Here is a 51465-nt window from a genome sequence, read left to right as displayed (position 1 = left end):
GGAAATTTTAGGCACTTTCCCCGAACCTTGTACTTATTCTTCTAATGTTATCTGAAGTATTCTGCCTCTGCCCTCCTCAGCCTAAGAGCTTTCTTTAACTTCAGAGGCCTTAGGCAGTGATTATTAAAATGTGGTTGAGTCTGCCATATGCTTGCTAAGCTAGTCATTTTAGGCATTAACACTTATTATCACCTCCATATTTATATTTTTGAGATACAGTAACTTCTCACTGGTATTATTTATATGCCCCCCTCACCCCTATTCTCATAGTTTTGTGTTCTGCTTTTTGTCAGGGGTGAAAGACAAGTGGGTGGTGTGATTTAGGGCAAAGAACAGCAGGCTTCCAAACAGCAGATTTGGATTTTAGCCCTGGCTTTGTCATTAAGTAGCTCTGGTACCCCAGGCAAGTCACCTGCCCTCTCTGGTTCATTTCTCATCTATAAAACAAGATGGCTGGACAAGATGATCTGAGGCCAGTTCCAAAGGGAGAAAAACTGGCCTAAGGAACTAAAGGCAGAGAAGGTAGAGAAGTGATATAGTAGTTTCAGGAAGAGGATTGTGGCCTTTGGTTTAGAAGATCAGGCTGCCCAGAAGAACCAGTGGTCATTTCCTACTTTATCCATAGTCCCTGACATTAAGGTTGGTGGGAATGGACTTTCCAAAAGCAATCATCATACCTCCATTTCAGAAAATGAGATTTTTTTTTTACGCTACTGACAATTCTTATTTATTGAAATCAGTGCTTAAGAAACTCTACCTGTGAACACTTTGAAATCCCAGTTCAAATCACATTAAAATATTCCATGATTCATACTTTCAACCAATTCAGATTGGTCTCTCTTTCCCAGTTTATCCCAACTGGTGAAGTTTTACACAATAAACATCTTTAGCTTCCTAGAGTTACATTTTTACTTGTTTGACTTATTTGCTGATTTTTGTAATGTGCTTATATGATAAAAAATTCTATGAAAGTGATAGGACAATTGGTTAGAGATTACTTTTTTTGACTTTTATTTATTTTTTTATACAGCAGGTTCTTATTAGTTATCCATTTTATACATATTAGTGTATACATGTCAATCCCAGTCTCCCAATTCATCCCCCCCGCAAATTTCCCCCTTTGGTGTCCATACGTTTGTTCTCTGCATCTGTGTCTCAGTTTCTGCCCTGCAAACCAGTTCATCTGTACCATTTTTCTAGTTTCCACATATATGCATTAATATACCATATTTGTTATTCTCTTTCTGACTTACTTAACTCTGTATGACAGTCTCTAGATCCATCCACGTCTCTACAAATGACCCAATTTTGTTCCTTTTTATGGCTGAGTAGTATTCCATTGTGTATATGTACCATATCTTCTTTATCAATTCATCTGTCAATGGGCATTTAGGTTGCTTTCATATCCTGGCTATTGTAAATAGTGCTGCAGTGAACATTGGGGTGTATGTGTCTTTTTGAATTATGGATTTCTCTGGGTATATGCCCGGTAGTGGGATTGCTGGGTCATATGGTAATTCTATTTTTAGTTTTTTAAGGAACTTCCATACTGTTCTCCATAGTGGCTGTATCAATTTACATTCCCACCAACAGTTCAAGAGGGTTCCCTTTTCTCCACACCCTTTCCAGCATTTGTTGTTTGTAGATTTTCTAATGAAGCCCATTCTAACTGGTGTGAGGTAATTCCTCATTGTAGTTTTTTTTTCTTTCTTTTTTTTTTTTTTTTTTTTGCGGTACGCGGGCCTCTCACTGTCGTGGCCTCTCCCGTTGCAGAGCACAGGCTCTAGACGCGCAGGCTCAGCGGCCATGCCTCAAAGGCCCAGCCGCTCCGTGGCATGTGGGATCTTCCCAGACCGGGGCACGAATCCATGTCCCCTGCATCGGCAGGTGGACTCTCAACCACTGCGCCACCAGGGAAGCCCCAGTGGTGTTGAATTTTGTCAAAAGCTTTTTCTGAATCTATTGAGATGATCATATGGTTTTTATTCTTCAATTTGTTAATATGGTGTATCACATTGATTGATTTGCATATGTTGAAGAATCCTTGCATCTCTGGGATAAATCCCACTTGGTCATGGTGTGTGATCCTTTTAATGTGTTGTTGGATTCTGTTTGCTAGTATTTTGTTGAGGATTTTTGCATCTATATTCATCAGTGATACTGGTCTGTAATTTTCTTTTTTTGGAGTATCTTTGTCTGGTTTTGGTATCAGGGTGATGGTGGCCTCATAGAATGAGTTTGGGAGTGTTCCTTCCTCCGAAATTTTTTGGAAGAGTTTGAGAAGTATGGGTGTTAGCTCTTCACTAAATGTTTGATAGATTTCACCTGTGAAGCCATCTGGTCCTGGACTTTTGTTTGTTGGAATATTTTTAATCACAGTTTCAATTTCATTGCTTGTGATTGGTCTATTCATATTTTCTATTTCTTCCTGGTTCAGTCTTGGAAGGTTATACCTTTCTAAGAATTTGTCCATTTCTTCCAGATTGTCCATTTTATTGGCATACAGTTGCTTGTACTCGTCTCTTAGGATGCTTTGTATTTCTGCGGTGTCTGTTGTAACTTCTATTTCATTTCTAATTTTATTGATTTGAGTCCTCTCCCTCTTTTTCTTGATGAGTCTGGCTAATGGTTTATCAATTTTGTTTATCTTCTCAAAGAACCAGCTTTTAGTTTTATTGATCTTTGCTATTGTTTTCTTAGTTTCTATTTCATTTATTTCTGCTCTGATCTTTATGATTTCTTTCCTTCTACTAACTTGGGGTTTTGTTCTTCTTTCTCTAGTTCTTTTAGGTATAAGGTTAGATTGTTTATTTGAGGTGTTTGTTGTTTCTTGAGGTAGGATTGTATTGCTATAAACTTCCCTCTTAGAACTGCTTTTGCTGTATCCCATAGGTTTTGGATCATCATGTTTTCATTGTCATTTGTTTCTAGGTATTTTTTGATTTCCTCTTTGATTTCTTCAGTGATCTCTTGGTTATTTAGTAACGTATTGTTTAGCCTCCATGTGTTTGTGTTTTTTACATTTTTTTCCCTGGAATTGATTTCTAATCTCATAGTATTTGTTCAGAAAAGATGCTTGATATGATTTCGATTTTCTTAAATTTACTGAGGCTTGATTTGTGACCCAAGATGTGATCAATCCTGGAGAATGTTCTGTGAGAAGAAAGTGTAATCTGCTGTTTTTGGATGGAATGTCCTATAAATATCAATTCAGTCTATCTGGTCTACTGTATCATTTAAAGCTTGTGTTTCCTTATTAATTTTCTGTCTGGATGATCTGTCCATTGCTGTAAGTGAGGTGTTAAAGTCCCCCACTATTACTGTGTTACTGTCAATTTCCTGTTTTATAGATAGCTGTTAGCAGTTGCCTTATGTGTTGAGGTGCTCCTATGTTAGGTGCATATATATCTATAATTGTTATATCTTCTTGGATTGATCCCTTGATCATTATGTAGTGTCCTTCCTTGTCTCTTGTAACATTCTTTATTTTAAAGTCTATTTTATCTGATATGAGTATTGCTACTCCAGCTTTCTTTTGATTTCCATTTGCATGGAATATCTTTTTCCATCCCCTCACTTTCAGTCTGTATGTGTCCCTAGGTCTGAAGTGGGTCTCTTGTAGACAGCATATATATGGGTCTTATTTTTGTATCACTTCAGCGAGCCTGTGTCTTTTGGTTGGAGCATTTAATCCATTCACGTTTAAGGTAATTATCAATATGTATGTTCCTATTACCATTTTCTTAATTGTTTTGGGTTTGTTATTGTAGGTCCTTTTCTTCTCTTGTGTTTCCCACTTAGAGAAGTTCCTTTAGCATTTGTTGTAGAGCTGGTTTGGTGGTGCTGAATTCTCTTAGCTTTTGCTTGTCTGTAAAGGTTTTGATTTCTCCATCAAACCTGAATGAGATCCTTGCCGGGTAGAGTAATCTTGGTTGTACGTTCTTCCCTTTCATCACTTTAAATATGTCATGCCACTCCCTTCTGGCTTGTAGAGTTTCTGCTGAGAAATCAGCTGTTAACCTTATGGGAGTTCCCTTGTATGTTATTTGTCGTTTTTCCCTTGCTGCTTACAATAATTTTTCTTTGTCTTTAATTTTTACCAATTTGATTACTATGTGTCTCGGCGTGTTTCTCCTTGGGTTTATCCTGTATGGGACTCTGCGCTTCCTGGACTTGGGTGGCTATTTCCTTTCCCATGTTAGGGAAGTTTTCGACTATAATCTCTTCAAATATTTTCTTGGGTCCTTTGTCTCTCTCCTCTCCTTCTGGGACCCCTATAATGAGAATGTTGTTGCATTTAATGTTGTCCCAGAGGTCTCTTAGGCTGTCTTCATTTCTTTTCATTCTTTTTTCTTTATTCTGTTCCCCAGCAGCAAATTCCCCCATTCTGTCTTCCAGGTCACTTATCCGTTTTTCTGCCTCAGTGATTCTGCTATTGATTCCTTCTAGTGTATTTTTCATTTCGGTTATTGTATTGTTCATTTCTGTTTGTGTGTTCTTTAATTCTTCTAGGTCTTTGTTAAACATTTCTTGCATCTTCTCAATCTTTGCCTCCATTCTTTTTCTGAGGTCCTGGAATATCTTCACTATCATTATTCTTAATTCTTTTTCTGGTAGGTTGTCCATCTCCACTTCATTTAGTTGTTTTTCTGGGGTTTTATCTTGTTCCTTCATCTGGTACATAGCCCTCTGCCTTTTCATCTTGTCTCTCTTTCTGTGAATGTGGTTTTTGTTCCACAGGCTGCAGGACTGTAGTTCTTCTTGCTTCTGCTGTCTGCCCTCTAGTGGATTAGGCTATCTAAGAAGCTTGTACAAGTTTCCTGATGGGAGGGACTGGTGGTGGGTAGAACTGGCTGTTGCTCTGGTGGGCAGATCTCAGTAAAACTTTAATCCAGTTGTCTGCTGATGGGTGGGGCTGGGTTCCCTCCTTGTTGGTTGTTTGGCCTAATGTGACCCAACACTGGTGCCTACCCTGGCTCTTTGGTGGGGCTAATGGTGGACTCATGGAGGGCTCACGCTGAGGAGTACTTCTCAGAACTTCTGCTGCCAGTGTCCTTGTCCTCATGGTGAGACACAGCCACCCCCCACCTTTGCAGGAGACCCTCCAACACTAGCAGGTAGGTCTGGTTTAGTCTTCTATGGGGTCACTGCTCCTTCCCCTGGGTCCCGATGCACACACTACTTTGTGTGTGCCCTCCAAGCATGGAGTCTCTGTTTCCCCCAGTCCTGTCGAGGTCCTGTAATCAAATCCCTCTAGCCTTCAAAGTTTGATTCTCTAGGAATTCCTCCTCCTGTTGCCGGACCCCCAGGTTGGGAAGCCTGACATGGGGCTCAGAACCTTCACTCCAGTGGGTGGACTTCTGTGGTATAAGTGTTCTCCAGTTTTTGAATCATCCATCCAGCAGTTATGGAATTTGATTTTATTGTGATTGTGCCCCTCCTACCATCTCATTGTGGCTTCTCCTTTGTCTTTGGGTATGGGGTATCTTTTTTGGTGAGTTCCAGTGTTTTCCTGTCGATGATTGTTCAGCAGTTAGTTTTTTTGTGGTACGCGGGCCCCTCACTGCTCCGGCCTCTCCCATCGCGGAGCACAGGCTCCGGACGTGCAGGCCCAGCGGCCACAGCCCACGGGCCCAGCCACCCAGCAGCACGCGGGATCCTCCCAGACCGGGGCACGAACCCGCGCCCCCCGCATCGGCAGGCGGACCCCCAACCACTGCGCCACCAGGGAAGCCCCAGCAGTTAGTTTTGTTTCCGGTGGTCTTGCAAGAGAGAGTGAGAGCAGGTCTTTCTACTCCGCCATCTTGAACCAATCTCCAGAAAATGAGATTTTTAAAGCTGAGACTTTAGAGATTTCTGGTTAACCCCCATGATTTTACATATGATGAAATTGACACCCAGAACAGTAGTAATACAATGAAATGATCATTGACAGAATCTTCTGCAAGACTGTTTCAACACAGTCTATATAATACAGCTGACTGCAACTAACCATGCGCAGTCTTTATAACTGCTTCTGATATTCATTTGTGATTGCTCACATTTAGGAATAAAATATGAAAGAAATGCTTTGTTAAAAATAGTATCAGGGCCTCCCTGGTGGCGCAGTGGTTGAGAGTCTGCCTGCCGATGCAGGGGATACGGGTTCGTGCCCCGGTCTGGGAGGATCCCATATGCCGCGGAGCGGCTGGGCCCGTGAGCCATGGCCGCTGGGCCTGCGCATCCGGAGCCTGTGCTCCGCGACGGGAGAGGCCACAACAGTGAGAGGCCCGCATACCGCAAAAAAAAATAAATAAATAAAAATTAAAAAAATAAAAATAGTATCAGGTTTTCACTACATCCATTCTAGCTTCTTTATTTCTTTCAATAATTTAAAATTTTAGACATCTCTTTTTTAAACAATTTGCTTAATTTTGTACAATTTTCTTAACCACAGCATCCAAGCAATTCATGTTATAGTTACAATCTAAATTATTTAAGATACAAATGTTTATTAGAGCTACCTCATTCAGAAACTTGGTTGTAATTATTGGGCAGTTCCTAGACTCCCTTACAGAAACAGAGTGCTGTTTCTTCTTGCTGTTTCTAGACTTCTTTTCAAACGAGTTCAGAACTAGCATCTAATTTCCCTTTTTGCTGTCGTGTGATGAAACTTCCGTTGGGACTAAGAATTAAGGTAGAAGTAGCAGCAAGTGTTTTACATTCTCCTCAACTAGTCTCAGGTTATGCTCATTTCATAGTCCTGCCACTAGGGCCATGTGCTCTGACAAACGTGTGAGTATTTGTTGGTGTTATAAAATATATTTGTTAAAAAATAAGGACTCGGGCCTCCCTGGTGGCGCAAGTGGTTGAGAGTCCGCCTGCCGATGCAGGGGATACGGGTTCGTGCCCCGGTCTGGGAGGATCCCATATGCCGCGGAGCGGCTGGGCCCGTGAGCCATGGCCGCTGAGCCTGCGCGTCCGGAGCCTGCGCGTCCGGAGCCTGTGCTCCGCAACGGGGGAGGCCACAACAGTGGGAGGCCCGCATACCGCAAAAAAAAAAAAAAAAAAAAAAAAAGGACTCTTTTTTTTTAATATCCGAATACACTTCCCTTGTATTATTACACGTTTCCCCCTAATATTTCATTATTTCTCAGTACCATTATTAGAGGGACAGAGGAGGAATACATCCATTGACCATTTTGTTTCTCTGGAAGTCTGAGCAATAATACCGTTTTATTTGTAAAATTGAATCATTACCCATACTTTTAAAGGGTTTTCTACTTTTAAAATGTATTCAATCGTTGCTCGCCATTTTTATAAAGACCAAAATGGAAAAAAATTTCAGACTCACAGGATGATTATAGCCACGTATGCATCGCTTCAGGCAAGCTGAGCCTCTCCTTTTTAAGTAGTGCAGCCACTCATAAGCCCGCTGGCAGCCTGCCGCTCCTCTCCACTCTCCACTTCTCCAGTGTAAAGTAGCCCTGATACCTTCCTAAGCAGCCTCTCCTACAGAGCACCTGCCGGAGTTTAGCCTGTAAAGACTGCTGATGGTGAAGGCTCTGGCCCTAATTAGCTTCATAAAAATCTTTCTCTGCGAGCAAGGATCCCAACCACTTTGATTTCTGGAATTTGTCATTATGTTGTGTTTGAAATTCTTATCCTATAATTCCCCTTTAGTTGCAGTCCGGAAGTATATGCCTTGTCTCCTCCATGATTTCTGCCTTGAGCATTGGATCCTGCAGTGTTGAAAGACATCTTTTTATTATGATCCACAACTAAAAACTCCCTTTTTGCTTTAAGAAACCAAAGGGTGCCTGCATGGCATCACTTTTGGAGGTTGCTAAGCTTGTATGTTTTTCTAACACTTCACATTAAATAATAGTTTTGCTGAACAGTTCTTGAAATTCTGATAAATACTGTTAAATCAGTGTTGAACAAAATGTGCAATGCATATTAGAGAGGGGACACATTCTTATGCAGGGATATGGGTATATATGTTATATATGCCAGTATACAACCCACCATTCATGCCAGGACTGGAAGGATTGCTGAAGATAAACTGGTTATCCTACTATTATGATCCTCAGTGTTGGTCTTTGCAGCCAGCATCACTTTAGGCAGTGGCTAATTATTACCCCTAACAAAATCGACAGCATTTGTCAGTCTAAGTTAAAGACAAAGATATTCTGGGTTGATTAAGAAAGCCAGGTGTATTAATCTCCTTTGATGTTTTAAAAACAACTGACAGAATTGTTGAGAGACTTTTGAAAATATTAAGGGAAATCCATTTCATCTTCTAGGTATGATGACTTATTTTGAAAGCAGTGTCTGGGACATCAGTTTGTAATCATCCATTTTCCATTCATTCGTGCAATATTTGGTATGTGTCTGGTGCTGGGAATAATGCAAACAGAAATAATTCAGATAATATCCATTCACCAGGAGCTCATAGATGGGCATAATACAGTTATATCACTCAATGCAACCAGATCTGTTTTTCCAAACTTACTCATCTTTAATAAAAGAAACAATGAAGTACAACATCTGCAACTTAAACTTATTTAATTCATTCAGTGCTACTTTTTTGGAGTGAACAGTAGCAGCATTAGCATGTGGTTCTTTGAGTTGGATCAGGCTGCCCTCTGCAGACTCCGTTATTAACTAAGAACAACCTTAATTTGGGGATCAGGAGATGATGGTATGGCAACCTGCCCCAGTGACTGCAGCTCCCCTTCTTTAGAGAATTCTCTCTAGAAGAGGTGATACCCCATTAGCACACTAACAGGATCAACAAAGAAGATTAAATGAGATGATAGGGTGGGGTGGAAATTTGGAGGGAATGGGAATAAACTGGTCAAAACTTTCTAAGGTAACTAGGCTACTAAGGCCTAGGGCAGTGGTTCACAAACTCTGCACATCAGAATCACCTGGGGAATTCGCTTATTACTGCTTTCAGACACTGTGATTTAATTGGTCTTGGCTGAGGCTGGGGATAGGATTCTGAAAGATTCTAACATGAGAGAAGTTGGGAACCAGCTCCAGGGGGGCAGGACTTTTTAAGAATCAAACCGTCTAATTGTATTTTGCTAAGAACCATTTGAGAATGATACACTATTGGTCACACTGAAACCCAGAGAATACTGGCGTTGAAAGGGAACTGAGATCATTAGTCCAGCGATTATACAGGGGCAAATCTTAGGTCATTTATGGCTCCCAGATCTGCTTAGCCTGCATAATGTTCTAAAAGACTTGAGCGCATTCACATAAAAATCTGGATGTTTAGTTTCTGTGAAAAATCAGATCTGACAACTCCGGACCTGCGGAGCAGCAAGACGCCAGCACTCAGCAGTAGTGTAGTCCCTTATTCAGGCACCTGCTCTCCAGTTTGCCAGTCAGCACCAGCCTGACCCTAGTGGGCATTTGATTTGGTCCAATTGACTCTTGCCTTCTACAAAACTAAAAACTAACTTTCTGCAACTTTCATCCACGGCTCCCAGCTCTGCAGCACAAAGGAAGCTCATTCCTTCTTCTGCATGAAGGGGCTTCAGCTTCTCAAGGGAAGGATTCTTGTTTTCTCTCTGAACGTTCTCCTCCAGCTGAATACCCCTAGTTCCTTCAAGTATTCCCTGTGTGAAGCACGTTCTGGACTCCTCACCATCCTGGTCCCTTTGTCTGGATATATATCCTCCTTAAAAAATGTGGTACCCAGAGTGAGATGCAGCGTTTGCACTGAGGTCTTCTGACCATGGCTGTGACACTTTTATTGATAAAATCTGAAACACCACTAATTTTTATCAGTGTCATCACATGGCTGGTTCATGTCGAGCCTGTGTCCAACTGAAGTCCCTCCCCTAAGTCTTTTTTATATAAAATGATAAGCCAGTTTTCTCTACCCCAAATTTATACAAGCTATTTATAATTTAAACGAAGATGCTACATTTATGACCTGTTTAATTTCATGATGGTGCCACTCTGGAACTATTTTGAGTTGTAACTGTCTTCTATTACATTAACAATGTTGGGTTGCTCCACTCTCAAATCTTTCTGATGCCTTCATTCAAATTGCTGATTTAAAAGATAAAGTTGAATAAGAGCCCTGTGAAATATCAGTAGAGGCCAAAATCACACATTCATTAATCAACAATTTGTTTAAATACCTGAATAGATGTCCATGTACTACACCATCAAGGCCATATTTTTCTTATCCATGAGGCTGTTGAGAAACCCTTTCAGGAACTGATTTATACTGTATTCCATTCATCTCACCTAGTAATGTAACAGCCCTATCTCAGGAGGAACTAGGTTAGTGCTTTCCCCAGTTTTGAAAATCAGAACACTAGAAGACAGCAGCTATTTCTTGCTGAAGGCTATCTGGCTACTTCAGGGTATGCCAATCTATCCCTTTGAATCTTTACGTGATGGAAGTGAAGTTGAGTCCATAAAGAATTTCTACATAGGCAGAATCCAGGACTCAGGAGGTCAAGGAGACAGAGATTATGCATGTAGAACCAACAGCTTGTCAACTTTTAAGAATCCTGAGACAGAGCCTGTTAAGAAGCAAATGACAGACAATTCTTTCTCTACATTAAATCCGATTTTCAACACAAAAAGTAATGGATTTAAAAGGGAACCTTTAGCATAACCATACTTAATGACTTTCTTGATTCAGTGACCGTCCCCAAAACAGGCAAACAATTTACATAACTTGACCAATTTGGAAACTGCTTGGAATGCCAAGGTCATCCTCTCAGAAAAGCTCAAGTTCTTGTGTTCTCTGATAATCTCTCAAAAGCACAGTTTCAGTCCTAGGAAGCTGATCCTTGAGAATTATTTTGGGACTCTTCGGAGTTCATTCATGAGCCAAAGGGCAACACTGAGCACAGCCAGGGAGCCCGACTGGTGAGTGGCAGCCAAAGGAGTTGGGACGTACATCAGCAGAGTACTAATCCCCAAGCCCACCTGTTACAAAGGAAAGAAAGCAGTAAGCCAAGTAGGAACCACATATTCAGAGCTGAAATGACTGGCATGGATAACCAGATACACAAATCCTCCACATTCTCCCATCAGAATGTTACAAAATATATTGTTAAATTTCACAAGTAGACTTAAAACAAAGGAAATTCAAACAAATTAGATAAACCTAAAATTCCTTTTAATTATCCTTCATCTAGCCCAGTTCTCCTCCCCAAAGGTAGCCACTGTTACCAGTTTCTACACACCTATACTTTTGTATACATGTTTATAGAGAAACAGCTTGGTGCTTTTAAAAAAATATATTGTTCTGTCACTTGCTTTTTTTCCCTTAATGTATGTCTTGAGATCTTATTATTTTAAACTACAGTATAGTATTCCACAGTATGGATATACCATAGATGTTTATTTAGGCTGTTTCCAATTTTTCACTATCACAGTAATTCCACAATGCATTTCCTTGGACAGGGCAGGCATTAATAAGTCAATATGCTTGATGAAAGGACTAAACACTTAACACTTCAAAAGATATTGCCAAACGCCCACTAAAAAGAGCTATACCAACTCATGCTCTCGCTAAGAATATACAAAGGTATCCATTTTCCTATACCCATGCCAACATCTGCTTACCTTTTTTTTTCATTTGTTTCCAATCTGACAGGTACAAAATGGCACACATTGCTTTAATTTGTTCCTCTCTGATCATAGGTGAGGCTAAACAGCTTTTCATATTTATTGGCCATTCTTCATTCCTCTTGTGAGAATTGTGTATTAATATCCTTTACTTAAGTTTCTGGTTGCTAACCTTTTAGTCTACTATAAATATTGAAAATATTTTCTCCTAGTCTGTTACCTTTCTTTTTAAATTTTGTTTTGGGGACACCTTCAGAACAAAAAGAAGTGGTTTATACCTGTGTGTATGCCAAAGCTAGCAGAGTCACTGCTGCTATCTTGGTCCTTCGAGGAAGGGGAATTCTCCGGGAGAGGAAGTAGAGTGCTGTAATGGCAGCAACTGAAGTGATTCCCTGCAGGGAGGAAAGAGTCTCATCAAGTGCCAGGAAGAAATGTCCCACCCTCCTGGTTTCTGCTCACCTTACAGGTAACTCCACCAGATCCACTGAATAACCACTAAGCACTTTCCCCTCCCAGGCAGAGAACCACCTGATTACTCCTCCTCCGCTTCTTCCACGCTCCTCTTCTGTTTGCCACTTCAATGCCAACCAGGCATGGCTCCACCTAAAGTTTCTGCACGTACCACTTTATACACACTTACTCTCAGCAATCTTATCCACCTTCCAATGTGGGTGTCCCCCAGGTGTGGCCCTCAGTTTTTAAATTATTCTTTTCATCCTTATCCCTAATTTTATCTCTACTCCAATCCTGTATTTTTAAAACAGGGCGAACACCAGCACATGAAGGTTACTGTTTCCCTGGGCTGTGACTAGAGGAGGTGGTGGTGCTGCCAGCTAGGGCTGAAAATGATCTGAAATCTCCTTTTCATTTCCACCTCTTCAGAGAGAGGGTCTGCAGCTGGCAGGAGGGTTTCCATCCCCCTTCCATGATGTCAAGCAGAATGTTTTTCTATCACTTTCTATACCAGTTTCATTTCTTTTCCTTTTCAGAGCTGTCCACGATGACAATTTCAACCAGACCTGACTTATTCCAAAATGCTGTGCGGCAGTGGGGACTGAGCCCACACAAGGTAACTTGCCCAAGCCCCAGCATCCCATCTGGGTACGAGGCCCCTGGGCCTCTCTCTGGGTGCATTACTATCATCTCACACTCAACGTACCTCAGTCTGATGACATCCTCTGTCTCTAGCTCAACACTCATTCCAATAGTCCCATTTCTCCTGGTGCGTTTTAAACATGCCACAGAAGAAACTCTGGGATCTCCTGTGATCCTTCTTTCCCTTTATTCCTGCAGCCAGTCTTCTGTTCCCTACAACCTCTCTCAGACTCACCAAGCTTCTCAAGTCCCAGTCCCACCATTAAGCCCTGAAGCCCATCACTCTCACGGCATTACTACGATAGCACTACTGCTTCTCCCGGGTCTCCTTGCTGCTCATCTCTCCCTGCTCCAAATTATTGTGCCCAGGCCACCAAGCTGACCTTACAGCAGGCCCTTAATAAATATTGGCTTAAATAAAATGAGTATTTATGATGCTCTTAGCTCCTTGGGGTCTTGGTTCAGCCCCGACAGCTGTGTGTTCAGCAACCACTGTCTTTGTACTCTCTTCTCTACTCAGCCTCATTTTTGCTAAAATGACTCTCCTATGCATGTGCAGGATTGACGGGAGTTATCATCTGCCAGATGATAAAAGGCATATTTGAATCTTTCAGAAGGTGGCAGTATCCTGAAAGTCAGAATTTGGCTAGAGGGGTGTGGGTAATTAAGACAAAAACGTCCCATCAGAAAACTGGTACTAAATTTCTTCTAAAAAGAAAAGGAAATCTAATTCCCACTCTACCGTCTCAGTGTTGCCATCAGTGCTCAGACGCCGCAGAGCCGGGAAGAGGCTCCCTGTGCTTAGTAGCCAGTCACCACCAGCCAGACTTACCAGAATCCGGTGATCAAACTGCACCGTGGTGGGATTCTCGAAAACATTCCTCAGGAGAGGGGAGAAGGTAAAGAGATCCTCTGGGATCCAAGATTCTCCCATCTTGGGGAAGGAGTTGTAAACAAGCCCAGCATCCAGCCCTGCCACAAAAGCCCCTGTATTCCAAGGTAAAAAGTATTTATTAAAATGAAAGAAAGAAGAGATCAAAGATCAAATACTAGTTCTTTTTTTTTTTTTTTTTTGGCGGTACGTGGGCCTCTCACCGCTGTGGCCTCTCCCACTGCAGAGCACAGGCTCCGGACGCACAGGCTCAGCGGCCATGGCTCACAGGCCCAGCTGCTCCGCGGCATGTGGGATCCTCCCGGACCAGGGCACGAACCCGTGCCCCCTGCATCGGCAGGCGGACTCCCAACCACTGCGCCACCAGGGAAGCCCCAAATACTAGTTCTGACATAGAAAATGTTTATTATCCCAGAGTTAGACAAAAGGAATAGTCAGAGAATAGAAAGATCAGTAGCACAGGTTCTCAAACAGGGAATATATATCACAATCACCATGGAAACTTAAAAAAAAAAACCCCAAAAACGCTGCATCCTTACCTATTCCCACCCCAAGATTCTGGCATGCCTCCCCTAGAGGGGTGGACTAGAAGCTCTAGAGGAGGCATATTAGTTTAGAAAAGTTCCCTTAGTGCTTGTGATGTCCTGCTTACCTCCCCAACTGAGAACTACTCATCTATTCTGGAACTAGTTAATTTACTCCTTCACTTCCTCAAGTCTCCACTCAAATGTCACCTTATCAAAGAGATCTCCCCATTTATCCTATACTGCATAAGATAGCCCTCCCCCACCCCACCTCTATCCCCTTATCTTCTTTATTTTTCTTCGAAGCACCAAACATTATCTGACATGTTATGTTTTGTTGTTTATTATCTGTCTTCCTCAAGTGCTCAAAAAAATCTTATAAACTAAATCCTGGGTAAACACACAAAGAAGGTATCCATGAATTTAATGGATGACTGATCCATTACTTATGATCAAAGATTCAGGTATGTTAAATCACATTCCTTATTTTTATAAATGGCATTTATAAAGTCAAAATTCATGTTCTTCCACCAAAAAAGGGGAGGAGGCTTGGGTGGATCACTGGTTTGATGGTTTTATTTAGAGCTGTGCTGTCCAATCAAACTTTCTAAGATGATGGAAATGTTCTATATCTGTCATCCATCCAATACAATGGCTGCTAGCCACCCACGTGGCTACTGAGCACTTGAAATGTGGCTAATGTGAATGAGAAACTCAACTTTGAATTTTATTTACTTTTAAGTAACTTAAGTTTAAATAGTCACACGAGGCTACTGATAATTGTATAGGGCAGTTCCAGAGTAAGAGAGGTAGAGGTGTGATTTAAAGAATGATAAAGATCTGTGTTAGTCTCTTTGCCCCAGTAAACTCCCCATCTAAGGCCATCTTTGAGGACAGGCTTTTGTCGGACCCATCTTGGTGTAGTGTAATAATAACAATAATGTCGGGACTTCCCTGGTGGCGCAGTGGTTAAGAATCCGCCTGCCAATGCAGGGGGCATGGGTTCGATCCCTGCTCCGGGAAGATCCCACATGCTGCGGAGCAACTAAGCCCATGAGCCACAACTACTGAAGCCCACGCGCCCTACAGCCTGGGCACCGCAACTACTGAAGTCCGCGCACTCTAGGGCCCACGTGCTGCAACTACTGAAGCCCGCATACCTTGAGCCTATGCTCTGCAACAAGAGAAGCCACTGCAATAAGAAGCCCGCGCATTGCCATGAAGAGTAGCCCCTGCTAGCCGCAACTAGAGAAAGCCCACGCGCAGCAACAGAGACACAACGCAGCCAAAAAAAATAATAATAGTAACAATAATGTTGATATAATAACAACAGCTAACACTTACATAGCCTTTGCTACATGTGAGGTGCTAAGCACTTCACATATATTACTCAAATTATTATCATCTTCCCCATTTTATAGATGAGGTCATGAAGCCCAGAGAGGTTACATAGCTTGTCCAAGGTCATGTAGTTCACAAGTGGTAAAGCCAGGATTTGAACCTAGACAGTCTGGATCCAGATAGATACTCAATATTTTTGTTCAACTAACTGGAAAGCAGGATTTGGGGAAGGGAGGAAGGAATAGAAAACAAGAGGATGAAGATGGTGGTATATGATAGAGGCAGGTATGAAAAGGAAATATAAAGATACAGGAGGAAAGCATTAGGCAAGAAATCCCACCTGATGTGGAATGAAGCTAGGCCAACTTTGATAAGAAGAGTCCTACCTGAGAGAGCCGTAAGGAACACCAGGCCTGCAGTTCCATGAGCAAATCGTCTCAACCTCAGGAGTTGACGCGTTTCAGGCAACTAAATAAGAAAAGAAAATCACACAGATAAACTGAATGCAGGAACTATGAAAGGCAGCAAAGGTCTCCAAAGCCAAACCCCAGAGACAATCTGAGGTCAGATCTCCTCTGACCCCTAGACTAGGTTAAGTACTCCCAGTAGATATTCTATTTTATTCTATCTAAATTTTATTAAATTTATACATTTACTATTTGTCTTCCCTGCTATCTTGTAAGTTTTGTGAAGGCAGGAACTGCCATCTGACTTGCTTATTATAGTAATCCTAGCCCAGTAGTTGGCATATAGGTATTCAATATATATCTGTTCAGTAACTGAAGGATCTGCATTGTTCACGGGAAAATACTTCACCATGGTTAAAGTGATGTGATTTAAGGTACAGAACTGGATTTTCATGCTGTGTGTAATAATTCATGTTTAGCAAATATAATCAGAATCAAAACTGCACAAAATGCCTAGAGTAGAGATTCTTGCATTTAGTGTTTTGGGTAAAGCCAAAATTTGTTTTTATTTCTACTGTAGCCGACTTGTGATAATAATCAGTGAATCAACAAATATTTAGTAAGAACTTTATACACAGATAACCATAAAGATACAAAGGAAAGTCAGAGTGCTGCCCTCAAATGATTTACAATCTAGTATGTGAAGAGTTAGGCATCATTACTAAGATTTTGCAGGACAGTATATCAGCACTGTCCATTGGAATTTTCTGTGATGATGGAAATGTTCTATTATCTGTGCTGTCTAATATATGGCTAATGAGGGTTTAAAATGAGGCTAGAGCAACTGAAAATTTTTTTAAAAGTTAATTTTATTTAAAGTTTAAGTCGATAACAAGTTTGTTTATATAAAGTTAATTTTAGTTAATTTTAATTAGAATTTGAATAGCCACATGTGGCTAGTAGCTACTGTGCTGGACAGCACAGTTCTATGTGGTTGACTAGCATCTCAAATCCTTTCTGTAATTAGTGCAGAATATAAATAAACAAAAAGAGAAAAATAATTAATAATTAAAAAGTCATTGGTAATCTTTAAGAGTACCATTCGGTGGAGAGTATTTAGGAGAGTGTGGGCATGTGTGTAACTGTGGAGGTGAATGTGTGGCTGGGTATATATAGGGGTGGGTGGGGAAGCCAGATGACAAGAATTGGAAAACAAGAATGGGTTGTCAGGATGTACAGATACAGATGTAGTCAATTCATTTTAGATGTCTGGCTTTGAAAGTAAGAAGAACAGGAACTACTCAGGTGTGGATTATCTACTATACCAATGTTTCAGCCCCACCTGGCTTCCCTGTGGGATGACTGCCAAGTCAACATCTCCTGTCCCTATTGGGATTCGGACCACTGGCTCCAAGTACCTACTGGATGATTCTATTTAAAAGTCCTACTATCATCCTAAACTTCACTCCATCAACAGGTTATCCAGGCCAACCATGACTTTAATACCTAAAATAATACTCATTTTAAAAATACCTAAAAAAAAAAAAACACCTAGTGTTTTCCTTTAATCAGCATACAGAGAAAATACTTTTAAGCAAGATCACTACGGTTTACTATTTTGTGAGATTTGCTGAATGGTAGGGTCCCCATATAAAGAACAAACAACTCAACGTCACTCTTGTACACCACTAAAGGTCTACAAATAGCTCTCGTTCTGGTCTTCCTCACCTCTCCATCCATCATCCCTCTGGGAGTCAGAAATAAAGTGGTTGGGGTATCTCTTGTTGTTGGTACTCTTTCCTTTTTCTAAAATTCATCTTTTCATCTTTCTTGATAGGCAATGCTGACAGAATATTTGGCACCTATACTAATTCTCCTTTGAATAAGCTGCTCCAGCCCAAAAGAATAACTGCAGTTTTTACTTTGCCGTCCCAAAGCTATCCAGAGTCCCAAAGTTCAATGTTTCTCTAAACTTTGGTTATATCTAGCTTCTGGTAAAACTGATAGGTGTTACTAAGGGAATGCATGCATTTTGACAAATAACTTCCCATTAGTACCAGAATTTCCATTTCTCTGACCCTGGCAGCATCTGTACAGATGTGGTAGACAATACAGACTGACTTCACCTTGTGCTGAGGTAGCAGCAGTGAGAGCGAGGTCCACAAGCTGACGCAGTAAAGCACAAGGGCCGATCCCAGGTGGGCGGCAAGGCGGTACTGACTGACCCGAGGGATGTCATGGGAATCTGGTTTCTCTGCTAAGCCACTTTTCACCATATACCATCCCAACAGGCCCTGCAACCAAAAAGAGAAGAGGCAAACAAAACAAGGTTGAAGCTGTTTATTCAACTTTACTCTCTGAGAAAGTGAGTACTCCTACCTGACTCCTCCTTTCCATACCCTCCCATATCCCCAGTATCCCAGGAATCAAGACCTACCCAATTTCCACATACAGCACCAAAAATACTTCACCACTGTTTAGAATAACATTTTATTGAAGTAGAAGCCAAATATAGAAAAGTACACAAAAGTGTATTTGGGCAAAAGCTTACAAATACTTGGCATAATTTAACATTATGTAAACCAGTGAAATATGAAAGTAAAAAGACATTTTGATTTTACAAAAACTAGATGCTTTGGAGAAACCTCACAAAGGTAACTGCTTAAAAACAATTACTGTCATGTTAGGTGGAAAAAAGACAATTATAAAGGTTTGGGGGGACGTCATAAAAATCTATAAGGCTTTTCAGGCAAACTGGTTTGCAAGTGTCTAAATTTCTATTCCTCTTTTAAAAAATGGTAATGAAAGTACATGTTTAAGTTGAAAAGTTTAAGGTATGTATTATTATTCTATGATTCCCTGTTTTAACTGACTTTTTCAAGTAACCAAACAACTGTCAGCTCTAGTCATATCAGATAAGGTACCCTTTCACCCTGACTCTCCCCAGCCAATAATCATGTTTAAAGAGGTGGGAGAATCCCACCTTTTCTAAATATATACTCCTCAGGAAGTCTTTTTGGGTATTTCTTTCCCCCTTCAAGACTACCCTACATGTTCTAATGATCGTGATTTCACCTGCACAGGACACTGGAAGATGAGGGAGTATACAGTGTGATTTGCCAGCCCTCACTTTCCTCCTCCCATAATCCTATCTTGCCATCTTCAAATTTTTGCCTCCCTGGAAGTCTATCTTAAGTAGGTTTTATTTTTCTTTTTAATTCTGAAACAAACTTTCACTTTGTTTCATCAATCCTTCCTAGTTTCTATTAGATTTTTATTAATGTCTAACTCTTTATTATCTTTTTCTATCACCTTTATTTTGTCTCTTACATCTCCCTCCTTAATTCCTTTTCATTGGTTTGTATTCTTACCACTTTGAGTTAAATCAACCAATTAGCTTCCTCTTGATCAAATTTTGGTATTTCTTTGATGCTCTGAGACTCTCCCTTAGGGCCTGTATACCTTGACCCAAATACTCACATGTGTCTTCTCTAACACTCCTTTCCTTGGCTCTCAGGCTTCCCTAACCCCTTAACTGTGGGAGTCATTCAAAGCCCTTTTCCTTAAGAAAAGAGAGAAGTTCAACTTATATAATTTTAATCACCATTTATACTTTCAGCTCTCAGCTACATCTGTATTCTAAGATTCTTCATCCCACAGAATGTTTCTCTCTTCTGGAATTTCCCTATTTGCTTCTATAGCCATTCTAGCATAGGGATCCCACTTCCCCATAGAGCAGGCAAGTTAGAAAAAGGGAGGATACAAGAACCCAGGAAGAAAGCCATGATGGAAAAGAAACTCCAATTCTTGTGACATAAAAACATATTTACTGAGTGCTTCCTGATTCCAGGCACTACTCTAAGCACTTGACATGCATGATCTCACTTAATATTCACAGAACCTAAGTGGTAGGTTCTATTATTATCCCCATTTACAGGTAAGGAAAGCACAGCCTACAGAGGTTAGACAACATGCCCTACTAAGTGACAGAGCTGGGCCTTGAAACCAGGCCTGTGACACTAAAATCCATGCTCATACCCACTTTGTTACACTGTTTCAAAGATTACTTCATTAAAAACAATGCCAACTTGGAGGCTCCTGAGAACATCTCTGGTTTTCCAAACTTGAGTAAATCTCACCTGGAAGCAAACTAAACCACAGAGGGCAAGAACACGTCCTTTCAGGCCACGGGTGAGCCAGCCCTTTCTCCAAAAGTAGGCAGCAGGCAGGATGTATGCGAGGCCTACAAGGCGACCCCACATTCGGTGCGAGTACTCCATGTACCAGATGAACTTGAATTCTGCCAACGTCATATCATGATTCAAGCTGGGTGAAAAGGGATGTCAAAAATAAGAAAGAGAAAAAAGTTCATCTAATTTTTATTTCCTGATAGAATGTAGGAACATTCTCGATTTTAAAGCTTGACTGGTCTGCCCTCTTCCTCAACGGCCACCTCAGAATCACTTTGGAATTGGAGGTTTAGAGTAGGGAGCTCACTAAACATAACTGAACCAAATATCGAAAAATAATGGAACCTAAACATTCTGAAATGTTTAAATAAGCAAAAGATTGCGTGGGCCTACTGGGAAGTTTACCCGATTTTCTATAATACTTACATTTTAAATTCTGGAAACTGCTGATATTTTTGGAATTCTGCTTCCCATTCTTCTTGGCTTGTAGGTGGCTTCATCTCCTTTATTAAATGCCAATCTACCATTGAGAGGCCAGACTCTGTCAACCTTAAGATAGGAAAGAAATTTGAGTGTATTAAACTTGAGTGTGTATATGTGTGTGCACCACACTGGATTATTCATAAATGGTTTACAGCAGCAAGTGGATCTGAACTTTACCCCTATAAAGGTAAACACATCGTTTCATCGTTTCCTCTTTTGACAACTTGCTGTCTTCTTACTGCTTAGAATTTTGTCAGAAGCAGCTGCTATCAGGTACAAATTTCTTTACTCCTTGTACTATTTCATTAAACTCTCCTTACTTCTTTCACTAGCATTCCTTGACAGATAAAACCAACCCTTAGACGAAAGAAATGTGTCCTAAATGCATAACCCATATTATTTTTAAAAATTAATTAATTAATTATTTTTTTGGCTGCGTTGGGTCTTTGTTGCTGCGCGCAGGCTTTCTCTAGTTGCGGCGAGCGGGGGCTACTCTTGGTTGCAGAGCGCGGGCTCTAGGTGCGTGAGCTTAGTTGTGTGGCATGCGGGCTCAGTAGTCGTGGCTTGTGGGCTCTAGAGTGCAGGCTCAGTAGTTGTGGTGCACGGGCTTAGTTGCTCCGCGGCATGTGGGATCTTCCCGGACCAGGGCTCGAACCCGTGCCCCCTGCATTGGCAGGCAGATTCTTAACCACTGCACCACCAGGGAAGCCCCAACCAATATCATTTACACAGGGAGAAGAGACTGCTACAGATATAAATCGGTTTAGGTTATTGAGTGAATTTAAAGACAATACAACTCAAATTTGTTGCAGTTTCCCATAACAGCCTATATAACACATAGGTATTTTGAAATAAGGGCACAGGGAATGTGGAGAGAATTTGAGGAACACAAACTTTATTAACACTATAAAGTATTTTCACAAAAAGGGGTCAGGGTTCCAAAAGTAAAAAAGCTGATTTCTGGTCTGAGGCGGGAAATGTACAAGACAAACCTGGAACATCTTATCCAGAAAGCAAGGAATCAAAGGTTACTAGGGTCCTGTCAAAAAGACTCTGGAGCTAGTATGAGGAGGTTCCCACTGATGAAGATGGGACAATTTGGGCAAATCTCAGTACAGTGGATTGAAACATATCAAATATATTTAAAACGAGGAGCTCCTAATACTTAAAAACTCACTTTATTGGTCACCTTTGGAGAGTGTTTGGGAACCAATTTCTTATTTTGAAAATTGGTAAATAAAAGGAAAGGAATCAAGTGTTTATCTTGCCTTTCCTAACACATTGTACCTTAGGATAACCAAATTGCTGATGAGAGAAAGTTTCTCTTTATAGTTAAGCTAATAAAATACCTATTACAATTTTGCAACTCTAGTGAAATAATGTATTTAGGCAATGATCATCAATGGCTGTTGACATCTCTAACAGACACCAGATATTTATGAATGTTCTAATCACCTGTGAAGTATTTTGCCCCCTGCCCCCCAACCTGAATCGGATCAAGCAACAAGTGGTTTACAGGAAATACAGGGGACAATGGACATCTTAAACAACATAAGTATGCAATCAGCAAAATCTAGACTGTGAGAAACTCCAAAAGGACAAATGACTTGGGTTTCTTCAACAACAAAAAAACTGCAAAGGGGGTGGGAGAGGTGGAGGGAGTAGAATCCAAATCTATAAAATCTCTTTATAGATTTAAAGAGACCTAAGAGGCATGCATAGGAACCAACTGAGAGGTATGGAACTTATCTGTACTTAATTCAAACAAACTGTACAAAAATTTTTGTGACAAATTTGAACTCTGATTGTAGGGGGCAATATACACAAACAATGCACAGCTAACAGGTAAGACCTGAACCAGTCTTTATGAAGGGCTTCTACTAGTAAAACCCTAAACTGTTCTAGGGCTGGGCAAGCCATCAGACCTGTTCCCTCTGTAGGCCTCAGTTTCTTCATACGTAAAATGAGGGAGCTAGATGAAATGATTTCTAATGTCCCTTGCCCCTCCGTCATCCTGCACTTTAATGATGACTCAAATAGCTGACTCACTATGAACAAACTACTCACCTAGTTACTCCACCAAGAATAACTGCTCCAGCCACTGTTCCACTGCAGACCAGGAGCCATCGGCCCACCACCCGCTCAGCAGCCTTTGAAGGATGGGACACTGTACCCCTTCCAGGTTGCAAAGCTACTTCAGAGATGGTGCTGTATTGCCCTGGCCTCAAGGGGCGCCTGATCCCACAGCTGCAACCACACTAAGGATCAAGACAGACAAATTACAACTGGAGAAAGAGGGAAAGGCTTCACTCCACTGCTACTCACACTCAATCTCTATCTGGTGTGGAGTACCCTGAATGGCCCCATTTCCACTGCTACTGCCCTGGTAAATTATCATCTCTTATCTGGACTACATCCACCCCCAACTGCCTCCAATCCATCCCCACACCATCTGAACCTTCTGGTCTCTGCATATTTCCCCCAGACTTAACTCTACACCTAAATATGGATTATTTTCTTTCTCCTATGGGTCTTTAAATATGATTTTTCTCTGACCGGGGCACTACTGGTCCCCTGACTGATAATATCTACTGCAGATCTCAGCTTAGATGTCACCTCCTCTAGGAAGTATTCCCAGACTCCCCCACATCTGCAATAGGTCACTCTCCCAGCACACTATACCTCTCCATCACACACTGTAATGTACCATTCAGTACACAGAGGTTTGTCTCCATCTCCCACTAAGCTATGAGCTGTGGGACAGCAATGTCTAGTCAGTCTGGCTCTTTCCCTCTTGCACACTTCGTTTCAAACACGGTTCCCTTACATAACAAGACCTAAATAAAGATTTGACAAATCAGTTACAAATGAATGAACTGAGACTTCTTCTAAGGCAGGAAACTTTTGGTATTTTATCTTTTGCTTCCCAGTTCCTAACACACATTAATCACGCAATAATTATTAGTTCAGCGAATAGACGCCCTCTCCTGACTCTATCTGTAAGAGTCCAAACACCCATGTTTTCCCTGTTCTGCTTCTAATTAACTAAGTAACTTTAGAAAAGTTAAGCCTCAATTTACTTTTCTCTGTAGAATGGGGTTATAGTCCCTAACCTATCCGGGAGCTTTGAGCAAAAATCAAATATATGGGTAAAAATCACTGAGCTTTTACTATGTGCCAAGCCTCTATGTATATTAAATTATTTAATACAACAACCCTTATGAAGTAGGTGCTATTATCCCCATTTTGCAGATGAATAAATTGAGGCACAGAAAGGTTACCCAACTTGGCTAATAGCCCACAGCTACTAAGTGGTAAGTCCAGATCCGAACTCAGGGACATAAGTAAATGCGTCGTGAACTCCAAGGAGCTACGGAAACGTGACATGTGAGAATTATTAGCTCTGTCCTGGCCCTTTCACCCTATGCCAGCTTCCGCGACTCAGTCCGCTGCTGTGCGGTACCTGTGTTCTAGGCGCCGCCCCAGGAATCAAGAGCCGGAGACACGGGCTCCCCATCACTGCCTTCAAGGGCTGAAAGAGTAATCGCTGCATACTATGAACAGTGCACAACTGCCACGTCCACACTCCTGCACTCCCTGGTCTCCTTTCTCCGCCACCGACTGGAGAAGCACTACCGGGTCACGCAGAACGAGCCCCTCCTTTTCAGAAGGCCGGGGCGAGCAGTGACTGCGCCTGCGCTAGCTCCTGGGCTTTCGCGGGGGCTGCTGGGGCGTGGAAATCGGGGACGCGCTGGGGTGTGCGCAGCCGTGAGGACGCGCCTGTCTGCTTGCGCGCGCTGGAACCCGGACTCTTGAGTGGAAACCGAAGACGCAAGTGGGAGGAACGCGTGGAGCATGAAGAGGCAGGGAGCCTCGTCCGGGCGGAAGCGAGCGCGGATACCGTCCGGGAAGGCGGGTGCGGAAGGGGGCGGGGAGGGGGCGGTCGGCCAACTTCGCTCCGGGGTGAGGGCCGGGCCCGGCGGTGGTTCTGGCCAGGGGATTAATCGCGATATCCCTGGAATTACTTGCTCCTGCTCCTCTCAGCAACCCCCCCCCCGCCCCCGTGCGGTATATTCTGTCATTCCGGCTTTAAACGTGTGGAAACCCGGGGGCTGGTGGCGAGAGTGGCCCGGCTCTGGAGCCAGATATGTGGGTTCGAATCCCGGCGCCACCCACATCTCGTCGTGCGACCGTATTCAAGTTGGTTAACTTCTTCTCTCCGCCTCGCTTTTCCCTTCTCCACTGAGGATACCAGTACCCCCTCACGGCACCGCTGTGATGGTTCAGTGTCGAGCGCGGAGCTCAGTGCCAAACCTGTGGGGACCGCTTAATAACCTGTAGCTTCTGCGGCGGGGTCGAGGATTGCCCCTAAAGCCACACCCCTCCCAAGTGGCAGAGCTTAGCTGCCCCAAGCCCGGAGTTCTTCCTAACGGGCCAGGGTGCGCTGGCATAGCGGGTGTTAGGGAATTTGGCACATCCGTCCTCCGTAAACTCTTGGTTCCTCCAAACTAGCAGTTCTCAAACTTGTTAATCTCAAGACCCCTTGGCCCTCTTAAAATTATTCAGACCCTCAAAGACCTTTTATTTATATAGGTTAAATCTATCGATATTGTCCACGTTAGAAATTAAAACAGGAATTAAAAAAATATTTATTAACTAGAAAAAAACATAAACCCATTACATGTTAACACATTTTTTATGAAAAAAAAATCACCATTTTCCTGAGCAAACAAAAAATAGTGAGAATAGTGCCAATGTTTTGTATTTTTGCAGATCTCTTTAACATCTGGCTAAATGGAATTCTCATACCTGCTTCTGCATTCAATCTGACAGGTCAAGTAGCCTCCCCAAAACTTCACTCCGCTTGTGAGAGAATGAGAGTGAAAAAGGCAAAGTCTCAGTATTACTATGAACATAATTTTCACTGTACGGACTCTGAAAGTGTGTTAGAGTGCCCTAGTACAGAGTTAACTGGACTACCCCACTTTGAGAACTGCTGCTCCAAACAAATGTCCTCTTCTTTGATCCCTACAAGTAACTTCCTTTTTTAGGACAATTGCCTTACTCTTTTTTTAAATTTTTATTTTATATTGGAGTAGAGTAGATTAACAATGTTGTGTTAGTTTCAGGTGTACAGCAAAGTGATTCAGCTATACATTTTCCTGTATCCTTTTTCAAATTCTTTCCCATTTATGTTATTGCAGAGTATTGAGCAGAGTTCCCTGTGCACTACAGTAGGTCCTGTTGGTTATCTATCTATCTATTTATTTATTATTTTTTATTTTTTGCGGTACGCGGGCCTCTCACTGTTGTGGCCTCTCCCATTGCGGAGCACAGGCTCCGGACGTGCAGGCTCAGCGGCCATGGCTCATGGGCCCAGCGGCTCCACGGCATGTGGGATCTTCCCGGTCCGGGGCACGAACCCGTGTCCCCGGCATTGGCAGTCAGACTCTCAACCACTGCGCCACCGGGGAAGCCCTGGTTATCTATTTTAAACATGGCAGTGTGTACATGTCAATCCCAAACTTCCAGTCTGTCCCTCCCCCCCATCCTTCTCCCCTGGTAAGTTTGTTCTGTAAGTGTGCATCCCCACCCTCTCCTGGCCAAGATTGAGCCACAAGATTTCGGGATCTTAGTTCCCCTACCAGGTAGTGAACCCGGGCCCTGGCAGTGGAAACGCGGAGTCCTAACCACTGGACCGCCAGGGAATTCCCACCAAGGTGTTTTCTTGTGTGAGGCAAATGGTACCCCTGCAGCACTGTTCAGTTAGATTGATCTGACAGCTGGTGTGGGTGGCTATCAGGAAACCCATGGAATTAATGCAGTGCTGTTGGTTAAGAGCACAGAGTGTCACTTAGCTCTTTCTGATAGTCTTCTCTTAAATAAATGAGGCAGTTACAGTTTTTTTTTTTTTTTTTTTTGCGGTATGCGGGCCTCTCACTGTTGTGGCCTCCCCCGTTGCGGAGCACAGGCTCCGGACGCGCAGGCTCAGCGGCCATGGCTCACGGGCCCAGCCGCTCCGCGGCATATGGGATCCTCCCAGACCGGGGCACGAACCCACATCCCCTGCATCGGCAGGCGGACTCTCAACCACTTGCGCCACCAGGGAGGCCCAAGGCAGTTACAGTTTGATGTTAGTGGACGACAGATTTTTGTTTTTCAAATTGAAAATTGATTTTAAAAAAAACTATAAAAGCAACATTGGGTAGAAAAAAATCAAACAATATAGAAAGGTAAAAAGAAGAAAGTAAAAGTAATTTTAAATCTCACTACCTAGTACTAACAATTATCAGTAGGTGGTGAACATTCTTTTAGGCATTATTAAGTATGCATTCAGTAGTTTTAATTTTTTAAAACAGTATGTGCTTAACTTATAGAAAAAATTCAAAACTGTTTTATCACACTCTTTAGTGTAAATACATGAATTTTTATGAATTTATAAATATTCAGCCTTTAGTAAATCTTCGTGTGTCTATTGTGTACTGTGGTAGACAATGTTCTTACTGTGGGTAATAATAAAGATTTCTCACATAAAGACTTTACTTAGGAAGTTTAGGTTAAGTAAGAGTGATCAGACACCTATCTACATAAATAATAATATGAGAAAATAATGTATTAAAGAGATAGAGTTAGTGTTTTAAGGAGGAACATATAGTTTATGAAGAGTTATATGAGTTCAAAAAAGGGAGATACAATTTCCTACTTTGGGAGAGGAAATATCATGGAAATGTGATTTGACATGAACCTTGGAAGATTTTAGCATTCAAAGATAGAGCTGGAAGCACTGTGGATTGAGGAGATGGCATAACCAAGAGCAAGGATGGGGATCAGGGGGAACTTGAGGCATACAGAGGAAATAATGTATAGTTAATGAATGACAACTAGTACTTTTTGTATACTTAGTGGGTACTATACACTTTAAATGAATTATCTCATTTTATCCTCACTACTCTGAGGTAGGTACTAAAACCTATTCTGTTTTATAGAAAACTTAGGCTAAGTATTTGTCTAGAATCACACAAGTCAGTTGTCTGGTCAGGATTTGAGATCCATTCCTGCTCTTAAATATACATACCTTATGAAGAAGTTTAAACATATTCTGCAGGTGTTGAGAAGCATCGAAAGAATCTTGACCTGGAATGTGATGATGAGGTCTGTGTTTTAGGAAGATTAACTTGGCATTCAGTGTATATATTTCTCAGTATAATTTCTTTTTTTTAAATTGAATTAATTTTTTTATACAGCAGGTTTTTATTAGTTATGTGTTTTTTTTTGGTGGTGGTACTCAGGCCTCTCACTGTTGTGGCCTCTCCCGTTGCGGAGCACAGGCTCTGGACGCGCAGGCTCAGCGGCCATGGCTTCCGGGCCCAGCCGCTCTGCGGCATGCGGGAATTTCCTGGACCGGGGCACGAACCCATGTCCCCTGCACTAGCAGGCGGACTCTCAACCACTGCGCCACCAGGGAAGCCCATTAGTTATGTTTTATACATATTGGTGTATACGTGTCAATCCGAATCTCCCAATTCATCCCACTACCACCCCAACCCCCGCCACTTCCCCCCTTGGTGTCCATATGTTTGTTCTCTACATCTGTGTCTCTATTTCTGCCTTGCAAACCAGTTCATCTGTACCATTTTTCTAGGTTCCACATATATGCATTAATATATGATATTTGTTTTTCTGACTTACTTCACTCTGTTTGACAGTCTCTAGGTCCATCCACATCTCTACAAATGACCCAATTTCATTCCTTTTTATGGCTGAATAATATTCCCTTATATATATGTACCACATCTTTATCCATTAGTCTGTCGATGGGCATTTCTCAATATTTCTTATACATATGTCTGTGTTTTTATTTTGCAGTCCAGAGACATCAATTTAACAATTAATATGGTATTTTACTGCATTCATGAGCCCTAGTGTACTTACATACTTACCTATTATTAGACATTTGGATTTTGGCAGCAAAATGTAAAATATTTGTGGTCACTTGGTCTGGATGGATAGTACCATCATGAAATTTCATTGTTCTCTGTATATTTTAGGAGCAGCAAATGGGTTTCTTATGGAGGTGTGTGTTGATTCAGTGGAGTCAGCTGTAAATGCAGAAAGAGGAGGTAAGAGAAATTAGAAAATCATGGCAATTGTCAGTCCTTTTAAAAGTCTGAAAATGAATCCTGTGAACTGACCTCAGGAACCTTTGTGTTCTCTAAGGATCCCAGTAATCCTTTTGAAAACAACCAACCAACTAGAAAACCTACTGATCATCTAGTCTTACTTCCCCAGTAGGTTACATTTTGAGTCAGGTGTCTATAATAGTGCTTACTAACCAACTTTTTTTTTTTTTTTGGCTGCGTTGGGTCTTCGTTGCTGCATGCGGGCTTTCTCTAGTTGCAGAGAGCAGGGGCTACTCTTCGTTGTGGTCCGTGGGCTTCTCATTGCGGTGGCTTCTCTTGTGGAGCACGGGCTCTAGGTGGGCAGGCTTCAGTAGTTGTGGCACATGGACTTAGTTGCTCCATGGTATGTGGGATCTTCCCAGACCAGGGATCTAACCTGTGTCCCCTGCATTTGCAGGCAGATCTTTAACCACTGCACCACCAGAGAAGCCCTAAATAACTTTTTAAAAATTGAACTTAGCAAAGATTTAATTTTTTTCAGCCCACTGATTTTAGAGATTTGATGCTTTTTTCATTGTGAGGACTTTTATCATAATCTTTTTTTTTTGAACGTGATATATTTTACCTCATGGTTTCTTTTGCACCCTGAGCTTGCTTTAACAGGAAGCACAGGAATTCCCATCATTTCAGGATCAGAAAAATTTTTAAACTTTATATAGAAAATTTCAAACATATACAAAAGTAGAGAGAATAATATAATGAATCACCAGGTACCCATCAGCTTTAATCATTTTCAGTATATGGCCAATCTTTCATTTATATTGGGGGTGAGCAAACTTTTTTGTTAAGAGCAAGACAGAATATATTTCTGACTTTGCTGGCCACATTTGGTCTCTGTCATATATTCTTCTTTGTTTTTTTAAAAAATCCTTTGAAAATGTAAAAACCATTCTCAGTTTGGCAATAAAAAAAGGATGAAGTACTGATCAAGCTACAACATAGATGAATCTTGAAATATTATTCTAAGTGGAAGAAAGCAGTCAAAAAATACCACATATTGTATGATTCGACTTATATGAAATATCCAGAATAGGCAATTTTTTTATAGACAAAATAGATTGGTGGTTGCCGAGGACTGAGGAGCATGGGGAGAAGGGAAAGTGACTGCTGAAGGGTGTGAGGTTTCTTTTTGGGGTGATGAAAACGTTCTAAAATTGGTGACAATGGTTGCAAAATTCTGTGAGCATACTAAAAACCATTGAATTATACACTGTAAAAGGGTGAATTGTATGATATGGGTCAGTTGTATGAAATGTATGTTTTTTAAAAATACACGAAAACAGGACTTCCCTGGTGGCACAGTGGTTAAGAATCCACCTGCTGGGCCTCCCTGGTGGCGCAGTGGTTGAGAGTCCGCCTGCCGATGCAGGGGATACGGGTTCGTGCCCCGGTCTGGGAGGATCCCATATGCCGCGGAGTGGCTGGGCCCGTGAGCCATGGCTGCTGGGCCTGCGCATCCGGAGCCTGTGCTCCACAACGGGAGAGGCCACAACAGTGAGAGGCCCACATACCGCAAAAAGAAAAAAAAAAAAAAAAAAAAAAGAATCCACCTGCCAATGCAGGGGACATGGGTTCGAGCCCTGGTCCAGGAAGCTGCCACATGCCACCGAGCAACTGAGCCCATGCGCCACAACTACTGAGCCTGCGCTCTAGAGCCCACAAGCCATGACTACTGAGCCCACATGCCACAACTACTGAAGCCCACGTGCCTAGAGCCTGTGCTCCACAAAAAGAGAAACCACCACAATGAGAAGCCCATGCACTGCAATGAAGTGTAGTCCCCGCTCGACACAATTAGAGAAAGCCCGTGTGCAGCAAAGAAGACCCAACATGACCATAAATAAATAAAATTTTAAAAATACACAAAAACATGTTAAACTTGAATGCCATAACAAAAAGAAGCTTGTGAGCCTTTGGCCTGCAGACCATCACTTGCTGACCTCTGATCTATATTCCTACCTTCCCTCTCCCGTCCCCAAATTATTTTGAGGCAAATCCCAGACATTATGTCATTTCATCTGCAAATATTTCAGTATCTCTAAAAGGTTTAAAAAATAATAATAATAACCTTTAAAAATAATAATAATCAAAATATCAGTAACATCTTTTTAAAATAATATTTATTAATATTAATATTAATATCATCAAAAATACCCAGTTAGTTTTCAGCTTTCCCCAGTTGGCTCACACAGTTTTGTTTTGTTTTGTTCTACAGTTCTTTGAATCAAGATATAAACATAGTTTGTTTTTGTTTTTGTTTTTTTCTTTTTGCGGTATGCGGGCCTCTCACTGTTGTGGCCTCTCCCGTTGCGGAGCACAGGCTCCGGATGCGCAGGCCCAGCGGCCATGGCTCACGGGCCCAGCCGCTCCGCGGCATATGGGATCCTCCCAGACCGGGGCACGAACCCGTATCCCCTGCATCGGCAGGCGGACTCTCAACTACTGCGCCACCAGGGAGCCCCTAAACATAGTTTTTTGATATGTCTGTTTCAGTCTATGTTTCCCTTTTTTTTCTTTCTTTAATTCTTTCTTTTCTTTCCTTATAGTTTGTTGAAGAAACTGATTTTCATCTTTTATTTTTATTTTATTTATTTTATTTTTTTAAATTTATGTATTTATTTATTTATTTTTGGCTGCACTGGGTCTTCATGGCTGCACACGGGCTTTTCCCTAGTTGCAGTGAGCAGGGGCTACTCTTCATTGCGGTGTGTAGGCTTCTTATTGCGGTGGCTTCTCTTGTTGCAGAGCACGGGCTCTAGGCATGTGGGCTTCAGTATTGTGGCACGTGGGCTTGGTAGTTGTGGCTCATGGGCTCTAGAGCACAAGCTCAGTAGTTGTGGTGCACAGGCTTAGTTGCTCCATGGCATGTGGGATCTTCCTGGACCAGGGCTCAAACCCGTGTCCCCTGCACTGGCAGGAGGATTCCCAACCACTGCGCCACAAGGGAAGTCCCGAGATTGCTTTTTTTTTTTTTTTTTTTTGCGGTACGCGGGCCTGTCACCGTTGTGGCCTCTCCCGCTACAGAGCAGAGGCTCCGGAGGCGCAGGCTCAGCAGCCATGGCTCACGGGCCCAGCCGCTCTGCGGCATGTGGGATCTTCCCGGACCGGGGCACGAACCCATGTCCCCTGCATTGGCAGGCAGACTCTCTACCACTGCGCCACCAGGGAAGCCCCCAAGGTTGCTATTTTTTTTAATCAATCAAGAGTCAGTGTTCCACTCTGGTCAATCCAGAAACTTCTTTATTCTAAATCACTTCCTTGTACATAGAGAAGCAACCCTATAATACAAAATTTTAAGAGACCTAGCTTAACTTGAATTAACTCTTAAATTTGTCAGTAACAATGTGGGTTGCAGAATATAGTTGGGTTTAAAAATAGAGTTTTACTCTAGTTTTATAATTTTATTTCTCTCAGTTTCTAAGACTCTGTTCTATATTTAGAAAAAAATGTTAAGTTTGCTGTTTAATAAGAGTTTATTTTGGACAATAACTTTTGAGCAATGCTTTTGAAAATTTTTCTTAATTTTTTTAATTAAAAAAATTATTATGCTTAGCAATGCTTTTCTTATTATAGGTGCTGATCGCATTGAATTATGTTCTGGCTTAGTGGAAGGAGGAACCACACCCAGCATGGGTAAGTGTCCATTTTTCGGATTTTCTCATAGGAGTTTATAGAGCCTGGAGACAATTGATAATCTATTTCATTGGGATCTTTTACTGAAGTTACTAACATGTTAACTATGCCATGGATATTGTATCAGTTAGAAATGTTTATGGTTGCAAATAAACTTGTCTATCACAGATGTGATCAAATAGATGTTTTTTTCCCTTATATATCATAAAGTTGAGATTAAGTTACTGTTAATATTGGTTCATATGCTCTGCAGTAATGTCAAGGACTGTGGTTTTTTTTTATCTTTCCATTCTGGCATCCTTGGTATACTGACTTTTGTCTTCATTTCACCCCTCTTAGTCTTTGTGCTGTTGTCATACATTTTTCTTTTACATATGTTAAAAACCCCACACTGCATTGTTATTATTTTTGTTTAAAGAGCCAGTTATCTTTTTTTTTTTTTTTTTTTTTTTTTGCGGTATGCGGGCCTCTCACTGTTGTGGCCTCTCCCGTTGCAGAGCACAGGCTCCGGATGCGCAGGCTCAGCGGCCATGGCTCACGGATCCAGCTGCTCCGCGGCATGTGGGATCTTCCCGGACTGGGGCACAATCCTGTGTCCCCTGCATTGGCAGGCTGACTCTCAACCACTGTGCCACCAGGGAAGCCCTCTCTTGGTTACTTTTAAGATTTTGTTCTTTATTCTTGGTTTTGAACAATTTGATTATGATATACCTGAGTGTAGTTTTTTTCATGTTTCTTGGACATGTGCATTTATACTTTTCATCACATTTGGAAATTTTTCAGCATTTAATGTCCTCCACTCCCTCCTTCAAAGACTTCAACTAACTTAAGGCTGCTTAAAGTTGTTCCACAGCTCACTGATGAACTACTCTTTAAAAAAAACTTTTTCTCTGTTTCATTTTCTATAGATCCTATTCCTTTGTTTTCAAGTTTACTGATCTTTTCTCTGCAATGTCTAATTGCTGTTAATCCCACCTAGTGTATTTTTCACCTCACACACTGTAGTTTTCATCCCTAGATATTTGAGATTGTTGTTATATCTCTCATGTCACTTTTTAGCTTTTTTGAACATATAGAATAAAGTTACAATAGCTATTTTAATGACTTGGCTGCTAATTCTAACATCTGTATCAGTTCTAGGTTGGTTTTGTTTGATTGATTTTCACCTAATGATGTATCTTGTTTTTCTTTTTTTTTTTTTTTTTTTTTTTTTCTTTTTGCGGTATGCGGGCCTCTCACTGTTGTGGCCTCTCCCGTTGCGGAGCACAGGCTCCGGATGCGCAGGCCCAGTGGCCATGGCTCACGGGCCCAGCCGCTCCGCGGCATATGGGATCCTCCCAGACCGGGGCACGAACCCGTATCCCCTGCATCGGCAGGCGGACTCTCAACCACTGCGCCACCAGGGAGGCCCTATCTTGTTTTTCTACCTGATAATTTTTCATTGTATGTAAGACATTATGAATTTTACTTTGCTGGGTACTGGATATTTTTGTATTCCTATAAATATTCTTGAGCAGTTAGGTATTGGAAACAGTTTGTTCATTTTGGATTGGGTTTTTAAAATTTGTTAAGTGGGTCTGGAATAGTGTTATTCCCCACTACTGAGGCAAGACCTTCTGTGTACTCTACCCAGTGCCCCATGAATCTTGAAATTTTCCTGTGTGGCTGGTGGGAACAGGCATTATTCCTGGCCTGGTGTGAATGACAGGCACTATTTCTTCTAATTCTTTTCAGTGGGTCTTTCTCTGGCTTTGTGTAGTTTCCTTGCGTGCATATGCCGATCGGTACTCAGCTGAATATTAGCGGGAAGTGGGGGTGTGGTTCTGTGCAGATCTCCAGGGTTCTCTTTCTCTCCTCCCTGCTATTCTCTGCTGTGAACTCTAGTCACTTGGTCTTCCTGGACTCTCAGCTTTGTCTCCTCAACTCAGAGAATTCTCTGGCCTCCGCCTGGGTTCCCCCTCCCTATGCTGTGGCCTGGAAAACTCTCAAGATAGTAATCTGGGTCATTCAGAGAGCTCACCTCATTTGTTTCCCATCTCTCAGGCAACATTATCCTTTGTTGCAAACCATTGTTTCGTATGTTTTGTCTGTTTTTTGGTTTTATGGGGGGAAGGGTAAATCCAGTTCCTGTTACTCTGTCTCGGTCAGAAGCCCAAGTCCCTATATGAAATTCTGACTCCTATATTTTACTCTGAGATGGATGATAGCGTTATTTAGTATAAAAGGTTTATATATGCAATGGGCTTTTGGACTCTTCTCTCTAAAATAAAGGAGGGCATTCCCTGGCCACTCTGTGAAATACCTAGAACATACCTGTTGTTTGAGTGCAGTCTGTTTTTTGCAACAGCAGTCATGTATGATTCATTACTTGGTGATGGGCATATTGCTATCCCATGCAGAATTGGGGTTCTTGTAGCAAGGCAAAAGACGTAAATTCACATTGGGTAAACACTAATGGTGCTTGCCACAGATCTTATACCATTGAGTGTTTCTGAACTAGCCACGAATTGTGTCAGATTTGGGTACTTTTATTCATAGATCTCCTCATAAAATCACAAATAAGTACAACTTCGCTCCCTTTTGCGTATCTCTTATTTTAAAAAAAGGCTTTGGGGCTTCCCTGGTGGTGCAGTGGTTGAGAGTCCGCCTGCCGATGCAGAGGACGGGTTCGTGCCCCAGTCCGGGAAGATCCCACATGCCGCAGAGCAGCTGGCCCGTGAGCCATGGCCGCTGAGCCTGTGCGTCCGGAGCCTGTGCTCCGCAACGGGAGAGGCCACAACAGTGAGAGGCCCATGTACTGCAAAAAGAAAAAAAAAGGCTTTGCTAAATACCGTTTTCCATTAAGGAATCATAAACTTTAGAACTATGTAACCACCTCTATAGTAGGTTTTAAATAGAGCTGTAATCATTATGAAGGAGAAACTGGATCTTAGGGAATACACTGGCAGAACATAGAGCCTGGTAGTTATTACACTTTCAAGTGTCACATTCCAGTAAAAGAATTTAGTTGAGTCAACTGACAAGTGCTTTTAAAATGTAGTAACTTCCTTCTATTTTCTAAATTGCTTTTTTATTTACCCTTGATTTTCTTGTTACGTAACTTCTACTATATGTACGTTTTTCTACTCAGTGTCTCCTTTTTCCTTTAGATCCATCTTTCTATGGTTTATTCCATCAACTCTTCCATTTCTTGTAGAAGTGATACACCAGAGCAAATGTAAAAGACCAGTACAGTAATATTTTATTGACTTCCTTGAGCTTTTAGCTCACATTTGAATTTTAATTAGTCTGCTTTATTCTTATAGGTGTCCTTCAAGTAGTGAAGCAGTATGTCCAGATACCAGTTTTTGTGATGATTCGGCCACGTGGAGGTGATTTTTTATATTCAGACCGTGAAGTTGAGGTGATGAAGGCTGACATTCATCTTGCCAAGCTTTATGGTGCTGATGGTTTGGTATTTGGGGCACTGACTGAAGATGGACACATTGACAAAGAACTGTGCATGTCCCTTGTGGGTAAGAATTTGTATCTGAGACCAAAAAGCCTCTAATGATGATTGCATTGAATACTCCCAATATAGAAAAACGCAATCACAAAACTGACTTTTCATTCACACCTGCAGACACTTATACTAACCTATTTTAAACACTAGCTATTTAGGTGTTTTGGGTAGAGACTATGTGTGACATAGCCCTCCTGACTCTCTCAGTTACTATCAATTGGGTTCTGCTACTGTTCCTTTAGGGTTTAAGGGAAATTTACCTTGATTCCTTTAATCACAGCACCAAAAAGTTGAAAAGCTATTACAGTTGGTGAGGATGGGGAGATGTAGAGAGGACAGAAGCAAACTACTTATATTACTAGGCCAGAGTATTTCTTGAAGATTTTCAGAAGGGTAAGTAATAGATGTAATGCTACCCTTATAGTTGCCAAATCATATAGTTTTTATTTGGTGCCTCTTAAGAAGTGGATGACTATTTTTTTTTTTAATGAAAATCAGAGATTAATGGAAACATAGGACTTTTGGATTTGGAAGGTTGCCATTTTTTTATTATTTTAGTCCAGTGTCTTCACTTAAGAGAAGAAAGTATTAAAAAGTTCATTCTAACATGGAGAATTCTGTAAATAGTGATCAGTGATGATCTTTTCATTCATGTTGTCATGTGATTTTCTTTATATAGCTATTTGTCGTCCTCTGCCAGTCACTTTCCACCGAGGTGAGTCATTTCCATTTTAGAAGTTCTGTTGAATGGTGTCAGTTTTCTCATTTCACCAAATGCCACAACCTTTTTTCTGGAACACAGTTGTATAGTGTCATTACAGTGTTACCAATTGGTTTTTTTATACTGGTCATGGGACTAACAGTTGTAAATTTAGAGATGCACAATTTCTAGAAAATATGAAGCCTTAGTTATGAGAAGTTGTTAAAAGCAGAAGGTGGTGGTGGTGGCATATAATAGAGGGAGAGAGTAAGCATCGCCTACAAGTGCATGTGCTTGTCACAGCTTTCCAAGCAAGAATCCTGAGATTCATTTTTATTAGTTTGCCTCAGGTCATGTGCAGTCTCAAAAAGGATAAATCACTGCGGCCAATGAAAGGAAATGTGCTACTTGGCTTAAGCCAGATAAGATCATTCTGGAGCTAGGAGTGAGGTCAGCTTTCCCAGATGAATATAAGATTCATGGGCAGAGAGGGGGTGGGTATCTGATGAAGAATTGGGTACTATTAGGAAGAGGAAAGAAATAGGTGCTGGATAATCAATGAACAAATGTTCACTATAGTGCACAAAATTATTGTACATTATTGATAGCTTGTCTGCATCAGAATGATTTCTAAAAAGTATCTGGTAATTTTATATGAAAATACTTCTTATCTCTAAATCAGGCAGTTACAATTTCCATACATTTTTGCCTAGCATTGGTAAAATGGAGGAACAAGTGTGAATTTTGCCTTCAGAGGCACTGCCATTGCACATGAAAAGAAAGAAGTCTTCAGTTTTTTTTTTTATTTGATGATATGCATGAGAAATTATTGAATTTTTTTTGTCCTTTTGAGTAAGCATCCAGAGATCAGGATGAGAGTGGACACTAGGATTTGCATCCATTTATAGAAATTAGGTATATAGCATTTGTAATCCTTGTTTCTTTATGAAATGAGTAACACCAGAAAACTTTCTTGACTTGCTGTTTAGCAATGCTTCTCATAAACTAGCAATAACTAAAAGATGTTAGATCGCTTAAAAGTCAGAACTTTGAAGCTAGCCAAAAAAAAGAGAAGTTTTAAAATATGAGGTAATTTAAATTAGTAAACATTTATCTGAAAAATATATAGTTTAAAATTTGATATGCTAAATAATTCAAAATAAACCCACCGAAGCAGCCACAGAGCACAGGGAGATCAGCTCGGTGCTTTGTGACCGCCTGGAGGGGTGGGATGGGGAGGGTAGGAGGGAGGGAGATGCATGAGGGAAGGGATGTGGGAACAGATGTATATGTATGACTGATTCACTTTGTTATAAAGCAGAAACTAATAAAAAAACAAAAAAACAAAATAAACCCACCATATAGAATATATTTTTCTGTTCTTAAACTAAGAAAATCATTTCAAAGTTTTTGTCTTTTCCTTCAATAAATTTAGCAAAAATATTTCCATGTTTTTTTATTGTTATATTGTCCTGTATTCCACATTTTTTTCACTCATGTATTTAATATTATGACAGTGTAATCACTGAGAAGTTACTGCCACCAAAAAAGGAAAATCCTCTGTGTTACATTTAGCTGCCTACATACACTAAAGGGTGAAAGGAAGGGGTCTACCACCTAATCCACCATAGATTAGCACTTGCGTACCATGTAGCAGTGCTGAGAACCAAAGCAGAAGTAGTTTTCTTTGGGGTTCCTAGTGCCAGTTTCCTCAGTGAGGAGGAGAGAAGTCTCTTAGAAAGTAGGATGGAACTGAAACCTCATATAGTCTGTTGTAAACTACTATCCTTATACTATGAGTCTTGAGTACATGGGATAAATGGATTAGAATAAAATATTAGTCAATAATGAGAATGTGAACCAAGGCTTTTTCTAGAACTGGTGAGTGTAATGTTTTCATTCTGTTTGTTTGAACCCTTAGAGCAGACTCCCAAATTTGAGTCACTTGCCTGTTACGTTTACAATTTTACCATATCGAAGGGCTGCTCGTGCAAATTTATTTAATAATTTTCTTAAAATCTTAAGTAAATTTATTTTAAAGAGAAACTTTATAACTAATGAAAATTGGAAACTTTTCACTTCTAATCTGCCTTTAAGTAAATGCATCTGTTCAAATGCGTACCATCTAAAATGATCCTGCCTACCATTGGTGGCATGCTGACTGTGGTATGCTGGTAAACTGGTTCTCAGGGAAAAAGAGCCCTGATTTGTAGCATTTGTTGATTTCTGTGGTTTTGTACTTTCACCTTGACTAATTTCAGCTGCCAATGGATTGACAGTCATGCTTGCAAAATTCCTGAATATTTAACAACTGACTCTTGCAAGCCAGGACAAGCTAGGTCCAGCATACCACTGTGTGTATACTACATTTTGGAAAGCACTGTATTAGAGATATCTGTTCAAAATTCATGTCAGTTTTATTTATTGCAGCCTTTGACATGGTTCATGATCCAATGGCAGCTCTAGAGACCCTCTTAACTTTGGGATTTGAAAGAGTATTAACCAGTGGATGCGACAGTTCCGCACTAGAAGGACTACCCCTAATAAAGCGACTCATAGATCAGGTACACACAATTTCCTTCCTTTCTTCCTGAGACTCTGTTGTGGTTACTTCTGATATTCTGCTGTTCAACGAGGTTGTGAAACTACGTATTACTGACTGTGGTTACTCCATAGCAAGCAGGAAATAACATATTCTATAATTTTTATTTCTTTCACATGAGCATTTTTAGTAGCCAAGGCTCTTAAGATCAAATTATAGACAATGCCTAAATAACTGATCTAATTTGGATAACCACAGCAAATTTTACCTTTCTTCTGCCATCAGCGTTGCATAGTTTAAGCCCTATCTTCTTACTGTCAACCTATGTATACTCAGGGGTTCCCACATAAAATTTGAGAAAATTATCATTTCGAGGTGAATTCTAAAACTAAAACTGGGACTTCCCTTGTGGTCCAGTGATTAACAAGACTCCACGCTTCCACTGCAGGGGGCACAGGTTTGATCCCTGGTGGGGGAACTAAGATCCTGCATGCCAGATGGCACGGCCAAAAAAAAAAAACTAAAACTGTATCCTTCTCTCATTTCTCCCCAACTACCAAGATAGGAAGGAAATACATTTTTCTCTTATATGATTTCCTCTTGTGAGTTCGCATCATTTGTAGAACAGTCAGAAGATGGCTTTGTAATTGTGGTATGTCTGTATTTTTCTGACACCAGTCCAGAGGCATTCTAGGTTAGTGAGTGTGGACTTTGAGATGAGAATGTTCTGGATTTGAGACAGTTTTCACAGTTGCTGTATAATGTTGAGTAGATTACTAGTGTTTAAGCCTCTGTTTCCTTGTGTGAAATTGAGATAAGTTTAATATCTCCTATATAGGGTTGCTCTGAGGATTGGTAGAGATCAGGTAGGATTGGTAGAGATAAGAGATAATATAAGCAATAAGAAAGGCTCTTGGTAAGAGCCTTAGCAGAGTGCTTGATATGTATTAGATTTTAATACATGTTAGTGTCTGTAATTATTATTACTGCTATTATTAATAATATTATTTAGTGTTTTTGTGTAGACATCTGCTTATGTTTACTTTTCTGTAACCATGAAAATAATTTTCAGAAATTTCACCTGAGGATCAGATAAATTTTTCTAGACTGGAACTTACTGGTTTTATAAATATTTATTAAGTATATATTAAGGTGCAGGGCATTTGCACTATGGTGGTGACCAAGGGGTGCCTGTGCACGCACGCATGTGTGTGTGTGTAGTCACTGCCCTTACAAACTAGTGCACAACAGGCACTTTTAATAGAGTACTATATAAAAAAAGAGTGCTGTGGGAGCACATTGGAGAGGAATTAACCCGAGATTTGAGGGATTGGGATTAACAGTAGTTAGCTTCCCAGAAGAAAAGAAATCCACACTGCAATGTCTTACTCATTTGAAGGATGATTAGGAGCCATCAATGTAAAAGGGAATAGGGAGAGGGAGAGTGGGGTGGGGGGGGATATGCTCCATGTAGACAAAACAGTATATGCAAAGGCCTAGAAACAAAAGTGAAAATTTATTAAGATATTGAAGAATGACTATAATGTTCAATGTGAAGAGAATAATACTGTCCAGAGCCTTGAAAACTATTTAAGAGTTTGTATTTTATCCTTGGTGCACTGGGGAAGCCCAAAGGATTTTAAAATAGAAGGATTGATGAGTCAGGTTTCCATTTTAAAATGGCTACTCAGTATGGAGTAGAGAATAACTGTTGTAGTCATATATTGCATTTCAAAATATTTGTGTGTGTGTGTATGTGTGTGTGTGTGTGTGTGTGTGAGAGAGAGAGAGAGATATTTGTAGTTTAATCACTGGTTGGCAGGAAGAGCTGGGTTAAATATGCTTATACACTAACTTTACTTTTTTTAAGTAAAAATTATATGTATATATAACAGGTGTACAACATGATGTTTTGATGTACATATACAGAATGAAATGGTTACAGTCAAGATCATATTCATCTGTTCATATAGTTAACTTGTGTGGTGTGTGTGTGTGTGTGTGTGGTGAAAGTACCTGAAATCTACTCTCTTAGCAAATTTTTAGTATTCAGTACAGTTTTATTGACTATAGTCATCATGCTATACATTTGATCTATAGATGTACTCATCCTACATAGCAACTTTGTATCCTTTTACCAACATTTTACCAACATTACCCATTTCCTTCACCTCCTCATCCCTGGTAACCACCATTCTATTCTCTGCTTCTGTGTATTTTACTTTTTTAGATCCCACATAGAAGTGAGATTCATGCTAACTTTACTTCTTGAAGCAGTTACTTAGTAGTACAATATACTGGTTAAAGCATAGGATTTGGGATTAGAAAGGTCTATGTTTAAATCCTGGTTTTGCCACTTATTAACAGTGACCTTGGGCAGTTTACCTAACCATCCTAAACTTCAGTTTCCTTACCTGCAAAGTTAGCATAATAATAGTGCCTACCTCCTAGAATAGTTGTGGATTACTTCAGCACAAGGTCTGACACTTAGCAACTGCTCTGTATTGGTAAATCACTTTGATAGCCTCAGGTAAGCATATACTTCTAAATAATCTTTTATGGAAGGCCAAAAAAAAAAAAGTGATAGAATTCATCCCGTTAAACATTTGTCCATGTTTTAGAAAGCTTTCAGTTGGAAGAAACAGTTACAGTAAATATGACTTTTTTGCTCCTAAACTCATTTCAGCGTTCTAGATAGTAAATATTTAGTTTTGTGGGTATTTTGCTGTAGTCTGTTTGAGGATACTAAACAGCCTTGTTTCACTTATTTCTCTGACAATTATTAAATTTTATGAAATAGCCCCCTCTCCCTTTTACTCTCTATTTCATTTCCTTGCTTTATTTTTTTTTCATTGTATGTTTAAGTATTTATATTTTATAAATATACCTATCTGTTGTCTGTTTTCGTTGAACATGAAAGCCCCATGAGAATAGGAACTTTCTCTTGCTCATGATGTCAAGGAGGAAAAACTTTTTCTTTACCCTCTTTAAAAAAAAAAAAGTGAACCCTCCTAGGTTCAGTATTAGAGATCCTGCAAATTAAACTGACAAAAGATAGATTTGCAAGAAAACAAGATTGTAATCACGTGTGTATGTATGTATGGGAGTTCACAAAGAAATGTGACTCAAAGAGGTGCTTAGAATTTGGGGCTTATATACCATCTTCTAAGAGTTGAAGGAGGGGGAAGAGAGCACTTAGGGACTTAGAAGTGGAAGGAGAAAGGGCCCTTATGGGAAAACAAATGACTTCTTGGAAAGATTATTGTATCCTTAGAAGAATAGATGGGAGATAGGATAGTTTTATGATATTGTCTGTCTGGGTGTGGTGCTGATGAGCTGCTTCCAGTGAGGGGATTTATGACAGTTGAGTTCTTTTTCAGTTCTTTTGGGAGGCTCTGCTTTTAGGCAGATAAGGAATTTCAGCCTTTAGCTCAAAATAATTTTTATGCCACAGTGGCATATTTTGGACCCCTTCAGTCACAGTATTCTCCATACCTACAACAGTGTCTGGTATACAGTAGGCACTTAATAAATATTTGTTGGATGGATGGACGAGTGAGTAAAGTGACATTTGATAAACACTTTCATGATAGAGCAATTTGATCAGGGTATTATTCTGCAAGTTAGTGAGCTTGTTATAACATTATATGTTATTTTTATTCTGTCATTATTACCTACCTGCCACTAGAGTTTCCACTGAGTATGCATTTGTAAAAAGGTGATTTCCTTTTGACTTTCAGTGATACTGGGTGTATCCCCGAAATTTATTTAGGAAATGGGATGAAAATTAGAATAAAAGTAAGGAAATTTCAACACCTATTATCAGAAATTAAATCAATTCATATAGTTCAGTTTTATTACTTAATATTAAATAAAATGGACCGATGGTTTTGTTTAATTGGTATAATAAGCTAGGGAATTTAGTTGAGGACACATGATTTGAACAGATATTTTTTCTAGTAATTTACGATTATGCTATACTCTTTCTTTTCTGCTGAAATCTTACTTAAATTCAACTACTTCCATTCCATCGCATGCCAAGAACTCAGAATTAGTGTTATTTTTCAGTAGTGGCTTTTCTTTTCTTTTTTTTTTTTTTTTGCGGTATGTGGGCCTCTCACTGTTGTGGCCTCTCCCATTGCGGAGCACAGGCTCCGGATGCGCAGGCTCAACGGCCATGGCTCACGGGTCCAGCCGCTCCGCAGCATGTGGGATCTTCCCGGACCAGGGCACGAACCCGTGTCCCCTGCATCGGCAGGTAGACTCTCAACCACTGCGCCACCAGGGAAGCCCTCTTTGTTTCTTTTTTAAAACATTTATTTTATTTATTATTTTTGGCTCTGTTGGGTTTTCGTTGCTGCGCGCACGCTTTCTCTAGCTGCGGTGAGCGGGAGCTACTCTTCGTTGTGGTGGGGAGGCTTCTCATTGTGGTGGCTTCTCTTGTTGCAGAGCATGGGCTCTAGGCATGCAGGCTTCAGTAGTTGTGGCACATGGGCTTGGTAGTTGTGGCTCGTGGGCTCTAGAGCACAGGCTCAGTAGTTGTGGTGCATGGCCTTAGTTGCTCCGCAGCATGTGGGATCCTCCCAGACCAGGGCTCAAACCCGTGTCCCCTGCATTGGCTGGTGGATTCTTAACCACTGTGCCACCAGGGAAGCCTCTAGTAATGGGTTTTCTTAAGGTGGTGTGATTATTTAGTTTTTATATTTTATTCTCCTATTCTTTGTGTTTGTAACAGTACAAGTCTTTAAAGCAATACAATAAAATAACCTTTCTGGGTAGAAGGAGTTACTACCCTGAACATTTTACTTACCCAAGATCCCAAAGAAACAGAAAGGTCTATTGAAAATTAGATACTAGTAGTAACTTAATAAATTTAATATAGTTATGTTTCTGTTTTGCTGCCTTATTATCCCATGTAAGAGAAGGATATTAAAATTGTTTATTTTTTTCTTTTTTCAGGCAAAAGGCAGGATTGTGGTAATGCCAGGTATTTATTTATCTGTCTGTTTACTAGTGTAACACTATAGTGAGGAAGAGCAAAAGAGGCAGGACAGTATGGGGGGTAGTATTAGTCCATGGTGTTGGGAAAGAATATATAATTTGATTAAAATGTTTAAGATTGGGGGATCTGTGCTGCAATTTAAAACTTTATATGAGGAACACTCTAGTAGGGTTTCGCTCAGAGAAGAGCAAATAAGGACTGGGGTTTCTCCATGTTTGCTTTCCCATAGTATACAATTTTGTGAATGTAGATGTTCATTTCTGGTGAGGCACACCAAGTTTGATGCTGCTACGCTGCATTAGGGCCAAATGTCCTAGTTGTTGACAAGGTATAAGCAAACATAGGTAATATCCCTGGATAATGTAATACTCAGTTTCTGAAAATCTTTGATTACGAAATTCTTCCTTGTAGTCAGAACAGTTGGATCACATACTCCTAATGATAACTCTAAGATCAATGAAGTACATAATGGCTCATTAGAAGTCAACAGTTTTTAAAGAATTAGATAAGATGACCTAGATCCAGAATGAGATGAATATAAAGACAATCTTAATTTTTTCTTATTAAATTTCTCAAAAGTATAAAAAAGAAAACAGCATTATGAATACTCATGTACTCAATTTCTAGATTTAACATTTTGTCGCATTTGTTTCATCTTTTTTTTATCCTGAGGTATTTTAAAATTAAATTAAAGGCATTATGACATTTTCTCTTTATACGTCTCTAAAAAAATAAGGGTATTTTACTCTAACCGCAATACCATTATTACATCTATCAAAATAAACACTAAATCCCTAATACCATTTAATACTCAGCCAATACTCTCCTTTCTCTTATTATATGCAGAATGTTTTTTATAGCTGATATGTTCAAACCAGGATCCAATCAAGGAACAAGTATTGTACTTGGTTTTTATCTTTTTTTTTTTTTTTTTTTTTTTTTTTTGCGGTATGCGGGCCTCTCACTGCTGTGGCCTCCCCCGTTGCGGAGCACAGGCTCCGGACGCGCAGGCTCCGGACGCGCAGGCTCAGCGGCCATGGCTCACGGGCCCAGCCGCTCCACGGCATATGGGATCCTCCCAGACCGGGGCACGAACCCGTATCCCCTGCATCGGCAGGCGGACTCCCAACCACTTGCGCCACCAGGGAGGCCCTATCTTTCTTAATATCTTTTAATATAGAAGTCTTCCTTTTCTTCTTCTGCTTTAAAAAAAATGACATTTAAAAAGTTTGAACTACTTACCCCGTAAAATGTCCTAATTTCTGGATTTATCAGGTTGTTTCCTTTTGATATTGTTTAGCATGGATTTCCTAGACTAGCCTCTGTATTTTCCTATAAACTGCTTGTTTAGATTCTGGTTAAAAATTTTTGGTAGGAATACTTCATGGATAATTCTGAATACTTCATATTTCATCACATCAGAAGGCATACAATGTCTGGTTGTCTTAATACCAATGATGCCAAGACTGACCAGAGGTCAAAATGGTGATAGTGAGATATAGCCCAACTTTTAAAAAGAAGCCAAACAGATGGATAGTGTCAGAAATTTAGGAAAGCTTTGACTTGTAGCAAGTTCCTGAAACATGAGCAAACAGAAAGCATATATTATTTGTTAAGTTGAGACCCTTAGTAGATTAATCAGGGAATGTTAAAGAAACTTAATTGAGTCTGATGCATTTCCATTTAAGACTAAATATATTTATACTTGACAACTAATACTCAGACTTACAGACAGTTGTTAACGTAAGATTGCCTTTGCTTTATTTGTAATTATTAAGTTATGTGCTATGTGCAAGGCACTACTTGGGATACAGAGTTACACAAGAAACTACTTCCTCAAGAGGCTTACAGTCTTAGGTAAGAAGATGTTATATCCAAAAATATTTGTGATTATTTAACAAACCTTACCAAGAAAATGCTAATTATATGACAGGTTCTGTGGTAGGTGTAAAAACACAGAAATGTATATGAAGTAATCCTTCTACTTGAGGAGCTCACCAAATAGATCTATAAACAAATTATAACAATTTCATGTAAGTAATTACCAGCAAGTAAAAATTCCTGGGTAAGTCAACCTGAATGCCTAATGAGTGTCCATCATTGGGAAATATAAAGATAACTAGAACTTAGTAACTCCCCTCTAGGGACTTTCATAATGAAGTTTACAATATAGTTTAGGCTCCAGTTTCCTTATCTTTATAAAGAGAGGATATTGAGCTAGCTGTTCTTTCAAGTCCCACCTGTTAGTCTGTGTTTGGAAAATGTATTACTTATGTTCTGATAACTGAGCAACATGTGTTTCAGTGGCCAGATATTTTGTTATTTATTAGAAGGAAATAATGTACTTGTCTTTTAATCCTTACAAGTTTGTGAAGTAGGCAATACTATCCCTCTTTGGTGAAAAAAATTGAGGCTCAGTGGATTTAAGTAATTTATCTAAGATCACATAGCTGTGAAGGGCCACAGTGGTAAAGCCAGGATTCCAATCTAAATCTGACTTCTCAGTCTGTTCTTTCTGCTTCTTAGGGCTCAGTGATATTACTGTACCACCAAGAAAAAGTTAATGAGTCTGAAAGAGTGTGTAAGTCAAGTTATTTTAGTAGCTTGAATAGCTTGAGATAAAAAGTACATATTTTAACAGTCATTTAAAAATATGTATTGAATACGTCCTATATATTAGGAGAGAATGATATAAAGATGAATAAGCTGATTTTATATTTATAATCTGGTATCAGTTCAGAATATTATTCTTTATATACAGACATTTAAGAGATTGTTCATTAAAACAAATGAGTCATAAAATACTTGATTGTGCAGTTTTAATAAAGTAGAATCAAATTCTTCTGTAAAATGAAACAAAAAGTTGATATTATAATAAATTAGCTGTATAACACCTTGCATTATTCCCATTTCCAGTGAGATCTATGTGTTTATCAAATGCTGGGCCAGAGAAAGAACCTTGGAGGTTTTCTCTTTGAGATACATTTCTGAGGCTTTGCTTTTGTGACTTCTTCCTCAAGTCTATCTTACCTTTCACTTCAATTTGATTTTGCTTTAATTGAGGGGAAACAGGGTTAGAGCACTCAGTGATTTTCCTTTCCCTAGAGTAATCTTTATAGATTTAAAATCAGTAACGTACAGCACTGTTATATAAACCAGTGGGCATGTCAAATTCTGTCATAAAGGTTCTTTGACCTTATCTTTTGTTCTTCAGAGTCTGTAGTCTTGCCTTTTCATCATTTTTTTTCTAAATTCATTCTAGCTGAGTAAAGAGAGAATAATTCTCAAATCAATGAGAAATTTCAGTATGGAGGTTCCAGGTAGAGTTGGCAGTCATATTATTCATTAAATCATATATGAAAATATATTCTATTTAATATATTACTTATTCTTTCCAACAGGGGGTGGCATAACAGACAGAAATCTACAAAGGATCCTTGAGGGTTCAGGTGCTACAGAATTCCACTGTTCCGCTCGGTTGGCTAGAGATTCAGGAATGAAGTTTCGGTAAAAATATATTCTTTGACTCCTGCAAAAATGAATGCAGTTAATCTTTACTTCCCCAAACAGGAAAACCTTAGTTGATGGCATGATTAATGAATGGAATGTTGTGATAAGTATGTAAGTATTACAGTCATTTTTGAAGTTTTTTAACTGCAGAGTGGTTCTTTTTCTGCCTTAAATAAGCAGGCTCTTCTGAACACAGGCTAACCTCAAAGCCTTAAGGCACGGGCTTCCCTAGTGGCGCAATGGTTGAGAGTCCGCCTGCCGATGCAGGGGACACGGGTTCGTGCCCCGGTCTAGGAAGATCCCACATGCCGCGGAGCGGCTGGGCCCGTGAGCCATGGCCGCTGAGCCTGCGCGTCCGGAGCCTGTGCTCTGCAACGGGAGAGGCCGCAACAGTGAGAGGCCCGCGTAATGCAAAAAAAAAAAAAAAAAAGCCTTAAGGCATTGCTGAACTTAGACCAGTTAATAATAAATTCTAATTCAGCAGCTAAACTTCAAATGAATCAGATATGTATGTGTGGCCATTCACCTGTGATTTCCTTTAGCAAAGTTAATAACTATCATATAAGGATGGAAGAGCCGTGGTCATTTTTATCTTTCCTACTGTTAATACTTAAGTCTTTCCTCACCTTTGCTATTTTCAGTTATTTTATTTTTATTTTTTAATTTCTTAAAATTTTATTGTTTTTGGCCACGCCACACAGCTTGTGGGGTCTTAGTTCCCCCAACCAGGGATTGAACCTGCACCCTTGGCAGTGAAAGTATGGAGTCCTAACCACTGGACTGCTAGGGAATTCCCTATTTTCAGTTATTTGGAAATTATATCACTATTAAGGAATTTAAACTATTATGTTTTTTTTATTATACTTGAGAGACTCCTATATTTAATAGTTAATTGTTGATTATTTCTAAGTTGGAAAAAATGAAATGTAAAAGAAGCAAGAGCCTTAGAATTTACAACTCCAGATATAAAATCAAGTGTACTATCTGATAGATTTAGATACTAAATGTTTCAAGTAATTAATAAAAATTATGAAATATAGTAGTTCAGGGTCCTTGACCTAACTTTGTTTTTGAGCCATGAAATTGCCTATAAAATGAAGTGCCAGTAGGAGAGCTCATTTAACAACTTATGTAATTATCTGTTCCTTTATTACTTCTATTGCAGAAATTCCTCTGTTGCTATGGGAGCCTCTCTTTCTAGATCAGAATATTCTCTAAAGGTAACAGATGTGACCCAAGTAAGGACTTTGAATGCTATTGCAAAGAATATTCTGGTTTAGCCACACCTCTCTGAGAGAGATGGATATCACTGGACAAAGGTAGAAGAATAGTCTACAGTTCTCTATGACACAGCTTTAACCTTCTCTGGCCAGGACAGTCACAGTCTTTGTTTTAAGTCTTACATTACCATGGAGAATGTTTCCAAGAAGAAAAAGAACTTGAAACAGAATGCAGTCATTTCCTTTGCTTAATCTTGTCGACCATCTCCATCATCATGGTTAAATCTGGCCTAGGCTTCTTCCACAAGTGGAGGCTTAGTCTGTTTTCAGTGGAATTAACTGATGAGCTGGGAAAATTCAACTGCAAGGTGGGAAAATTCAACTGCAAAGTATGAAAATTCAACTCAGATGTGACTTCATGGTCAACTCAGTAGCAGTATTTTGCCTTTTCATTTGTAAAATAAAAATTGCCATTCTATTATGGTAGAGTCTCTTACTCATCTGTAGCCAAGTATTAAAGGGAGGATTTTTTTTTTAATTTTATTTTCTCTTTTTATTATGTACTTTTTTGGATCCTGGGCAGGATGCTAAGGATATAGAGTAAATGGTATAGCATAAAAATTCCTAGACTTGGGAAGTAGGATATAAAAGTTCCCAGACTTAGAAAGGCAGAAGTGATCTCTGTTGTTCATCAGGTTACTTCTACCTCTGCTCCCAGATAGAGAAATGGCTTAACTATGAGGTTCATCTGACAATATACAAAGATCTGTAGAGAATTGGGAGAGGTTAGGAAGGTTTTCAGAATAGCTGTTTCTTTCCGCTGAGGCCACAGATATGAAGACTGAATCCTAGTGATGAAAATTGCTTTTCCTATGGGCAGGTCCCAAATGGTGAGGTTCATTTCTAGTTTTTTCTGTCACTTCCATATTTATTATCTCATTTTACACAAACACCACTCTGGTAATAGAACTGATGCTTCTGTATTAGGAGAGTAACTGAATCATAATATGAAGAGCTTACCCACTGATGCTTCTGTATTAGGAGAGTAACTGAATCATAATATGAAGAGCTTGCCCTTGGTCATGAGGCTAGTTAGTGGAGCCTCTATACATAGCATGCACAAACTTGGGTACCAATGAATGTGTATACCAAAAGCCTTCCCTTTCTTTTAATGTGCCCCTTCCCTCACTTTTATTTATTTATTTATTTACTTATAAAAGATTTATTATTTATTTTTTTATTTTATTTATTTTGGCTGCGTCAGGTCTTAGTTGTGGCACGTGGGATCTTGTTGAGGCATGTGGGATCTTTTGGTGTAGTGCGCAGGCTCTTTGGTATGGTGCACAGGCACCTCTCTAGTTGTGGCGTGCGGGTTTTCTCTTCTCTAGTTGTGGCGCGCAGGTTCCAGAGTGTGTGGGCTCCATAGTTTGTGGCATGCAGTCTCTCTAATTGAGGCACATGAGCTCAGTAGTTGTGGCACGCGGGCTTAGTTGCCCCGCAGCATGTGTGATCTTAGTTCCCCGACCAGGGATCGATCCTGCGTCCCCTGCATTGTAAGGTGGATTCCTTACCACTGGACCACCAGGCAAGTCCCCCTTCCCTCACTTTTAAATCTTAACTTCTTTCCTCACTTTTTCAGGTACGATTTCAACATAGAATATTTGCCAAGGAATTTATGAGAAATGAGAGGCAGACTATTTAAAAATTAATAATAACCTCAGTGGTTTCTGTTAATATTGGTTTCTGTTAATAGTTTTAATATTGGCTTTGGAATGTAGAAAGAGACATGTAAGTATCATGTACACATGCACACACATCATGTTTAGTATTTTGGCCTAACCCTCCCCCATGCTTGGACTTCACTGTATGATCCTCCAGAGATAAGAGCAGGCTATGTTATTATCTGTATTTTATTTAGACAGATTAGCTAGGGATCTGAGAGGTGCTATGAATTGCTCAAAATTTAATAACAAATTAATGTTGTTTACAAGACTTGAATGCTAGGCTACTAACCTCTAAGTCTTATGCTTAAGGATGCTTCTGGTATCTGGATGTAGTACAGAGAGCGATTCTCCTGGGCAAATCAGACACACCTGGAATCATATCCTCACTTCCAGTTTAAGTTAACTTAATTTTTTGAACTTTAATTCCTTTATCTTTAAATCAGGAATAATAACTAAACTATGGCTTCTGGTTTAAGGATATATTAAAACACCAAGTATATAGTATGTACCCATTAAAGTTCTTTTCTTCTAGGTTAGTTTCCTAGTATCAGTCTTTGATAATTTAAAAGTCCTCCCAGGAAGCTAGGTGTTGAGTACTGAAGCCAATAGCTTGTGCCCTCCACTATGTGAATATAAAAGAAGTATAAGGTAACCCCTTAACCTTGATTTTTTTTTCTACACATAGTCCTGTTTTAAAATATTTACTCATTATTTCATGTATATATGTCTTCTCATCAATATTATAAGTATTTTGAGACTAGGGAACCATGTCTTCATATTTTTATACATTTCTCATTACAACCATCAATTGTGTACTCATACTGTTGATTTACTTTGCTAATGGAAAAAAAGCACTGGATTGAGAATCAGGATTACTGACTTTGGGAACTATGCTAGATATCTTCAGTTTGCCCCATCGAGATCCACTTTT

General features: G+C 40.2%; 2 protein-coding genes across 4 annotated transcripts; one reads left to right on the top strand and one right to left on the bottom strand.

Annotated features, from left to right (window-relative positions):
- Positions 1–8177: 8177 nt before the first annotated feature.
- On the bottom strand, positions 8178–24161 carry LOC132491881 (cytochrome c oxidase assembly protein COX15 homolog). Its single transcript, XM_060100915.1, has 9 exons — positions 23985–24161; positions 22589–22779; positions 20465–20587; positions 19988–20174; positions 17975–18142; positions 15828–15909; positions 13517–13671; positions 11868–11981; positions 8178–10944 (listed from the first exon to the last, which is right to left on the bottom strand). Exons 1-9 carry the CDS (start codon positions 24072–24074, stop codon positions 10813–10815), a joined length of 1242 nt encoding a protein of 413 aa, XP_059956898.1. The 5' UTR covers positions 24075–24161; the 3' UTR covers positions 8178–10812.
- Positions 24162–24259: 98 nt separating this feature from the next.
- On the top strand, positions 24260–49291 carry CUTC (cutC copper transporter). 3 transcript variants are annotated; one of them, XM_060108730.1, is made up of 9 exons: positions 24260–24437; positions 28570–28641; positions 32275–32334; positions 35640–35849; positions 36516–36551; positions 38967–39100; positions 44038–44065; positions 47482–47587; positions 48756–49291. In XM_060108730.1, exons 1-9 carry the CDS (start codon positions 24377–24379, stop codon positions 48868–48870), a joined length of 822 nt encoding a protein of 273 aa, XP_059964713.1. In that variant the 5' UTR covers positions 24260–24376; the 3' UTR covers positions 48871–49291. The 3 variants fall into 3 exon arrangements, with proteins under 3 accessions (XP_059964713.1, XP_059964833.1, XP_059964783.1); XM_060108800.1 differs by lacking the exon at positions 24260–24437 and adding an exon at positions 24510–24721; XM_060108850.1 differs by lacking the exons at positions 44038–44065; positions 48756–49291 and having other exon boundaries at positions 47482–47574.
- The last annotated feature ends 2174 nt before the right edge of the window (positions 49292–51465 follow it).

The sequence above is a fragment of the Mesoplodon densirostris genome, chromosome 1, assembly GCF_025265405.1.
Source record: "Mesoplodon densirostris isolate mMesDen1 chromosome 1, mMesDen1 primary haplotype, whole genome shotgun sequence".
In the NCBI taxonomy this organism is placed as follows: domain Eukaryota; kingdom Metazoa; phylum Chordata; class Mammalia; order Artiodactyla; family Ziphiidae; genus Mesoplodon; species Mesoplodon densirostris.
Note: the sequence above shows the minus strand (reverse complement) of the source record. Positions and strands in the feature narration are given on the sequence as shown.

What these genes read in the sequence shown, in the direction of transcription:
- LOC132491881 (XM_060100915.1), bottom strand. Translation starts at nt 24,074, where the DNA reads ATGCAGCGATTACTCTTTCAGCCCTTGAAGGCAGTGATGGGGAGCCCG. An exon ending in GTGGTTTAGTTTGCTTCCAG is followed by an intron (nt 18,143 to 19,987) that starts GTGAGATTTACT and finishes TTTTGGTTGCAG; the next exon opens with GGCCTGTTGGGATGGTATAT. An exon ending in GTTCCTTACGGCTCTCTCAG is followed by an intron (nt 13,672 to 15,827) that starts GTAGGACTCTTC and finishes CTTGGAATACAG; the next exon opens with GGGCTTTTGTGGCAGGGCTG.
- CUTC (XM_060108730.1), top strand. Translation starts at nt 24,377, where the DNA reads ATGAAGAGGCAGGGAGCCTCGTCCGGGCGGAAGCGAGCGCGGATACCG. An exon ending in TGTAAATGCAGAAAGAGGAG is followed by an intron (nt 28,642 to 32,274) that starts GTAAGAGAAATT and finishes TTCTTATTATAG; the next exon opens with GTGCTGATCGCATTGAATTA. An exon ending in GATTCAGGAATGAAGTTTCG is followed by an intron (nt 47,588 to 48,755) that starts GTAAAAATATAT and finishes CTTCTATTGCAG; the next exon opens with AAATTCCTCTGTTGCTATGG.